The sequence below is a fragment of the Schistocerca piceifrons genome, chromosome 1 (genome assembly GCF_021461385.2).
Source record: "Schistocerca piceifrons isolate TAMUIC-IGC-003096 chromosome 1, iqSchPice1.1, whole genome shotgun sequence".
In the NCBI taxonomy this organism is placed as follows: Eukaryota; Metazoa; Arthropoda; class Insecta; order Orthoptera; family Acrididae; genus Schistocerca; species Schistocerca piceifrons.
Window position 1 is genome coordinate 296,452,716 of NC_060138.1, and position 72,089 is coordinate 296,524,804.

Sequence of the window (72,089 nt, forward strand, 5' to 3'; positions counted from 1 at the left end):
GATGTTGCACCATAAAAACGCCCCATGTCACACAGCCACTCCCACCTCCAAAACCGAGCGAGGTGGCGCAGTGGTTAGACACTGGACTCGCATTCGGGAGGACGACGGGTCAATCCCGCGTCCGGCCATCCTGATTTAGGTTTTCCGTGATTTCCCTAAATCGCTTCAGGCAAATGCCGGGATGGTTCCTTCCAAAGGGCACGGCCGATTTCCTTCCCCATCCTTCCCTAATCCGATGAGACCGATGACCTCGCTGTCTGCTCTCCTTCGCCAAAACAACCCAACCCACCACCAAATTTTGACCTCAAATGGTGTTCCTGTTGTTCCACATCCCACCCTCTTCACTTGAACTGAGTCAGTGTGACTTTTTTTCTCTTCCCAAAATTGGAAAACGTCTTAAAAAGGACGTCATTTCGGGACACTGTGGAACATTCAAAAGAATATGACCGACATGTTAAAGGCTCTGCTAGATGAAGCCTTTCAGGGCTGCTACCAAGGCTGAGAGAAACGAGTCCGTCGATGTATAGCTGCTGAAGGGAACTACTTTGAAAGAGACAATATTGTTGTTTGAAAAAAATACAAACTCCGGTAGACAAAAAAATCACTCTCATTAATTTTATGTCACAGATCGTGTGCTCATCTTTGCACTTGCCTGTGCAGCAGCCATGTTTCAGAAAGTTGTCAGAAACTGGCGCAGAAATCCTTGTAATTACTGTTCTCGCAAATTGTTACGTCAAACCAGTCAGCCTGCCCTGGTCGAGAGTCTACCGTGCAGCAAGTAAAGCATTATATTCCGCCATTTCTTTAGTTCAGAGATACGCACCTAAATTCTTTAGGTTTGCCATCGAGTGGGCAATGCGCGTTTGACCGAACTTAGGCAGTGGTATGTTCACCTCTTGCATCGGTAATGCAGCCTGCAGATTCATTAGCATGACCTGCATTACAAGGACATTACCTTTTCTATTGCAGACACTTCTTGCTCGAGGACTGACACTCTTCCTCGCGCTGTTTAGTTTACTCATCTGTGAGCGCAGAGATGTGAGACATCTTCGCGTTTATCCGCGTTTCTAAGTTGGCAGCATTCGTTACTCACCCTTGTTTCACCTCTTCCAGATTGTTGGTGACCTCTGTCTGTATCTTTTTGATTTCGGTCCTCATTTCGTGCCTAACTTCAGGGATCTGCCAATCAATCTTCTATTACAAAGTTTTAGCTCTGCTTTCCTGTCTTTCGAATGGTGTTTTATTCTCATCCCTCTTGGCAATTAACTGAGATGTGTGGTTTTCTAATACAGCGAGAAATCGATCCAGTGGGCTCTGTCCTTGCGTATCCCCTACAGATATTCCTCCTGTACTTCTTCTGTTGCATGTGTTACACCCTCAGTTCAGTTGCAGTAGTCCAGAGTAATGTTATCAGTGCTTTAGACATCGCTGACTTTGCGTTCATAACATACAGGGTGAATAAAAAATGCCATATTTGGCGGTCATAATTCGATTGCTCATTTCATTTTAAAGACAAAAGCGTATCTAGCAAAACCTAGTCCTGCTAATAAGTTTCATACAAATGTGATTTAAAAAACGACGTTCTGGCAGCGCTGTAGCTGCACGCAGCTTGGGCAAGACCAGGGAGCATGAACTCTGCAGAGGTATCCCATTAGCTCAGTGACATCACGTAATGCCATGGGGAACGAATATGCAGACTGGCCAACGTCGTTTTTTTTTCAGTTAGAGCAACAAATTGTATCCAATTTAAACCTCCACAATGTACTATCTTGTGTGTTTTTTCTGTTACTATTACCTTTATTTAAACATTAAATAAAGTTCTTACAAATGCAAGCGAACACTTTGTCCATGTTCATGACATAAACGAAGCCAACAGAAAATAATAGTGCATGCAGTGGTGTACATGTTGCGCTCTTAACCCGCCCATGCTTGCCCGGTGGCCAGGCGGGCAGTCGCCGCGCGTTGTCAACAGAACGGGCAGGCTGCTTCACTCCCAGCCAAGCCAGGCAGAACCCAACCCGGGCAGGCTGCGGGAAACTTGCTTGCCTGCCCATGTTACTGCTGAGCTGCGCTACGCAGCCGTTTAGTCTGCGCGCGTCATTGTCGTATTATGAACGTTAATTAAAAGTTTTTATTTTACCTGAGCACCAAAAGACAAACCGCAACATTATATAATTGTATGTATTAATTTCAGGTCAAAAAATATCGTGTTTTATTTGCACATTCTTCCTTTACGAGTATATTACGGGTTTATTATCTACATAAATAAAAATGAATTGCCAAATGTGTTGATAAGCGTAAAACTCGAGAACGGCTTGACCAATTCGGCTTTTTTTTTTTTTTTTTTTTTTTTGCTGTGTTCGTAATTCTCAGGACAAGGTTTTTATGAAATAAAATTTTGGAAAATCGACCGAAAAATTGGAAAATTTGAGAAAAACTGAAAGTGCGTTTTCATTGTGTCCGTGTGTTTGTATTGCATACAATCTTGACGAAATTTTGCACACTATACCTTGAAACCAAGAGGAAGGCCACAGTCTACATAAAATTTCGGACAGTGCGTGGAATAGAGCACCTTACAAAAGATTTTGACATCGTTTGCGGCCTCATAAACACACGAAAACGTTTCCCATGCCGCACTTGAGCTCTGTTTCGTTCAAATGGTTCAAATGGCTCTGAGCACTATGCGACTTAACTTCTGAGGTCATCAGTCCCCTAGAACTTAGAACTACTTAAACCTAACTAACGTAAGGACATCACACACATCCATGCCCGAGGCAGGATTCGAACCTGCGACCGTAGTGGTCGCTCGGTTCCGGACTGTAGCGCCTACAACCCCACGGCCACTCCGGCCGGCTCTCTGTTTCGTTACCAGCATGTCTTCGCCAGTTGTCAATTTCTTTTTCAATCTCACTAAAGTTCGACCTATTCATTGTGCTGCCCCCACCGTTGCGATAAATGAACTGCGGGATAACTACCTGGCTACTCTAGTCACGGTACCTTGACAGCGCAACCTGTTGTCAGGCGCAGCAAGCTGAGCGGGTCCCGTGAAGCTTGGCAGGCCTGTGGGAACCCAGGTAGCCCGGGCTTGCGGGAGCCCAAGTCGGCCGCATTACCCACTATGCCTCAGTACACGCGCACTCTTGTGTTTACGTCGCGGTCGGCTGACCTGCATGAATGGTTGCAGAGGAGCTAGGGGCAAGCAGGCTGCAAGCGGAATTTGTACACCTCTAAGTGCATGTAGTAACTTCGTCTGTCTCCAGTGAGGTATAAGAAACATAACAGGTAGGCTACACTACACTGCACATTATGCTACACACAGTAATTCCATTCTCTACATTTGACGTCCAGAGCTGAAATTTACACGCACGAGCAACGTTCAGTGTAGAGAAGGCACAATGCACACGAGCTATTCGGTCGTCTACGTCAAAGGGTGGAGTATTGTGCACTTGTTCCTTTAAGCGTCACCACAAACAAAATCTACTGGATTAATGTCACAGGAATGTGGAGTCCAGAACATTGGACCTCCAAGGCCAATCCATTTCCGTGGAAATGCTTCATTTAAACAGTACGCTTGTTTATTCGGAAGTGTGGCGGTGCACAATTATAGCGCAACCATAGCTGTCGCCGAACATCAACTGGGTTTCTAACGCATCAGGCAGAGTTCTGCAAGGGAACGTACAATTCAGAATCGCATTCAACTTATCCGGTGATAGGTAAGGGCTCAAAGGCACTCCTCTCACAATTCCAGCCCACAGGGTTATACCAAAGCGTGTCTGAAAGCCAAATTCACAAGTGACACGTTTGTTGTGTTCCGAGCAATAATGGCTGTTGTGGAGCTTGAAAATACTATCACGAGTGAAGCTAGATTCGTCAGTCCATATAACGTTACTTATAAAATGTTCGTTATCTTCCACTTGGTACAAAATCCATGCAGAAAACTGTATTCGTCGTATGTTATCTTCTGGCCGCTGGTGTTGAGTTAACATGTAATGATACGGAGGCAGTTCCTCATCGAGCAACACTTCAACAACAGTCTTTGAGACATCTGAAACTGGCTTGCAGTATCACGGGTACTTTGACGAGGTGACTGGTGAACGGTTTCAAGAATCGCGTCCTTTGTTTGAGGATTACACATATTCCTTGGATGACGTCTGTCCATTATGTGTGAACCAAGATTACCGGTTTCCTGAAGGCATTGCTCCAGATGATGGAACACATTCTTATCAGAAGGGCGGCTTTGAGCGTACCGCACAGCGTACGCACAAGCGGCAGCAGCAGCTTGGTTGTCCGATGAACACAGCAAATCTATGTATTCATCGTTTGTGTACTCTATAGGGAAGCCGCTCTAGATGAACTTGAGAGGAGAAATTATGGTTGTGAACAAAGCGGTTCCTAGACACACACTACGTGATAAAAAATATCCGGACACCCTCAAGACATATGCTTTTCATATTAGGTGCATTGTGCTGCCACCTACTGTCAGGTACTCCATTTCAGCGAACTCTGTAATCATTAGATGTCGTGAGAGAGCAGAATGGGACACTCTCTTGAACTCACAGACTTCGAACGTGATCAGTTGATTGGGTGTATTTGTGTACGCGACATTTCCACACTCCCAAACATTGAAAGGTCTCTGTTGGATTCCTTTCATGTTTGATTTCTTAAATCTGTTGTCATTTATGGAATAAATTCCTCTTCTAAATTTACTGTGGCGTTTCTGACTATCTGGGAGAAGACTGAGTAGTGGAACGTGTTACTTTTACACGTAAACAAGAACGATCTGACACACTACTACACTTTAAAACACAGTTTATATGTAATTCATGTCACACAGTCTCATACGGAACCTACATCCGCTTTCTGTTATATACTGTATATGATAAGATACTGTCATCCCCCTTCCCTTCTGTGTGAGAGGATGAATGATCAAATGTGTTTGTAGTTGCATGCTTGAGGGTAGCAGACAAGGCTGTCTGCTAGAGAACAGTAGGACCAACGTCGGAACAGGTAGCTACGCTTCCTAAAAGCAAAGGGTTTCTATCCTTAGTATGGTCCTGTCCGTCCGTTGTCATGTTGGTATAGGAAGCTGCCCCTCTGGCCACTTCCGTTGGTCTTTGTGAGCCACCCTCAGGAAGAACGCTGGGCGGTAGAGAGTGGCAGTCTGGCGGTGGCGAGCGTCTGAAGTGGTAAGATCTCCGGCTAAGCGCGTGTCTGCTAAGTCCATAGGACAATGGATTTGTTAAGTTCAGCCTAAGTGAAAATTTAATCGTCTTTATTTCGGGTTTAGCTCTAAAATATCTAAGATTATCTTAAATTGCAGCGTAGTGTAATTCTCGTGTGAAGTTCATATTATTTTCCGGTTGTTGCTTTGTTACTACTTTGTGAGTAAAGTGGAACCACGTGTTGATGAGTAACTCTAACTAAGTTCATCAATCTTAAATGTGAATGCTTGTGTGATTATAACGTCTCGTCTTGACAATATTTTACAATATAGCAACTTTTCTTTATGCTTTTCTTTATGTTCAACCCACGTGGAGTGTACTTTGCGAGACCAGTACCACGTGCTTATATAACTGTTTGACCCATCAGGTTAATAGTAAGACGTTAGTAACCAGTTCAAGGTTTTTCTTTTGTCAATTGCTTTTCGATCTAATGTATTTTAATTATCAAAATTATTGTGGAGTTGTACGCTTTGTGTAAACCAAGTTGACCACGTGGAGCATGTGGTGTAATCATCAAAGTAGCCCTCAGCTATTCTTTTTGCGAAGACTTCACAAAGAGTTAATATGAATTTAGTATACCAGTGTGTGGTAATTACATGACGGACAGGATTGTGTTACGAACGTAATTTCTTTGGGTGAAAACTGAATCTGTTGGTTGTGGTTAATTTCTTCTTGCTTATGTTTCAACGTTCTTTGGGTGTTGTTTTGTGAATGCAGGGTTGTATGCAGTCTCCCAATCTTGGCTCCATATTTGATGTGTTTTCCATAAGATTAAAATCTCACATTTTTACAATCCTTAAACAAGGCACCAGCTCAGTTATAACTCACGTATAATATGCTGAAATTTCAATGAACAATCTTAAAATAAATTTCCAAATATAGACTGATTTCTTTCTTTTTATTTAAATTCTCCTTTTTATATATAGATATATTACCGGTTGTTGTATGACTGTAAAAGATTATAATCAATGTTAGTCTGTTTGGGAATTTGGTAAACTTAGACTAGATACCTGATGAAACAGTTGCTTAGTAATACAAGATTAACCTCCCCAGACAGCTCACAGCTTTTAACCCGCTTTTATTCTACTATTAGCTCCCGATTTCAGCATAGCAAATTCGTGTAGCAATATTACACATGGCGACCCTGTTCTGTGATTCCGCTAGACTCTGGAATCTCTGAGACGTTAGATTGCAAGCGTTGTATAATCTTAATTTTTTTTCCCTACAGCGCTCAAACAACTCCTGCGTTGTTTCTGAGGAGACTTTCTAAAGATTCACTGCGTTGTTGAGCGGCGTTGTGTTGTTTGTCTTGTTGTTTTGTTTCTATATTTGTGTGTTTTATGTGTGTGTGTGGTTTTTTTTCTCGCTTGTAAAATCCACTGTTTCGATCAAAGATAAAAATTTGTTGTGCGTGTGAAAAAGTGAGTACTAGGTTGGGTACCTTTCGTGTAACTGTCGAAATTTTTGGGGGATACATTTACTGTGATTAGTGTGTTGCGTACTGGGTATAAATTGAACTAATGCAGACACGTAACCAAACTAAAAGTAAGCGGTCCGACAACTTAAGCAACATGGACCAAGGGGATAATTTGATTTCGAATGTTAACGCGTCGGGCGGTTCCGAAAATGCAATGGGAAATACTTCAAACGAAATGCAGAACAGCACGAACGGGCTCACATCAGAGCCACAAATTAATTTGCCTCCTACTAACCAAAATGATTTGGCAGAACTCATGAAAGCCTTATTGCAACAAAGTAAAGAAAACGCACAGAAATCTGAAAAATCGATCCGCGAGCTAGGGGAACAAATGACGCAGAAATCAAAAAAATCGTTCCGAGAACAAAAAGAATCATCCGAAAAATCGATCCGCGAGCTAGGCGAACAAATGACGCAGAAATCTGAAAAATGGATTCGCGAGCTAGGCGAACAAATGACGCAGAAATCTGAAAAATCTATCCGCGAGCTAGGCGAACAAATAGACGAAAAACTAATCCAGCAGACAAATAAAGTCGACAAGTCGATGCAGAGAGTGTCCGATGATATCTCACAAAGAATAAACAATCTGGCAAGTGAAATAAAAAGTGATATTATGAAAGAATTAGGCCGTACATTTGAACAAATCGATGATCGCCTGCAAGCCTTAGAACAGAGCAAGCGGAGTCGCGATGCCGAATCTAAAGAAAGCGAAGAACGGCTACTTAGGAATTTCCAAGAGCTGAGGGAAGAATGCCAAAGGGAGCACCAGCAGGTACTCTCGAGGGTCCAAGAGGCAGAAACGCATTGTCCCACGTCCGTTAGCAACACAATAGCGGACAACAGTTTAGCGATCCACGCGTTGGAACAGCAAGTAGAACAATTGAAGCAGACTGGGGCGGAGGACAAGAGACAAATTGATGATAAGATTGCGGCATTAGCGGACATTGTAGGCACGATGAAGCTGACGGAAAGCGAGAACAATACTACACCGGTAGCGGCCGCAGAGACCGAAGAAGTGCGTTCGCTTCTGAGATTTCAGAAGGGACAATTCGAAGTGAACAGGCAACACAAGGCTGTAACAGGCGAATTACAAGAACGCGTGGCGCATCTGGAAAACCGCATAGCGTGTGATTCCGAACTCGCCAATAGCACTAAAAATAGCCGTACGAACAGTGCAGAGAGGGACTCCGGCCACGAGGGAGATTTGGACGACAGGGAAGAATGTAATTTGAGGGGCAGACAAGAGAAAAATAGAAACATTCAAGGGCCTCGACAGGAGGAAATGCGGGGATTTGATTTCAAACATTTCCTTACGGTAAGAAAGTTTGAGATATTCCGAAATTCGCAAAAAGGAATACATCCACGAGCATGGCTCGAGCAATTTGAGTTCTGTCTTCCTCCCGACTGGGCAAGTTCACATAAGATAGAATATATGTGTGGCTATTTGGAAGGCGAACCGGCGATTCGCATGAGGTCGGCAGCGCGTCACTGCAACTCCACTCGGGAGTTTCGACAAGCCTTTCTCTCCGCCTATTGGTCGGATGCGGCACAAGATAGGGTCAAACATGGCATAATTATGCTGCCAAATTTGAACCAGTCTGGTTTCGGCAGCCCTGCACGCCTATTCGACCACATGCTGCAGGCAAATCAATTCCTATACGACCCATACGGGCCTGCGGAACTAATTAGGATATGCATCACCAAATTGCCGATGCACTTGCGCCACGTCATTCTTGCGGGACGATGCAAAGAGGACGTGGAAACGTTTAAAACACTTCTCCAAGAGTTGGAATATAATACAGCAGAATGCCCGCCTAATCAGGCACAAAGTTATTGCGAGGCACAGCAGCGCGACCGCAGTCGTGGCCGTATTACTAATCAACGGCGTGACTGGTCGTCGCGACGCGAACGAAACAATAATCGGGACCGGCCGTATAGAAACTGGGGTAACAGTCGCGAACACAGGTGGAACAACGGAAATGATCGAGGACGTGGACAAGACCGTGAACGCAACAGTTATACAGGAGACTGCCCGACTAATCAGGCACAAAGTTATTACGGGGCACAGCAGCGCGACCGCAGTCGTGGCCGTATTACTAATCAACGGCGTGACTGGTCGTCGCGACGCGAACGGAACAACAATCGGGACCGGCCGTATAGAAACTGGGGTAACAGTCGCGAACACAGGTGGAACAACGGAAATGATCGAGGACGTGGACAAGATCGTGAACGCTACAGGTACGGCAACCAGAATCGGTACTACGATGAACACGGTGGGAATAGGACTGTAGGCGAAGCACCTCATGATGTTGAAATTCGGCCGGCTAACCCTAGACATAATCCAGCAAATGGAAATGAACAAAACCGGCAATGACAAACGATCAGCGCAGAAGGCGTGCAATCGGAACAAATGAGCGACATGGCAAATAAGTAGAAAGGACAGTGAGGAGTAGAGAGGACGGTGAAGAGAATGAATTGATTAGTTTAAATTTGTGACATGCATTTTGAATAATATGTTGATAAAAATTTATGATAAAGATGTTTTTATGTGATTGATTGAAGTGATGTTGTTAATTTGTTTTCTTTCCTTGTGCAATTAGGATTTAGTTTGATTTAAACGTAAAGATAAAAGGTTTCCTTGTGAACGAGTGAAATGCTGTTTTTTTTGTGTGTGTAAATTGAAAAGAGCCGCTCCTGAGAGAAGCAAGATCTGTGTTGAATTAATGCAAAACTCAGGGGAATATCCGATCTGTGGGTATTATGGGTCTGGCAAACCCAGGTCCCCAGCTGTTAGTAGCCTTGTTTCCGATTTTCTGCTTTCAGTGCTACTATCTATCTATTACTATTCTATATCTGTCAGTATAAATGAGGATCTCTTACTATAGTATGCGTGCTGTATGAATATTTTAAGATAGGAGAACTCTGAGAAAGGAATGAGTAAGTTTGGAATCTTGAAAACAGGATGCGATAATACGATTGTTGAACCATTGGCTTCCAATATGCGATGATATGTTAATATTGATGATATATGTCTTTTTTGTTCTTTATAGCTGAGTACGGAAAGTGCTGTCTGTGGATTTCGTAAGTAGATTGATTCCCTTCAAGGTGAAAGAAGAATTGTGGTTTGTGTAATTTACGTCGCCCTGAAATATTGTTGTGGCAGTCAAATACGAGCAGTTTTCCAGCAAATGGAGAATGGAACGGAAATGTGGATCCTTTTTGTAGTCTTCACTGATGTTGAGCCAGAGCCTAAAAAATTATTCTGCGTTAATACTTGTCCTAGAAAAGCGACGTTTATGTATTTTTGCTGATGCTGTGAGCATTACAGCTTACCGTTTTCGCTGGTGCGGGATGCAATGCAGCCTATATGATTTGTACTGAGGAAAATTCCCTCTTGAAGGTAGAGGATGATTAAATAATTTTGATTATGGGAACGAAGGAAAGCTTGGTTTAAGGTAATAAGGATGAAGGAAAACATTTGTCATTTAAACTACAGGAGGATTCGGATCTTTTGTGTCTGTTGTGAGTTCAACATGTTAAGATGAAACTGTTTTACAGAATAGAGGTGACCACAATTTTGCCATTCATGAGAAATGAGTCCAGAATAACCACCACAGGCGAAATAACTGATTTGGAAGCGAAAGGTAACTTAAAGAAGGGACGAAATGGATAAGAAAATGTAGTATAACCTGTATAATTAAAATATTTTTACCGTTCTCAGAGCCATCTGTGTGATTAATTCTTGTGATAACGTAATTTTAGATGAAATTTTCTTACTGTTTTATGTGTGAATATATAAGTATGATAAATGTATAATTGCGAGTCTCTTTTCAGGTGTGCGAACTGGTATAAATGTTTTGGTGTGTAAATAACCATTGTTCTTTTTACTGTGTATGTTTAAGGAAAGTTTCTCCATATTTATCATGTGACAAGACGTATGCCGCGAGCGTCAAGAAGAGGACGAATTAGAACAATGTTGTAGTGGTATATACACGGTGTTGAAATAGCATTGAAGTAGCTTATTGGCTTAACTAGTAGTGGATAGAAGTAGAATATTGAGTAATGCATGTTTATGGGTAGTTAGTTTGTAGAATAGACAACAGGTGTGCATGTATGTGTGTGTAAATAATATGTGAACCCTATGCTGTCCTGACCTATACTTGCACAAGGCATAATCCTATTCATTTTAGTGAATTAATAAGTAGCATTGGATTTATTAAAACGTAAGTGAACCACATTAGTGATGTGGATTTAAATATTATATTGTCAGTTCATTTAATTTTTTATTTTTTTTTACATTGTAAAGTCATTTCACTTTTATTTTTTTTTTACATTGTCAAGTCATTTAAATTTTATTTTATATTGTCGATTCATCTAATTATTTTTATAAAAAAAAATTAGGTCTCACGTTTGTTCTTAAAAATTGTGAAAGACAATACTAAGTGATATTATGTATGACATTGTGTAATCACATAACTACGATAAAAAAATTTTCTGTGAATGCAGTTGAGAACGTGAAAGCGAACCGGCTAAACTCTTACGAGACAGCGGGAGCAGCCGGACTAGTTGTAAACTGGCGGGTTTCCCAGCGGGGGACGCTGTCAGCCAGGCCACTTCGGGAGCGCGGCCGACAACAAAAGAAGGGTACGCGGCAAACACTTTCCCTTGTACCTGGAGCTAATGGGCGGCCGCCCCGGGCGACCCTTCCTCGAGGCGATGACCTGAGATGGGCGAGCGGTCCACCGCGCGGAAATCCATCTGCTGGCAACGCACCACACGCACGCGACCGTGACGAGACGGCCGCAGAGAAACAACACAAGGGGCGTGGAGCCTTTTGACAGGTACTGCCCAGAGAAACTTGCAGACGTCAACGACGCCTATCGACATTTCCTGATGGATGCCTACTGTCAAGCGACAGTAAATCATGGTTCGATGTTCTCTGGTCGCAAAGGGTGGCACAAAAGAAGAGCCATTAAGTGTCATCCTTGCCCAGGAATATCAAACCGGCGAGCCAATTGAGGATAACCCAAGAAGGTAACAACATAAAGGGCGTGGAGCCTTTTGACACATACTGTCCAGAGAAACTGGCAGACTTCAACGACGCCTATCGACATTTCCTGATGGATGCCTACTGTCAAGCGACAGTAAATCATGGTTCGATGTTCTCTGGTCGCTAAGGGTGGCACAAAAGAAGAGCCATTAAGTGTCATCCTTGCCCAGGAATATCAAACCGGCGAGCCAATTGAGGATAACCCAAGAAGGTAACAACACAAAGGGCGTGGAGCCTTTTGACACATACTGTCCAGAGAAACTGGCAGACTTCAACGACGCCTATCAACATCTCCTGACGGATGCCCACTGTCAAGCGACAGTAAATCATGGTTCGATGTTCTCTGGTCGCTAAGGGTGGCACAAAAGAAGAGCCATTAAGTGTCATCCTTGCCCATGAATATCAACCTGGCGTGTCAATCGAGGATACCGCACGAATTTGACAACACAAACATGGAACCAAATCGAGATGTACGTGACACGGACCACCAAGAGAAACTTCATGAGAGGGCAGAGACGGCGGGATTGCACGCAACAGATGGACAAAAATCCCTACTGACAGCTGCGGCGACGAACCCCCTCCCCCACCCCTTATACTGTGCCTCGGAACAGTGGAACTAGTGAGTGTATCAGTGAACAGTGATTATACGGTTCTTAGTTCAATGCATATACGTGTGTTTCTGTCACAGAAACTTTGACTCGTGTGTTTTGCAGGGATTCGATTTATTGGTGTTTATTAGACTGACTCTTGTATTTTGCAGGTGTTCTATTTTTGTTTTTTTTGACTTTGACTCTTGTATTTTGCAGGTGTTCTATTTATTATTTTTTTTAGACTTTGACTCTCGTATTTTTCAGGTGTTCTATTTATTGTTCTTTTTAGACTTTGACTCTTGTATTTTGCAAGGTGTTTTATTTATTGGTGTTTTTTTTTAGATGTTGACTAGTGTACTGTTTTATTGATCAATGTTTGTTCTTGTGTGATGTATTAGATTTGTGTTATTTTGTTTCGTAAATTCATTCATGTGGCATTGCATAGTTTATCAGTCATATTGCTATTCATTCTCATTGGACTGTGATCGATTAGCCTTTGCATGGGGCATATTTATTGTGAGGAACCCCTTAAGGGTAACAATCACATAATTAATTGTGTTTTCAATATAGTGACACAGTGCTCATTGTTTGCTAACTAACTGAAATATAGTAGAGTGATTAAATTAATGCCACATAGTTATGTTAATTCTACAAATTATTAGTTTTATAAGATATAGAATTTTTTTTGCGATAACCACTTTGTAAAACATGTTTTTTTTCTTATCAATTTTTGCTTTTGCGGATTGTGCATTGTAATGTTCTGCTTTATAATACTGATGTTATTTCATGTTCTTTTTTAATTGCTGTGGCACCTTTGCTATTTTCATAAATTTTGCTTGTTAATAAACAGTCATAAATTTGCCTGTGATCAGTTGGCTCTTGCAATGAGCAAATACTGGTGAACTCCATAAGGGTAACAACCAGAAATTGTTTTCATATTAATGACACAGGAACCATTGTTTTTACTTGCTGACCGAATTAGGTCTACACTATCTTTTAAATAGGTGTCACAGATTGTGTTTTTTTTTTTGTTTGAAATTAGTAGATTTTAAAGATTTGTTGAAATTATTGTGTTTTAGCAAGTAGCTGGTGACCTTTTGCCTTTTCTTTACACTTTTGGTTTAAGTAGGGTGTGAGAAGCCTGCTTGGGAATGTCCTAGCATGGCCAGAAAATTCCCTGCACAGTCTTTTCCCGGAGCGTTGGGGTTATGAAAGGTCTCTGTTGGATTCCTTTCATGTTTGATTTCTTAAATCTGTTGTCATTTATGGAATAAATTCCTCTTCTAAATTTACTGTGGCGTTTCTGACTATCTGGGAGAAGACTGAGTAGTGGAACGTGTTACTTTTACACGTAAACAAGAACGATCTGACACACTACTACACTTTAAAACACAGTTTATATGTAATTCATGTCACACAGTCTCATACGGAACCTACATCCGCTTTCTGTTATATACTGTATATGATAAGATACTGTCATCCCCCTTCCCTTCTGTGTGAGAGGATGAATGATCAAATGTGTTTGTAGTTGCATGCTTGAGGGTAGCAGACAAGGCTGTCTGCTAGAGAACAGTAGGACCAACGTCGGAACAGGTAGCTACGCTTCCTAAAAGCAAAGGGTTTCTATCCTTAGTATGGTCCTGTCCGTCCGTTGTCATGTTGGTATAGGAAGCTGCCCCTCTGGCCACTTCCGTTGGTCTTTGTGAGCCACCCTCAGGAAGAACGCTGGGCGGTAGAGAGTGGCAGTCTGGCGGTGGCGAGCGTCTGAAGTGGTAAGATCTCCGGCTAAGCGCGTGTCTGCTAAGTCCATAGGACAATGGATTTGTTAAGTTCAGCCTAAGTGAAAATTTAATCGTCTTTATTTCGGGTTTAGCTCTAAAATATCTAAGATTATCTTAAATTGCAGCGTAGTGTAATTCTCGTGTGAAGTTCATATTATTTTCCGGTTGTTGCTTTGTTACTACTTTGTGAGTAAAGTGGAACCACGTGTTGATGAGTAACTCTAACTAAGTTCATCAATCTTAAATGTGAATGCTTGTGTGATTATAACGTCTCGTCTTGACAATATTTTACAATATAGCATCTTTTCTTTATGCTTTTCTTTATGTTCAACCCACGTGGAGTGTACTTTGCGAGACCAGTACCACGTGCTTATATAACTGTTTGACCCATCAGGTTAATAGTAAGACGTTAGTAACCAGTTCAAGGTTTTTCTTTTGTCAATTGCTTTTCGATCTAATGTATTTTAATTATCAAAATTATTGTGGAGTTGTACGCTTTGTGTAAACCAAGTTGACCACGTGGAGCATGTGGTGTAATCATCAAAGTAGCCCTCAGCTATTCTTTTTGCGAAGACTTCACAAAGAGTTAATATGAATTTAGTATACCAGTGTGTGGTAATTACATGACGGACAGGATTGTGTTACGAACGTAATTTCTTTGGGTGAAAACTGAATCTGTTGGTTGTGGTTAATTTCTTCTTGCTTATGTTTCAACGTTCTTTGGGTGTTGTTTTGTGAATGCAGGGTTGTATGCAGTCTCCCAATCTTGGCTCCATATTTGATGTGTTTTCCATAAGATTAAAATCTCACATTTTTACAATCCTTAAACAAGGCACCAGCTCAGTTATAACTCACGTATAATATGCTGAAATTTCAATGAACAATCTTAAAATAAATTTCCAAATATAGACTGATTTCTTTCTTTTTATTTAAATTCTCCTTTTTGTATATAGATATATTACCGGTTGTTGTATGACTGTAAAAGATTATAATCAATGTTAGTCTGTTTGGGAATTTGGTAAACTTAGACTAGATACCTGATGAAACAGTTGCTTAGTAATACAAGATTAACCTCCCCAGACAGCTCACAGCTTTTAACCCGCTTTTATTCTACTATTAGCACCCGATTTCAGCATAGCAAATTCGTGTAGCAATATTACAACATCCCTAAGTACACTGTTTCCAATGTGATAGTGAAGTGGAAACGCGAAAGGACACGTACACCGCAAAAACGTACAGGCTGACCTTCGTCTATTGACTGACAGAGACCGCAGACAGATGAAGAGGGTCGTAATGTGTAATAGGCAGACATCTATCAAGACCCTCAGGCAGGAATTCCAAACTTCATCAAATCCACTGAAAGTACTATGACAGTTAGGCGGGACCTGAGAAAACTTGGATTTCATGGTCGAGCGGCTGCTCATAAGCCACACATCACGCCGGTAAATACCTAACGATGTCTCGCTTGGTGTAGGGAGTGTAAAAATTGGACTATTGGACAGTGGAAAAACGTTGTGTGGAGTTACAAATCACGGAACACAATGTGGCGATCCGATGGCAAGGTGTGATGATTTTGGTTTATGGGGCGCTCAACTGCGCGGTCATCACCACCAGTGGCACGGTGTGGGTATGGCGAATGCCCGGTGAACATCATCTGCCAGCGTGTGTTGTGCCAACAGTAAAATTCGGCGACGGTGGTGTTATGGTGTGGTCGTGTTTTTCATGGAGGGGGCTTGAACCCCTTGTTTTTTGCGTGGCACTATCACAGCACAGGCCTACATTGGTTTTTAAGCAACATCTTGCTTCCCAGTGTTGAAGAGCAATTCGGGGATGGCGACTACATCTTTCAACACGATCGAGCACTTAATCATAATGCACGGCCTGTGGCGGAGTGTTTACACGACAATAGCATCCCTGTAATGAACTGGCCTGCCTAGAATCCTGACCTGAATCCTATAGAACACCTTTGGGAGGTTTTGGAATTCCGACTCCGTGCAAAGCCTAACCGACTGACGTCGATACCTCTCCTCCGTGCAGCACTCCATTAAGAATGGGCCGCCATTTCCCAAGAAACCTTCCAGCATGTGAGTGCTTGCCAGAGTGGAAGCTATCATCATGGCTAAGGGAGGGACAACATCATATTGAATTCCAGCATTACCGATGGAGGGCGCCACGAACTTATAAGGTATTTTCAGCCAGATGTCCGGATACTTTTGATCAGATTGTGTATGTATTCTATGGACCTTACTATCATTTTAGAGGCTACTGTCTTGTGACAAAACGGTGTTCCACCTATAAATGACGATAACTATGGATCGGGAGGCCAAAACTAAAAAGATACGGACCTGGTTGAGATTCGAACCATAGCTCCTAGATGGATGTGTGTTTTATGTCCCAGCTGTTTTCCCTGTGAGCTACGACAGCTGGTACAATAGTTAGGGCTGACATACTGTACGTTCTTCTGTGCATGCACTGCGCGATATAACAGTGTTTCCAGCTCCTCGTTTTTGTACAAGGTGGTTCATTGATCGTGACCGGGCCAAATATCTCACGAAATAAGCTTCAAACGAAAAAACTACAAAGAACGAAACTTGTCTAGCTTCAAGGGGGAAACCAGATGGCGCTATGTTTGGCCCGCTAGATGACGCTGTCATAGGTCAAACGGATATCAATTGCGTTTTTTAAGTAGTAACCCCCATTTTTTATTACATATTCGTGTAGTACGTAAATAAATATGAATGTTTTAGTTGGACCACTTTTTTCGCTTTGTGATGGATGGCGCTGTAATAGTCATAAACATATGGCTCACAATTTTAGACGAACGGTTGGTAACAGGTAGGTTTTTTAAATTAAAATACGTAACTATCCGGCGAACGGTCCGGACACTTGGATGATGTCGTCCAGGATACCGAGCGGCATACATAGCACACGCCCGTTGGGCATTTTGATCACAATAGCCATACATCAACACGATATCGACCTTTTCCGCAATTGGTAAACGGTCCATTTTAACACGGGTAATGTATCACGAAGCAAATACCGTCCGCACTGGCGGAATGTTACGTGCTACCACGTACTTATACGTTTGTGACTATTACAGCGCCATCTGTCACAAGGCGAAAAAAGTGGTCCAACTAAAACATTCATATTTCTTTACGTACTACACGAATATGTAATAAAAACTGTGGGTTCCTGTTTTAAAAAACGCAGTTGATATCCGTTTGACCTATTGCAGCGCCGTCTAGCGGGCCAACCATAGCGCCATCTGGTTTCCCCCTTCAAGCTAGACGAGTTTCGTTCTTTGCAGTTTTCTCTTCTGATGTTTATTTCGTGAGATAAGTGGCCCGGTCACTACCAATGGACGGCCCTGTATATGTGTTTTCGAAATGCACGCGATATGATTTTGCTTGGTAAACTTTTGTCTTGAATCAGGATGAGGTATCGCATGCTGCCCTCCAAGAGTGGCGTTTCTTCTTCGCCCTGTATAACTGGGAATACAGTTACAAATGCCGTGATGGACAAGATCGACGCATGTTTACAGTGAGTGTCCAGTGTTGTGTGTCTTTTCCGAAGTGTTGCGAACGGCCATCATACTGTCGCTGGGTGTGATTTTATATCTTGCGAACAGAAACCAGACTGTCGCCATGTTTTTTAATTGTCTGTCTACTATATTACCTGTCTGCATCCGTGTATTTTTATTCGCTTTGCCAACGCTTTGCTTTATGTTTTAACTTTTCCCAATTTTCCGCCGCTATACAATGTAAGTCCCCGTTTTATCGCCTGCTTTTATTGTTTCTTAACTTCTCCTTACATTTTAAAAAGTCTGTAGCCTGCAGAGCAGCTTAATAAGCTGCTGCCAGCCCGCCCCCTTGGGGGGGGGGGGGGGAATCGAAATATAATAAAGGAAGAGAAAAAAAGGATCGACACAAAGGCGCTGATTGAAAATAAAAAGACGAAAAACGGTACCGAAAATCAAAATGTGGCGAGTTTTTCCTCTTGTTAGCAAGCGTGTGAGTGTTGCATCGCTACAGTTTTGTCCGCAGTGATGCATTCCGCAGTGCTGGCTCGCCGGCGCCGGCTGACACGGGCACCCACTGAAAGCGGAGCGCCGCCAGCGCGCAGCGTGCCCTGTCTCGCCTCACCCCATGTCGCGCCGCCGCCCGCCGCCCGCCGGCCACTGCAGTAATAAAACTCCGGCGTGTAACCCCGCCGCGACGCGACACGACGCGGGCGGCTGCGGAAACAAAAACGCGCGCGACAGCCGTGTAAACAGCGCCGTCGCCGGCCATTGTACGCCCGGCGGCTCACAACGGCGGGCGCGGCGCTAACAAGGCAATTAGCCGCGGCCCTCGGGCCCCGCCCCTTACGCGCTTCGGCAGCCCGCGGTCCCACCCCTCTCACCCGTCGCTCCACATTACTTTCTCCCAGCTCTTATTGCCCGCTACTCCTCGCAATCTTGTCAAGTCACCGAGATTCTCGGTCTAAAACGCCCGTCCTAAAAGTTCCGAGACTTATTTTATTCATGGCGTACAAGCGACGTTAGCGCAATAACTGCGACGGCTGTTTGAACTTACAAGGGAACCTCCCCATCGCACCCCCCCTCAGATTTAGTTATAAGTTGGCACAGTGGGTAGGCCTTGAAAAAACTGAACACAGATCAATCGAGAAAACAGGAAGAAGTTGTGTGGAACTATGAAAAAAATGAGCAAAGTATACAAACTGAGTAGTCCATGTGCAAGATAGGTAACATCAAGAATAATGTGAACCGAGCAGCGCCGTGGTCCCGTAGCAAGCGTTAGCAGCTGCGGAACGACAGGTCCATGGTTCAAGTCTTCCCTCGAGTGAAAAGTTTAATTTTTTATTTTCAGACAATTATCAAAGCTCAGGCACTCACACATAATCAACTTCGCTCTCCAAAATTCCAGGACATGTTCAGATTTGGTTGGAGATATGCAGGATTTGACGGTCTACACACGGAAAAATTTTAAAACGTTAAAAACATATGTTTTGACAGAGCACAGGGAAAACTGTGCGACTGTGAAAATGTTGCATGCATTTGTTGCAGATTATGTGACAAATTCTTATGTTTTCATCACTTTTTTGGGAGTGATTATGACATCCACAAGAAAACCTAAATCGGGCAAGGTAGAAGAATCTTTTTACCCATTCGCCAAGTGCACAAGTTAGGTGGGTCGACAACATATTCCTGTCATGTGACGCACATGCCGTCACCAGTGTCGTATAGAATATATCAGACGTGTTTTCTTCTGGATGAATCGGTTGACCTATGACCTTGCCATCAAATGTTTTCGGTTCCCATTGGAGAGGCACTCCTTTCGTCTACTAATCACACGGTGTTTCGTTGCGGTCGCGAAATACAGACAATAAACTTATTACAGTGAACAGAGACGTCAATGAACGAACGAACAGATCATAACTTTGCGAAATTAAAGAAAGTAAACTTCTCACTCGAGTGAAGACTTGAACCAAGGACCTCTCGTTCCGCAGCTGCTCACGCTAACCACGGGACCACGGCGCTCCTGTGCTCGCATTATCCTTGATGTTGCCTATGTTGCGCATGGATTACTCAGTTTGTATATTTTGCTTATTTTTTCATAGTTCCACACAACTTCTTCCTGTTTTCTCGATTGATCTGTGTTCACTTTTTCAAGGCCTATCCACTGTGCCAACTTATAACTAAATCTTAAGGGCGTGCGATGGGGAGGTTCCCTTGTAACAAATCTGAACAGCAGACTGTAACACTTCGTACTGCGGACCCTCCCAGGAACGCCACGTGCAGTGATGAGATTGTGAGCGGCCGTGCTAGATCGGAAGCAAAGGATGAACCGAAAAGTCACTAATAAATAGGAAATCATGTTACAGATCCGAGACCTTTTCATGAGAAACAGACAGCTGTGTTTCCATTTTATTCCGAAGTTTCTAAAACCTCAACCACGAATTAAAGCCTCTAAATAAATACAGAAGCGAAAGAAGCCTTGTAATCATAGTTCTCTACGTCATTGTGGGAGGAGTTCATAAATTTTTCAATATGGCGGCGGCCGTTAAAAATATTCACGTTCAAACGGAGTGTCTTCTTGGTCTTGAGGCACGTACGAATGCAGAAAAGTCGGCCGTTCCAACGGCCGATGCTAGGCCGGGTTAAGAAATCTGTGGTGCAAAACGGAAGCGGCAAGTTCTGTGGCCCATCCGGCGACAGCCAGCCATTTGACCACGCAGCGAGTTGGCGCCTGAACTACACTACTGGCCATTAAAATTGCTACACCATGAAGATGACGTGCTACAAACGCGAAATTTAACCGACAGGGAGAAGGTGCTGTGACATCCAAATGATTAGCTTTTCAGAGCATTCAGACAATGCTGGCGCCGATGGCGACACCTACAACATGCTGACAAGAGGAACGTTTCCAACCGATTTCTCATACATAAACAGCAGTTACCGGCGTTGCCTGGTGAAACGTTGTTATGCTGCCTGGTATAAGGAGGACAAATGCGTACCATCAGGTTTCCGACTTTGATAAAGGTCGCATTGTAGCCTATCGCGATTCCAGTTTATCGTATCGCGACATTGCTGCTCGCGTTGGTCGAGGTCCAATGACTGTTAGCACAATATAGAATCGGTGGGTTCAGGAGGGTAATATGGAACGCCGTGCTAGATCCGAACGGCCTCGAATCACTAGCAGTCGACATGACAGGAATCTTATCCGCATGGCTGTAACGGATCATGCAGCGACGTTTCGATCCCTGAGTCAACAGATGGGGACGTTTGCAAGACAACAACCATCTGCACGAACAGTTCGACGACGTTTGCAGCAGCATGGACTATCAGCTCGGAGACCATGGCTGCGGTTACCCTTGACGCTGCATCACAGACAGACAGCCGAGGTGGCCGAGCGTTTCTAGGCGCTACAGTCTGGAACCCCGCGACCGCTACGGTCGCAGGTTCGAATCCTGCCTCGGGAATGGATGTGTGTGATGTCCTTAAGTTAGTTAGGTTTAAGGCGTTCTAAGTTCTAGGAGACTGATGACCTCAGAAGTTAAGTCCCATAGTGCTCAGAGCCATTTGAATCATTTGCATCACAGGCAGGAGCGCCTGCGATGGTGTACTCAACGACGAATCTGGGTGCACGAATGGCGAAACGTCATTTTTTCAGATGAATCCAGGTTCTGTTTACAGCATCATGATGGTCGCATCCGTATTTACTTGCTGTCTGTGATTCAGTTCATGTGGATTCCATTTTCCCACTTTTGCACCTTTCCCATAGTTTTCAACCGAAGAGAAATGGCTTTCTGCATCACATTTAATTGTTTCGCGAGTTCCTGTTTAGTTCTAGTATCATCTTCAATCGATAAGGCTTGCAATCGGTTGTCTTCGAACTTTTTCTGTGGTTTCCCACGCTCGTCGTTTCTCACGTCAAAATTACCATTTTGAATCTTTGAAGCACTCGAAACAATGTTTTCCCAAGAGCATATTTTCCGAAAGCTTCGACAAGCATTCGATGCGATCTGCAACTGTTTTGTTCAAATGATACCATAAAATCAATGCTGTCCCCAAATCGTAGTCCGTTGGCATAATACTCGACATGTTTATGGGTTTGAAACAAATACCGATGTATGAAACTTGGGTTACTGTATGCTGACATTCGGCATCTATAGGTAATTTCCTCTTTAATGCTTCTACACCTGGTAATGACGCTAGGAGAAGCTTGATGTTCTTTCTGCAATATTGCAGAAGAGCTAGGCAGGAATGTAGCCACTGTACCTCATGCTAGTAGCGGTAGTCACGAAAATGCGTGGTCGCAAGAACACTGGGCTCTGGGAGCCGCGTGACACTAACGAGGCAGAAGATCATCGTGTTCGGTATATGGCTCTGGAACATCATACTACACCACTGGCCATTAAAATTGCTACACTAAGAAAAAATGCAGATGATAAACGGGTATTCATTGGATAAATATATTATACTAGAACTGACATGTGATTACATTTTCACGCAATTTGGGTGCGTAGATCCCGAGAAAGCAGTACCCAGATCAACCACCTCTGGCCGTAATAACGTCCTTGATATCCCTGGGCATTGAGTCAAACAGAGCTTGGATGGCGTGTACAGGTACAGCCGCCCATGCAGCTTCAACGCGACACCACAGTTCATCAAGAGTAGTGACTGGCGTATTGTGACGAGCCAGTTCCTCGGCCACCATTGACCAGACGTTTTGAATTGGTGAGAGATCTGGAGAATGTGCTGGCCAGGGCAGCAGTTGAACATTTTCTGTATCCAGAAAGGCCCGTACAGGACCTGCAATATGCGGTCGTGCATTTTCCTACTGAAACGTAGGGTTTCGCAGGGATCGAATGAAGGGTAGAGCCACGGGTCGTAACACATCTGAAATGTAACTTCCACTGTTCAAAGTGCCATCAATGCGTACAAGAGGTGACCGAGACGTGTAACCAATGGGACCCCATACCATCACGCCGGGTGATACGCCAGTATGGCGATGACAAATACACGCTTCCAATGTGCGTTCACCGCGATGTCGCCAAAAACGGATGCGACCATCATGATGCTGTAAACAGAACCTGGATTCATCCGAAAAAAATGACGTTCTGCCATTCGTGCACCCAGGTTCGTCGTTGAGTACACCGTCGCAGGCGCTCCTGTCTGTGATGCAGCCTCAAGGGTAACTGCAGCCATGGTCTCCGAGATGATAGTCCATGCTGCTGCAAACGTCGTCGAACTGTTCGTGCAGATGGTTGTTGTCTTGCAAACGTCCCCATCTGTTGACTCAGGAATCGAGACGTGACTGCACGATCCGTTACAGCCATGCGGATAAGATGCCTGTCATCTCGACTGCTAGTGATACGAGGCCTTTGGGATCCAGCATGGCGTTCCGTATTGCACTCTTGTGCCCACCGATTCCATATTCTGCTAACAGCCATTGGATCTCGACCAACGCGAGCAGCAATTTTGCGATACGATAAACCGCAATCGCGATAGGCTACAATGCGACCTTTATCAAAGTCGGAAACCTGATGGTAGGCATTTCTCCTCCTTACACGAGGCATCACGACAACGTTTCACCAGGCAACGTCGGTCAACTGCTGTTTGTGTATGAGAAATCGGTTGGAAACTTTCCTAATGTCAGCACGTTGTAGGTGGAGACCAGCGCCTTCCTTGTGTGAATTCTCTGAAAAGCTATTCATTTGGATGTCACAGCACCTGCTTCCTGTCGGTTAAATTTCGCGTCTGTAGCACGTCATCTTCGGGGTGTAGCAATTTTAATGGCCAGTAGTGTACATCTGCAGCAGCAATTTGAGCAGCAGTTGGCACCACAGTGACATAACGAACTGTTACAAATCTATTACTTCACGGATAGGTCCGAGACAGACCCCCTGTAGCGTGCATTCCATTGACCCCAAACCACCGCCATTTGCGACTTCACTTGTGTTAAGCGAGATCTCATTGGAGGGCAGGTTGGAGGTCTGTTGTCATTTCAGATGAAAGCTGGTTCTCTTCGAGTATCAATGATGGCCGTGTTTCAAGCCGTCACTTGTTTTAATCATAAACATATATCTCAGTGATGGCAAAGGTTATTATCTTTACATACAGAAAAGTATTATCTTCCCAGATACATTCCAGTTAGCGAATTTACTTATGGCTCTTTCATTGCCTTATTTCAGTGATCACTTTGAACGCAAATTAATAGTTTTAATAGTTAAATTACAGAATTTAATAAGATTCAACTTTAAATTACTGGTGTACCTAAGGACCACCACAATAAAATAAAAACAGTGGATAGTGCAGAGAGTATGAATGAAAACAGTGGCGTATTTAAATTTTCCAAATAATGACAAGTTTTATTAATTCTTTTGTAACTGCAATTAGATGATAAACCTACACAAAAATGGCAAACACAAATCAGAAAAGGAGTGGTGTTTGATTGGTAAAGCATACATTGGGGTGGAAGCTATACAAATTCTCCATGAATTAATTTCTTTTACAATGCAACCTGACTTTACTTAGATGGATCCACTGCAAGGTCCAACTGTATTCAAATGGAATCAACTACGGCCAAGTACACCACAAACTATGGTTCACCTACGACAGGCGGCTGTAAATATCATTTAACAACCCTGCGCCAGTGCAGCAGTATCTTACACTTTCGCCTTGGTTCAGGCGGCAGCTGAAAATAGCGCACTGTGGGCGAGGATTGGTGCGCTGCAGCAGCTGTAATTTTCTGACGCATCCACAAAAATTGGCAAACTATGCATTATGGCTTTATGATTATCAGAACGCTGCAAACTTCCCTACCAGAGTCCCGAAATCGCGGCACATTTCAATGTGAAGTGCACCCATTTGCTGGTCTGGACAAACGAATTTCACTCATAGGTATGACGGTGTGTGCTGGGACTCTAAAACGTCAGATGGCCGACCCATGACGTATAAGTTCATCCTCATAACACACAATAATTCCAAGATGCTATGCAGTTCTACTGTCGGTACAGTTGGGAACTGCCACTGGCTCTTAGTCCATCACGAGATACGGACCACAAACGTCACGAGGGAAAGATCTGTTGTTCTCCACCGGCGGAGGACCTGAAGGCAAAGAATCACAACCACTTTCCACCAAGCCTTGGTATAGGAGCCGAAACAGCAAAAACGCAACCACCTCCACGTTGTACAAACCAGTCTAACTATCCTCTACTCATTGAATCTCTTCTCTTGACTGTTCTTGGTATGGTAGCAATCCACACAAAGCACTGCAGTTCCCCCACTGAGAGAGCAAGCCTCTACTTCGAGTATCCTAAGAGGACCCAATCAGCGACTCCAAATCTCTCTTGTCTGAAAAAAGAAGATTTTAGACTAGGGAGGCGTCATTCTGATGGTAAGCATGGCCGTGTTTTGGCAAAAAAACATCTTCCTAGATGGGACCATAGTCCTTTATTTACAGAGAGATTTAATCTTTCCGGGTCGACCATTTCCAGTTTTTGGAAGAAGGTTCTCAACTCCACGGACAGTCGTGTCTATCAAAAATGTGTTTTTCCTGCTCACTAAAAGAACCTGCTGACTGCCTGGCATCAGGCGAGTTACAGTCCTGCCTCCACTAAACACATATACAGCCGCTCTGTCCGTATCGTCCCAGCTTCTAACACGATAATGCATGGAGTTTTATGACCTTCCCACCATTTGCTCAAAAGATCAGTTTACAGCAGTCTCTCTTAAACAGCTTCCTGCATGCACTTTTTGCCATCTGGCCACCATCGCAATAGACTATCGCTGGCCCAGGTAAAATGTTTTGCGAACAAGCGCCCTTCTGAATGATCCTAAGTGGAAGGAGGAGAGGACATCGGTCAGAAGTCTCTTTGAAGGTAAGATCCACTGAGCGCTGTTTCACAGAATCACTCACATGGCCAGGTCGCTACAGTCAGCATTTATGGCCTTGAATTCATCTCTTTTCCTGTTCTGCGTCACCTCCATTCTGACCTCTCGGGTACAAGTTCTCTGCAGGCTACACATGCAGTAATAAGAACATTCTGCCCACAATTTTTCCAAGTAAATATGTCATAAATCACACATACCAAATGTAGTACTGGAGAACACCAAGATCATGACCTAAAATATGAATGTTAATCTGACTGACAATGTTGTTAAATGTGTGATAGTGGCGTGCCACCTCTGACTGCCTCCCTGTTAGCCAATAATTTCTGTACCAGGAGTGTCATACTTCAATGAACATGTTAGTGTGACACAGAGCAGAATAAATTATGATACTTTAAATGGGTCTTTGATAATGACATGTCAGACCATGACAGCTTTGCCAACCAAAAACCAAAAAATGCTACACCCTGTATTGACCTCATTCAACCAAGGGCCATACACACATTCACTGCTGCAAGCCTGCAAAAGATTTGTGATTTTCTCAGAGTGAGAATTGTTCTTGTGGACCCTCAAGTCTTTCACATACACCTATGGCTCTAAATACAATGACTGAATGGCTCGTAGGTCATGCAGACATTTAACTAACCCACTCACACTGAGGCTGAGGTCAGTGAGGATTGGTTTCCCTAACTGCAATAGAATAACATTGAGCATTGGGCTTTCTCTGCCTCAGAGATTTTGTTACCCCTGCCCAAGCACTCACAGTGATTCCACCTTCCACAGAGACAACATCACCGATTCTATCCAAGCATTCAGAAGATATAGGTAAGGCATGTGTGTGTTCTTGTTGCGCCGGCCAGTGTGGCCGTGCGGTTCTAGGCGCTTCAGTTCGGAACCGCGTGACCGCTACGGTCGCAGGTTCGAATCCTGCCTCGGGCATGGATGTGTATGATGTCAATAGGTTAGTTAGGTTTAAGTAGTTCTAAGTTCTAGGGGACTGATGACCACAGATGTTAAGTCCCATAGTGCTCAGAGCCATTTGAACCATTTTTTGTTCTTGTTGCATGTGTCATCTGTTAGCCTTATTTCATAGCGACGTGTCTTTCCGTTCTTTTAGTACAATGGTGTACATAGCCTTAACATAAAATAGACAACATTTAAATGACATGTGAAACATAGTGAGACTTTACACAAATGACAAACACAAGATGAAAATATTAGTCTGTTTGAAGAAGCGGTTTGGATACTAGCGTATTTGTTGTGTGTGATCTTTTGTCAGTCTTAGATCTTAATGGGAGTGACCTTGTACCCCAGAACACATCTGAAAATGGTATTGTCCCTCATAACAAATACAGTAGGAAATATAAGGTTTCCGCAGAGGAATCGACACATTTCTAACCAAGAAGTAATTTTACATCTATGAAACATGATAGGATACCAGTATGTATCAAATTTGCGGTCAACTGTCAAACTCCAAATGCTGTACAGAAAACTATAAACGCCTATCTCGTTGGTTAGATGTCACAGGAGATCTTATCCGCTAATTATAATAATACATCATCCCAAAAGAGTAAGTACAAGCAAATAAAGTACAATATACTACGTGACTACATAAATCAATTGGAAATAAATGATTCGTAACGCTGTCTTGATTATATAACTATAGAAGTTTGCCCGTACTGATCTTAGGTGCGGCATAATTTTGGGCTGAGGCCTCAGCGGCCGACTGTCAATTCCTACGAGGACTTCTGGTGCAGTTTCTGTTTGATGAGTTATGTCATCTGATTTCCTCTACGTCATTCTGATGATTACGCCGTGATCTTCCTGTATTCCATCTAATTCCTCTCACAATATCGTGTATTCATCCACTGCTTCTTATTTTTGTGGAATACTGCGTTCCGGTTCATTTCCTGTTGCATATGTTTCTTGCACCTTTCCCTTCTTTGCTTTGTACTAACTCCCAATCTGAGCTCTTGAATTCGTACGATTGATTCTCTTTTTTTCTAGAGGTCTCTTCAATTTTCCTATAGATGGTATCTAACTTTATCATGGTTATGCATGCTTCTACAGACTTGTGTATCTCCTTTAGCTATCAGGATTTAGTTCATTTAGAAAAAGTTTCAAAATTAAGTGGCAGTGAAGGTGGAAACAACACGTTAGTGAAATCGTTGTATTTTCACAATAATAACTGTTGTTATTGTTATAGGTAACATGAATTTACGTGGGTTTTAGATAGAGGCAAGTAAAAAAAAAAAAGAAAAAGATAACATTTACGGTCGTATGTTTATTAGAATATGATGTGTTCTACATCCTTGAGAATTTCCTGACTACGGATCTATGTAATGAAAAATGTCTCTTTCTAGGTGAAAAAAATCCGAAAATCCTCCCATCTCATTTAGGTATCTCGGTTACTATTTTCGCGAAAGCTGCAATTTGGAAAGAAAATGTTTGACTGACACACAGATGTATGAACAGGAGTAGGAAATCGATAAAGCACATGAACTTTTTGTTTTTGTTTTGTTTTTTTATGGTGTTTTTTTATACTGTACCTCTTAAGAATATAGATAACTGTACGTAGTTTTCGTTCTGTGAAACTGCAGTGCAGAATAGATAGAACAGTTGAAGTGATAAATCTAGGACATGTTGGCTTCAATTAAAAAGTCAAAATAGCTACACTGTTCACTGCTCTGCTCAATGCTGTTATTAAAGCTTATGGACCCCTCTTAAAAACAGACAGCCCCTCTTCGCTTTAGTTGCTGCACTCTTTGACGCGCTTGTCGTTTGTCGCGGTTCCAAAATAAGCGTAGTCGAAGACTATAGATATTGCGGCAAAGTTTCTGCATGAAATCACTCAATGAGTTCTGTGTGACGTCAGCCTAGGTGTTCTAGACTAATTGCAGGTACGCTTCGTCAAGATTATATCCACGACTTTCGGCAAAAGGGATTCACAGAGAACGACCAAAGGGTGCACATTCCATCAAAGAGCTTGCTAGTGACTACCCAGTCGCATTGTTAGCGACATAACATATGTTGATTTTTCACCTTCGCTAGTACTAGTACTAACTGAAGAATGGGATACTAGTACTAGGGAAGGCGACAAATGCTACAAACTTAAAATTCGTGTCCTGTACTTCAGTTGACTGATATTGGAAAACTGAAGTATAAAATACAATCTTCGTAGTTCAACTGAAGCACAAGATGCCAGTATTATGTATGTCGCTTTTTTTTTGCTTCCGCTAATACTAGTATCCCATTCTTCAGTTGACCTACATGGTACAGGATACGAATCAGTTGCAGAAGAAACAGCAACTGGAATCACTCACTATCAGACAAAGATATAATTTAAAACGTGTACACAGATGCTTTAAAATTACTACAAGCGACAAGGAGCATGCTCAATATCTATCTCTTAATAACATTCATTTATTTTTATTTACGATTCTGATGCTTTGCCATAGAAGATAACCGATTCATTATGTACGACTTGAAAACGCACAAACTAATGCATATGACTAAAACATGACGTCATTGTTCAAAGCCTACGAGTTGTACCGCACTCTTCTGTTGACCCTTAAATTGTGGTGTGGTGATGAGGAACCTGTACAATCTGTTAGACATACCCCTCCTCGTTTAGGAAGAGCGAAGATATAATCGCGATATAAATGTCATGAGGAATGCTTGAAGAAACTGTGTTTCCAGTGTCCTCCTTACTGTGATTGATTTTGACTTTGTTGTGTTTCAGGTGAGTTACGTGACGTCATAGCGCTAGACGCAGCTTTAAACGAGCGTGGTGCGTTTCCTAGCAACGGTAGCCTACGCAGTCGCAGCTTAGACGAGCACACAACAGCGCGCAATCCACTGATTCAGCGTAACAGGTCGGTAAATGTCACTGTACAAGCTTAAAATTTCTGCTTATATTCTCTCTTACTATCACTGTACAGAATGGTTACAAACGACACGTAATATTCCTCTTTAATGCGAAACGTCTATGATTTCGAAAAAATAAGCAGTTAGGGTAGTCCACAAGATGCCTTTCTCTGTTCAGCGACGCAAGTGCGTTTTGCAACACCGTAACGAGGAAATGCTTAGGCGTATGTGTATTTTGTTGCATATCCTGGACGCAAGAAAAAGTTCAGAATCTTATCTGCGATTTGTATGTAAATTTCTTGGTGTTTTTCTGTGTCTGCTTCTCCGAAATATATTTTGATATTAAAGACAGAAGGCTTTTAAATAGGCCACAAATGAGAAGATTTAAAATATACTAACTTGAAGAACCTGATAATTATTGAAATAATATTTGAAATAGAAATGAAGGAAGAAATTTCATAACTACATCTTTGTCGTCGTTTTCCATTTGTAATGAGCCATTTTGTTGTTGTTATTGTCTTCAGTCCGAAAACTGATTTGATGTGGCTTTCCTCGCTAATCTACCATGTGCAAGCCACTTCACCTCTGAATAAGTAATGAAATGAAATGAAATGTCATGTGGCTAGGGATTCCCGTAGGGTAGACGAGTCGCCTGGTCTAATGTAACCTAAATCCATTACATCCTCCTTACTGTATCATCTTGGCGGTTATTTCATTTACACATACATATGAGTATAATAAAGCTTGCATTATCGATCTTTATTTATCTTGAGAGACGCCAAACCCTTTTGGGTTGTACTCTTTCATTTATTTTCTTTAACTGCCCTCTCAAGGACTGACGATAGGAAGGCGATCAGGTATCAAGGTCTTTAATTACTCTTTGCTCTAATTAAATCAGGTCTTACTCCACTGCTATATTTTCCAACTACTGGTGAAATTTCTATATGTGAGAGGCACACGGGTCGGGGGAGTTGTGTGCGGCCGTGTCCATTGGGTTCCAGTGACGTCCGCCCCAGGTGACGATAGCAGTAACCAGCGACTATTGTTGCATTCTTAGAATCACGGCTCGGTGAACACCAAGTCGGCACCTCACGTAGGCACAGTATTTTGCTGTGTCAGTTACTCCTCCCACGCCGCAGTCTTCCACGTGCACATTAAAAAGAGCAAACTGACTTGCAGACAGTTGACGACGCTTGCAGATGTAACGAGACACCGCTAGTTTTTGGCGGTAGGATTTTTCATGGTGTTTTGGAGGGGTTGTGTGCAGCGGTTTGCACAATAGTGATTGGCCCTTAAATCCACAACCGGCCGCCCTGCGGCTTGATGTGGTCGGCGCTTCTTAATTTTTTGGAGTTGGTGTAGAGAACCGAACTTCCTGAACTCTCTTCCGAACTGCCGGAGAGAGAAGACGTGAAGCAGTGACCGAAGATAGGTCGACTGGAACGTATTCTCTGTCTCGGTAGCCCGGACAGAGGTTTTTGTTAGCGTTGGTCCAACTCGCGTTCGATATCGCGACATTAGGAACATCGTCCACGGCCACAGATCGTCATTGTGGTCAGCGGTCCTAATTGCAGCATGCAGTGCAGCTCAACGCTGATAGCTGACTCCACACGTGTTGAGCACAGCATTTGGTAATGTACTGGACAGCTCTGGCAAAGCACGGACATCGTCAGTTATTTTGATGGATCCAGCATCGCTCCTGCCCACACAGTGCCCACAGTAGATCTAAATTACGTGTGGAATTCTGCAGATGTGTTCTGTTAATCTATCACTTCACTACAAGCTAGTGAGTTAGCTGTCTGTTAGGATAATCAGCCCACTAACATAAGAGAAAAGGGAACTACAACCATTTGATAGGCCCTGCTCTTCAACTTTGCCAACATGGAAGCTTGTTGTACTTTTTACGTATTTGAATAGCTACGTGTTGTCATAATATTTGAGGACTGGAGTCGTTTGTGATTTATATAAGTAATGTCATTACGATACTAAATCCCGCTATCATTTCAGTAATTATAGAACCATATTAGAATACCGTCTTTCCCCATGAACCATGGACCTTGCCGTTGGTGGGGAGGCTTGCGTGCCTCAGCGATACAGATGGCCGTACCGTAGGTGGAACCACAACGGAGGGGTATCTGTTGAGAGGCCAGACAAACAGGTGGTTCCTGAATAGGGGCAGCAGCCTTTTCAGTAGTTGCAGGGGCAACAGTCTGGATGATTGACCGACCTGGCCTTGTAACATTAACCAAAACGGCCTTGCTGTGCTGGTACTGCGAACGGCTGAAAGCAAGGGGAAACTACAGCCGTAATTTTTCCCGAGGACATGCAGCTTTACTGTATGATTAAATGATGATGGCGTCCTCTTGGGTAAAATATTCCGGAGGTAAAATAGTCCCCCATTCGGATCTCCGGGCGGGGACTACTCAAGAGGACGTCGTTATCAGGAGAAAGAAAACTGGCATTCTACGGATCGGAGCGTGGAATGTCAGATCCCTTAATCGGGCAGGTAGGTTAGAAAATTTAAAAAGGGAAATGGATAGGTTAAAGTTAGATATAGTGGGAATTAGTGAAGTTCGGTGGCAGGAGGAACAAGACTTTTGGTCAGGTGATTACAGGGTTATAAATACAAAATCAAATAGGGGTAATGCAGGAGTAGGTTTAATAATGAATAAAAAAATAGGAGTGCGGGTTAGCTACTACAAACAGCATAGTGAACGCATTATTGTGGCCAAGATAGACACAAAGCCCATGCCTACTACAGTAGTACAAGTTTATATGCCAACTAGCTCTGCAGATGATGAAGAAATTGATGAAATGTATGACGAGATAAAAGAAATTATTCAGGTAGTGAAGGGAGACGAAAATTTAATAGTCATTGGTGACTGGAATTCGTCAGTAGGAAAAGGGAGAGAAGGAAACATAGTAGGTGAATATGGATTGGGGGGAAGAAATGAAAGAGGAAGCCGCCTTGTAGAATTTTGCACAGAGCATAACTTAATCATAGCTAACACTTGGTTCAAGAATCATAAAAGAAGGTTGTATACCTGGAAGAATCCTGGAGATACTAAAAGGTATCAGATAGATTATTTAATGGTAAGACAGAGATTTAGGAACCAGGTTTTAAATTGTAAGACATTTCCAGGGGCAGATGTGGATTCTGACCACAATCTATTGGTTATCAACTGCAGATTGAAACTGAAGAAACTGCAAAAAGGTGGGAATTTAAGGAGATGGGACCTGGATAAACTGAAAGAACCAGAGGTTGTAGAGAGTTTCAGGGAGAGCATAAGGGAACAATTGACAGGAATGGGGGAAAGAAATACAGTAGAAGAGGAATGGGTAGCTCTGAGGGATGAAGTAGTGAAGGCAGCAGAGGATCAAGTAGGTAAAAAGACGAGGGCTAATAGAAGTCCTTGGGTAACAGAAGAAATATTGAATTTAATTGATGAAAGGAGAAAATATAAAAATGCAGTAAATGAAGCAGGCAAAAAGGAATACAAACGTCTCAAAAATGAGATCGACAGGAAGTGCAAAATGGCGGCAATACTAACCTTACGACTTATCTTAGAAGAAAGATTAAGAAAAGACAAACCTACGTTTCTAGCATTTGTAGACTTAGAGAAAGCTTTTGACAACGTTAACTGGAATACTCTCTTTCAAATTCTGAAGGTGGCAGGGGTAAAATACAGGGAGCGAAAGGCTATTTACAATTTGTACAGAAACCAGATGGCAGTTATAAGAGTCGAGGGGCATGAAAGGGAAGCAGTGGTTGGGGAAGGAGTGAGACAGGGTTGTAGCCTCTCCCCGATGTTATTCAATCTGTATATTGAGCAAGCAGTAAAAGAAACAAAAGAAAAATTCGGAGTAGGTATTAAAATTCATGGAGAAGAAGTAAAAACTTTGAGGTTTGTCGATGACATTGTAATTCTGTCAGAGACAGCAAAGGACTTGGAAGAGCAATTGAACGGAATGGACAGTGTCTTGAAAGGAGGATATAAGATGAACATCAACAAAAGCAAAACAAGGATAATGGAATGTAGTCAAATTAAATCGGGTGATGCTGAGGGGATTAGATTAGGAAATGAGTAAAGGAGTTTTGCTATTTAGGGAGTAAAATAACTGATGATGGTCGAAGTAGAGAGGATATAAAATGTAGATTGGCAATGGCAAGGAAATCGTTTCTGAAGAAGAGAAATTTGTTAGCATCGAGTATAGATTTAAGTGTCAGGAAGTCGTTTCTGAAAGTATTTGTATGGAGTGTAGCCATGTATGGAAGTGAAACATGGACGATAACCAGTTTGGACAAGAAGAGAATAGAAGCTTTCGAAATGTGGTGCTACAGAAGAATGCTGAAGATAAGGTTGGTAGATCACGTAACTAATGAGGAGGTATTGAATAGGATTGGGGAGAAGAGAAGTTTGTGGCACAACTTGACTAGAAGAAGGGATCGGTTGGTAGGACATGTTTTGAGGCATCAAGGGATCACAAAATTAGCATTGGAGGGCAGCGTGGAGGGTAAAAATCGTAGAGGGAGACCAAGAGATCAATACACTAAGCAGATTCAGAAGGATGTAGGTTGCAATAGGTACTGGGAGATGAAGAAGCTTGCACAGGATAGAGTAGCATGGAGAGCTGCATCAAACCAGTCTCAGGACTGAAGACCACAACAACAACAACAATTAGAATACCATGCACTTGATCACATTTTTGCGGGAGATTATTGATTATATTGTGATTACGTAAAGCGGTTAACCAACAAATTGTCGTTAAAGACAGGGACAAATAAATGCTTCTGCTTTCAGACAGTCTTGCAGAACAAGGAGAGTGACTGCTCCTGGGGCGGTGTGTATCTTCACAACACTGAGATAAAGGTTTTTATTCTCTCAAATCAGAGGACTAGTTTCACCTCGCCCCAGGTACCCTTCAACAGGTTCACATGACCCACACATTTAGAAATTGAATGCAGCATTTTGGCAGAAAGCGTATTTAATGAGGAGGACGGCAACGGCGTTACGACAGCCATTGATATACTGACGTGTATTGTATCCAAGAATAGGGTAGTTGGACTAGGGGCAGAAAGTAAGTTCGAAATGGAATCGAAGTATGAGAGTTTTAGCGCCTATGGGGTCTTCTTTGCAGTGATGGATCACCATCATCTCCATCTACAGAGGTACAGCGAAAGCCATCGGCGTTATCGTTTCCCGCGCCCGGGTCCCCGGGTTCGATTCCCGGCGGGGTCAGGGATTTTCTCTGCCTCGTCATGACTGGGTGTTGTGTGATGTCCTTAGGTTATACAAAATTGTTAAGGCTTTCGTGGCCACTTGTTGGCAAACTGCCTATTGGCTTCTGTCTCGGGTTCTTCGGCCGACGTTCATCTAATAATTTTTCTGACGTTTCGCCAGCACGAGTGGCTGGCATTGTCAAAGCTTCACCTTCCATTGCCGGTGGTGAACTGGAGCCGAGCTCGCGGGCGCAGACTATATGTACCTGGCGCGCCAACGTCCGAGGGCTTCTCCGCGGTCATTTCCGGTGCGGTTCTCCTCTTGCTACCTGCGACGGTCGTTCGCTGCAGTACGGGAAGCCAGGATCCGTTTACCTTGAGGCTTTCCTCTTTCTTGTTCAAACTGTTCGCGTGTTTTTGTATTTCTACAGCTTCTCTGAACAAGCGCGTGTGATAATGCTTCTCTACAGCCAGAACTTCCGTGTCGGCGAATTTTATTACGTGGTCGGTCTCATTCAGTGCGTGCTCTGCCACGGCCGATTTCTCCACCTGCCCCAACCTGCAATGTCGCTTATGCTCTTTGATCCTGGTGTTGATGGATCGTCCAGTCATTCCGACATAAACTTTTCTGCATGTGCATGGTATACGGTATATTCCCGACATTGCAAGTGGGTCTCTTTTCTCCTTCGCCGATCTAAGACACTCTTTGATCTTCCTTGCCGGATTGAAAATCGTCTTTACGCCATGTTTGCGCAATATACGGCCGATTCTGTCCGTCACTCTGGGAATGTATAGCAAAAAGGCCGTACCCGACATTTCTTTTTCTGGTTCCTTACTTCGCCGAGTGTTTGGCTCTGTTACACTTCTAATACAATTTGTGGAGTACCCATTGCTCCTCAGGACAGTTTCCAGGTGTTGCATTTCTCATTTGAGGTGTTGCGGCTCACATATTCGTCCTGCTCTCGTTACGAGCGTACTAATCATGCCTCTTTTCTGGCTCGGGTGGTGGTTTGACAGTTTGTGCAGGTATCGGTCCGTGTGTGTCTGTTTTCGATACACGCTGTGTCCCAGGTTTTCGCCGTCCCTTGTGACCAGCACATCTAGAAATGGCAGTTTCTTGTCCTTTTCTACTTCCATGGTAAATGTTATGTTGGCATGGAGGCTGTTCAAGTGTCTTAGGAAGTCACCGAGCTGTTCTTCACCATGGCTCCACACCACGAAAGTATCATCGACGTACCTGTACCACACCTAGGGTTTGCAAGTCGCCGAGTCCAGTGCCTGTGCTTCGAATTGTTCCATGAAGAAGTTGGCCACCACTGGACTGAGAGGACCACCCATAGCGACGCCTTCTAGCTGTTCGTAGAAATCTCCATTTCACGTGAAATAGCTCGTGGTGAGACATGCATGGAAGAGCTTTCTGATGTCCTGCGGGAAAATGGAACCGATGTGCTCCAGAGCGTCACTGAGTGGCACTTTCGCAAATAACGAAACAACATCAAAACTGACCAAGATGTCGTTTGGTGTAAGTTTCAGTTTCTTCAGCTTTCAATTAAATGTCCTGAGTCCTTAATGTATGTGTCGGTCTTCCCCACTTGAGGCTGGAGCAGAGAGGCCAAGTGTTTTGCCAGTTTATACGTTGGTGAGCCAGGAGCGCTAACGATCGGTCTCAGTGGAACGTTGTTCTTATGGATCTTGGCTAATCCATACAGCCGAGGTGGTAGGGCTTCTGTGTTCCGCAGGTTTCTATGTATGTCCGCCGCCAAAGAAGACGCCTTGATTAATCGAGTCGTATTCCGTGTGATCTGCTGCGTCGGATCTGCGCTTAATTTTCAGTACGTCGTCGGATCTAATAGGTCTCGGATCTTTTGCTCATAATCTTCGGTCTTCATTACGTCGGTCGCATTCCCCTTATCGGCAGGCAGTATCAATATACTCTTGTCGGCGTTGAGATTCTTAATGGCTTGTACCTCTTCTTTCTTCAGATTGCAAGCTGGTGGTTTTGCTCGGCGCAGTATCCTCCCTGTTTCCGTGCGTATTTCCTCTGCCCTTTCACAAGGAAGGGTCCGAATGGCTGCTTCGGTGTTGGCAATGATATCCTCCATAGGTATAGTTCTCGGGGTGATAGCGAAATTCCCTCCTTTTTGAAGAACTGACACTTCCTCTTCGGTCAATTGTCGTTTTGTGAGGTTGACCACTGTGTGTGACATGTCGGGAATCGCCTTGTCGGTCTGCTTTCGGCATCTTTCAAACTTTTCCTTCTGTCGCTCGGTGCAGCGCACGAATTCGTTCTGCATGCTCCTGTGAGTAATGCTGTCGATCTTGTCCCAAGATTATGAGCAAAAGATCCGAGACCTATTAGATCCGACGACGTACCGAAAATTAAGCGCAGATCCGACGCAGCGTATCACACGGAATACGACTCGATTAATCAAGGCGTCTTCTTTGGCGGCGGACATACAGAGAAACCAGCGGAACACAGAAGCCCTACCACCTCGGCTGTATGGATTAGCTAAGATCCAGAAGAACAACGTTCCACTGAGACCGATCGTTAGCGCTCCTGGCTCACCAACGTATAAACTGGCAAAACACTTGGCCTCTCTGCTCCAGCCTCACGTGGGGAAGACCGACACATACATTAAGGACTCAGGACATTTAATTGAGAAGCTGAAGAAACTGAAACTTACACCAAACGACATCTTGGTCAGTGACGCTCTGGAGCACATCGGTTCCATTTTCCCGCAGGACATCAGAAAGCTCTTCCATGAATGTCTCACCACGAGCTATTTCACGTGGAATGGCGATTTCTACGAACAGCTAGAAGGCGTCACCATGGGTAGTCCTCTCAGTCCAGTGGTGGACAACTTCTTCATGGAACAATTCGAAGCACAGGCACTGGACTCGGCGACTTGCAAACCAAAAGAGGCATGATTAGTACGCTCGTAACGAGAGCAGGACGAATATGTGAGCCGCAACACCTCAAACGAGAAATGCAACACCTGGAAACTGTCCTGAGGAGCAATGGGTACTCCACAAATTATATTAGAAGTGTAACAGAGCCAAACACTCGGCGAAGTAAGGAACCAGAAAAAGAAATGTCGGGTACGGCCTTTTTGCTATACATTCCCAGAGTGACGGACAGAATCGGTCGTATATTGCGCAAACATGGCGTAGAGACGATTTTTAAACCAGCAAGGAAGATCAAAGAGTGTCTTAGATCGGCGAAGGAGAAAAGAGACCCACTTGCAATGTCGGGAATATACCGTATACCATGCACATGCAGAAAAGTTTATGTCGGAATGACTGGACGATCCATCAACACCAGGATCAAAGAGCATAAGCGACATTGCAGGTTGGGGCAGGTGGAGAAATCGGCCGTGGCAGAGCACGCACTGAATGAGACCGACCACGTAATAAAATTCGCCGACACGGAAGTTCTGGCTGTAGAGAAGCATTATCACACGCGCTTGTTCAGAGAAGCTGTAGAAATACAAAAACACGCGAACAGTTTGAACAAGAAAGAGGAAAGCCTCAAGATAAACAGATCCTGGCTTCCCGTACTGCAGCGAACGACCGTCGCAGGTAGCAAGAGGAGAACCGCACCGGAAATGACCGCGGAGAAGCCCTCGGACGTTGGCGCGCCAGGTACATATAGTCTGCGCCCGCGAGCTCGGCTCCAGTTCACCACCGGCAATGGAAGGTGAAGCTTTGACAATTCCAGCCACTCGTGCTGGCGAAACGTCAGAAAAATCATTAGATGAACATCGGCTGAAGAACCCGAGACAGAAGCCAATAGGCAGTTTGTCCTTAGGTTAGTTACGTTGAAGTAGTTCTAAGTTCTAGGGGACTGATGACCATAGATGTTAAGTCCCATAGTGCTCAGAGCCATTTGAACCATCTGAATTTGAAAGCCATCGTGCGGTATGGATGTGGAGTGTACATACTATTCCGTACCAACATCAGTCGTCCTTCCCAGGAATTGGAGAGTCGTGTGAGAAATATGTGAGACGAAGCGAGAAGTTTCTTGACTCATTCCTACACGCCTTCCTTCCATGTCTGAACAACGTGTTTTAATGTGACATACAGTGTGTTGCTTGAGCATGCCTATGAAACTTTCGCGCAACTGAAATTGTATGTGACTAAACATGCAGCTCATTTCTGAACGTTCTCTTCTCTTCCGTCAGTACAATTCTGTAACGGTCCCAGACTGAAATCAAATAATCGGTGGGATTTTCGTAATAGATATCTGTCGTAAATTAATTCTCCTTCCTCCACAATCAGATTGCAGTTGACTTTAAAGATTACTCGAGGATGGTATAACCGAAATATATGCTGTCGTTTACGCACATTTCATGAAATGAGCCAAGTGACAGCTTTTGTTCTACGGAACCAATGCATCCCTTAATAAATTTTCAGTAAACGACAATCCTGTACATAACTGCGCCTTCAAGGAATAGTGAAAGTGAGAGTCATCGATGTTGCGAACGAACAGCTTTGGAGTTCAACCTTGGAAATACGGCGAACAAATGGTTCAAATGGTTCTGAGCACTATGGGACTTAACATCTGAGGTCATTAGTCCCCTATAACTTAGAACTTTTGAAACCTAACCAACCTAAGGACATCACACACATCCATGCCCGAGGGAGGATTCGAACCTGCGACCGTTGCAGCAGCGCGGTTCCGGACTGAAGGGCCTAGAACCACTCGGTCACAGCGGCCGGCGGTGACCAACTATACTACAGTGGCATTCCCTCGATCCTTGATAGTCAGCCTCGGGCAATGAAAATTTAATGTAGTATCCGTACTCCTGGCACTCTCAGAGTTTCAGCATGTCATCAACGAGACAACTGAACATCGATTATGAGGGCGCATCGTGGACGTCATACCCTACAGCGGAACAGCTCATTAGCTAGTGTAAAACTAGACATATATTTAGCAGCAGTTCAGTAAGTCATGTTGGCTATGTGAAAAGAGATACATCATCGGAAAAGGCCGCAATTTTGTTGGCAGCATCGAAGTGAGACCTTCGCTAGTTACCAAAGGTAGCCACCCGTTACCAGCACCATCCAAACCGAAGGACTTTAACGTGTCATACTAGAAAGTAAGGAGACAAAAACACTGTTTGGTTAAGTTGAATGCGCTATGGTAAGGACGTCACTGTGGTAAAAGGAAGGCTGCTTTGTTGTCCATTTCACTAAATCATTAGTGTGCAAAGAACTGTCCGATGTTTGAATTACAGTATGTGTAAAACATCACTCAGTTTCCGCAGTATTCATTTACATATACCTTAAAGTAAACTGCACTTTACGACGTGTTTGAGAAATATACGGCCGATTCTTCGGCCGATTCTGTCCGTGACTCAGAATCGGTTGTATATTGCGCAATCATGGCCTTAAGACTGCATATAAATCGACAAAGAAGGTCAAAGAGTGTCTCAGATCGGCAAAGGAGAAAATGGACCCATTTGAAATATCCCGGAGTATACCACATACCATGTCATGCGGAAAAATTTTTGTTGAAATTACTCCACGATCAATCAACACTAAGATCACAGAACGTAAGTGGCATTGCAGGTTGCAGGAGATGGAGAAATCAGCCGTGGCAGATGTCACGGTGCGAGACCGACCATACAGTAAAATTCACCGACACGGTAGTGCTTGCCGTAGAGAAAAGCCATCACGCCCGCTTGTTCTGAGAAGCTGTAGAAATACACAAGCACGAGAATTGCTTCTACAAGAAAGAAGAAAGCTTCAAGGTGAACGGATCCTGGATTCCCGTGCTACAGCGAATGACCGTTGCAGGTATCGAGGGGAGAATCCCACCAGAAATTACCGTTTAAAAGCCATTGGACGTTGGGGCGCCAGGTACGTATGATCTCCGGCCGTGAGCTCGATTGCAGTCCACCACCAGCAGTGGAGGGTGAAGCTTTGATAATGTCAGCCACTCTTGCTGGTGAAACGTCAGAAAAATCACACAAAAAAACGTCGCCCGAAGAACCAGGCAGTTTTTCGACAAGTGGTCACGAAAGCCTTAACAATTTTGTATTAGAGAAAGCTTTTGACAGTGTTGACTGAAATACACTCTCTGAAATTCTGAAGGTATCAGGGATAAAATACAGGGTACTAAAGGTTATATAAAAATTTCATAGAAACCAAAATGCAATTATAAGAATCGAGGAATGTAAGCTAGAGACAGTGGTTGAGAAAAGCGAGTGAGATAGGGTCGTAGCCTATCCCCGAATTTATTTAATCTATACACTGAACAAGCAGTAAGGGAAAACAAGGGGAAATTTCGCGAGGGAATGAAAGTTCAGGGAGAAGAAATAAAAACTTTGAGGTTTGCTGATGAGATTGTAATTTTGATAGAGACAGCAAAGGGCGTGGAAGAACAGTTGAACGATGTTGGATAGAATCTTGAAAAGAGGTTTTAAGATGAACGTCAACAAAAGTAAAACAAGGGCAATGAAATGTAGTCGAGTGAAACAGGGCGACGGTGAAAGAATTAGATTAGAAAATGAGATCACCGAAGTTAAGCGCTTTCGGGCGTGGCCGGAACTTGGGTGGGTGACCATCCTGGCCACCATGCGCTGTTGCCATTTTTCGGGCTGCACTAGGCCTCGTGATGCCAATTGAGGAGGTTCTCGACCGAATAGTATCGGCTCCGGTCAAAGAAAACCATCATAACGACCAGGAGAGCGATGTGCTGACCACACGCCCCTCCTATCCGCATCCTCCATTGAGGATGACACGGCAGTCGGATGGTCCCGATGGGCCACGTGTGGCCTGAAGACGGAGTGCTGGGTGCTGTGAAAAGTACTAGAAGAGTTTTGCTATTCGGGTAGCGATATAACCGATGATGGCCAAACTAGAGAAGACATAAAATGTAGACTGAAAGTATTAAGAAAAGTATTTCTGAAAAAAGTGAAATATTGTTGACATCGAACAAAAATTTAAGTGTTACAAAGAGTGTTGAATATTAGACGAGTGGAAAGATTTTCTAATGTGGAGTTACTGAATCGAAATGGGGATAAAAGTAATTTATTGCACAACTTGACTAGAAGGAGTGATCGAATATGTATCACACATCCTGAGACACTAATGAATCGTCAGTTGGTACCGGAGGGAAGTGTGCGGGGTGTAAAATTTATAGAGGGAGAGCAAGACATGACAGATAAGCTACTAAAATCCACTAAAATGTAGACAAATGTGACGCGTAACAACAGAAAAAATGCTCCTATCAGAGTACAAAAATGAGAACACATAGGAAGGTAGAATGAGGCAGTTGGTACCCCACTTTTCAGTCAGAGTCTTTTAAGAAACATGAACATATTCGCATTTTTTTTTTTTTTTTGCTCCGATACGATCATTTTTGAGCTGGTTCCCTTCTTTTTCCCACTGCAGTACGGTACGTAACACGTGTGAAAAGAAATGTATTGGCCAGTAAAATTTAGATAGTTTACTAATGTGGAACTGAAATAACGCGAAACTAATTTTAAACCTCAGACCGGATTTTAAGTCCGGAACCTTGCGACTGCTACGGTCGCAGGTTCGAATCCTGCCTCGGGCATGGATGTGTGTGATGTCCTTAGGTTAGTTAGGTTTAAGTAGTTCTAAGTTCTAGGGGACTGATGACCACAGCAGTTGAGTCCCATAGTGCTCAGAGCCATTTGAACCATTTTGAACCGGATTTTAAGTGCAAAAAAATTTTGCATGTGCTTCCGTATTGCAAAGTGGTGTTTCCAGATAACGGGCACATTTTGCAGAATATTACTTCGTCTATGTCACTTTATCAACTACGTTTTCGCCTGACACCCGATTTTACCTGTAGAATTAGGGTAAATTTGAAGCTCTGTACCTCGGAAACGGATAAAGATAAGAAGAAAATTTTCAGGGTTATTAAAGATAGTGACCTTTAGGAAAACGTCTTAAAATTTCAGACATTTACTGTGCTTGGCTGTCGTGCAATCCTCTGGTAAGTTTTGGTTCGCTGGTGACGGCGAAAATATAGTAAAATAATCTTTTTTGGCCTTATCCGAGGAACCTCCATGTGCTAATGGTGCCTGCTTATGTCCCATCAAGTTCACCATAGACCACATAAAATGCAAAAAGAACCAACAGATTTATTCCATTTGCCTAAGCCGTACTGTAGGATAGTAACACTAAGACTATCTTTCTGTTGGGCATACAAATGGCACGTAGCCCAAGGGCTATACAAAACACTTGACCGCCCCCTCTTTAAAAAGCAATAGAACGCGAGGCATGAGCACCGGAAAAGCCCATTTTTACGCGTGGCTTTTTGGAACATATTAGGCACCAATGATGACTTGCCGATGACAACTAGCAGACGATTGCCGTTACACAATAAATATCTGGAAGTCCGGAAGCTCTGTGAAAAACATTAATTATTGTCTGATCGGATTAGGGATCTGTATGTAACAATAAATGATATTTCAATGCTGTTCACTTCGAACAGATGCTGGAATTTTGTCAATTAAATACTTCGCTCTCCGCTAAAGTTTATTATTTACGTTCGGTAAGGTTGTACAGCGGATCAGTTAGGAATTTTCTCCATTTTTTATGTTTAATTATAATCGCGTTCTTTCTCCAAAGCGATAACCCCTTTTTATCGTTTTACTAGCTTTATTTCAAAGATTGATAGACAAGGTTCTGTTCTTTGACGTAGATGTCAAAGGAGATACCGTGGGATCGCCCGCATCCCGTGGTCGTGCGGTAGCGTTCTCGCTTCCCACGCCCGGGTTTCCGGGTTCGATTCCCGGCGGGGTCAGGGATTTTCTCTGCCTCGTGATGGCTGGGTGTTGTGTGCTGTCCTTAGGTTAGTTAGGTTTAAGTAGTTCTAAGTTCTAGGGGACTTATGACCACAGCAGTTGAGTCCCATAGTGCTCAGAGCCATTTGAACCATTTTTTGAACCGTGGGATGATTTAGCCTCGTTGATGCTGCAATAATATCTCCGACCGCCTTAACACCGAGACAAAATTAACGATCTTAGCGATGGTGTACCTCCAAAGACTTATATCAGTAAACAGCCGATTGAAATACAGGCTGACGTGATGGGTGCGCACCGTTCGACAGTCTGAGACATATCGAAAATTTCAGCAGTCACTGTCGGATGTCACTGTCACTGCCGACAACAGTATACACCCGTTGACAGGTAATTTTCTCAGAGCGTGCACATTTATTTTAGTCTGCATACACAACACGCAAAATGCGGGAATATTCCATACAACTGGTCATCCTTAGTCTGTGTAAACTTCACTTCGAGGTGCACAAAACAATCAATTGTTTAAAGTTTGTCTCTCCTTAATATAGCCCTGAAGAACAAATCATAAGTCGATACATTTCGGTATCTAATTGTAACAGTTAACTGTTCTTATCAGTAATTCTCACATTTCAAATTTCGTCTCCCACGAAGTTAAAACCCACGAGCAATATTTTACCAATATTCGAATTTAAGACAGTAGTAACCTCCATTTGCATAACAATACAGCGCAGGAAAATATTATTTCACAGCATCTCGAGCTGGATAAAATTTGCACATTGTACGTCTGTCTGCTTTCACTCGTTTTCCCAACAGAAGAACTCACGTCCTCTTGCTTCAACAGCCGGCCGCTGTGGGCGAGCGGTTCTAGGCGCTTCAGTCCGGAACTGCGCTGCTGCTACGGTCGCAGGTTCGAATCCTGCCTCGGGCATGAATGTGTGTGATGGCCTTAGGATACTTAAGTTTAAATAGTTCTAACCTAGGGACTGACGACCTCACATGTTAATTCCCATAATGCTTAGAGCCATTTGAACCAATTTTTGTTTCAATAACAAAATCTCCTGAATCTTGACGAGATTTTACGTTGATGAAACATATCCCAAACTAGGCCATTTCATTGTTTTACATGTACAATAATAATTTCAGGTCATATTATACTTACAACGTAGACAATACTTACATATGTCAGAAACAGAAAACATTTCTACAGTTTCTCATCAGGCATAGATTTACATCATCAGGGATATTTTGCACAACAGAACTGAGTAACGTACAAGTGATTAGTTTACAAATCAAAATGTACATATAAATAAGACAAGTCCCCGTACCAGTGCTTTTTGAGACGACCAATTTGCCTTCCTTCTCATGATTCTTTTGCTTCCACCACATAATTTAACAGCACAGCATTTATTACAGTCACACATAATCAGGTTTTACGCAGGTTCGAGAAAGGTCAGGGCAAATCACATTGGATGGAAGGAAAGAGGGACGTCTATGTTCATCCCAACGCTCGGGAATAACAGTCACTGGTGTGAAAACTTAATAACGAAGGTAACTTACGCATGATGTGTTACTGTCGAGTAAAACAGTTCTATGAAATTGGACTGTACATAGAAAGCGTCTTTACAGCGTAGTGCAGAAGATAACTGTAAGAAATTCGTAATAAGACAAACAGAAATTACACTTTATTCAAAGATAACAACTAATTTGCACTGAAGTCATTCCGATTTATGATTTTCCCCTGGACATTACAAAAGGCGGGACACGGATCTTAAAAGGGTGTGTGATCACCGCGGACGGCTACGCATGCTCTGCAACGTGCTGCCATGCTGACCACGAGGTTGATGATGAATTCTTGTGGTAGGGCGTTCCATTCCTTCACCAGCGTGGGTGACAACTGTTGGACGATCGTTGATACATGTGGGCGTCCTGCCATCCGTGTCCCCATCGCACGCCACACCTGCTCTAGGGGATTTAAGTCGGAGAGAACCGTGGAGGCCAGACCATTCGCCGAATAACCTCTCGTTCCAAAAATTCTTCCACCTGCACTGTTCGATGCGGTCGTGCATTGTCATCCATAAACATGAGGTCAGGGACGAATGCACCCCTAAAATGATGCACCATAGCGTTGACCGATGCCTGTGGAGGTCTGTACGCCCATGCAACATTATACCTTTACCTTTTCTTGGTGTTTTGGTACGAAGGAAAGCAGATGGAACCTTGGGACACAGAGTCCATGCAAGCCAACGCTTACAGATCTATATCTGCGGGCCACAAGCTGCCGTCATCCTGCAAAATGTGGTAGTGCATTACGCACGTTAGTTAATAGAGCACATGATTGATCCTGAAAGCCTGTCGAGTGAACTACAACATTTGAAGACAGTGTTCCGACAATATGGTTATTCCGAGAGACAGATACGTAATGCATTCAGGCCCAGGCGAGTTCAGTCTATGGAGCAGACTGAAGACACGAAGACAGCGACCACTTTGGCCCTTTTGCTGTACTTTGGTGCCATGTCGTCAACAATAGGAAGAGTCCTCGGAAGATATGGAATTAAGTGTGTTTTTCAACCATCTGCAAAACTGAGAAACCTGTTTGGTTCGGTTAAGGATGACGTCGGCCTGAGGAAATGTCGTGTGTACAAGATTCCTTGTGTGGGGGGCAGCGTATATAGGCCAGACATGCCGCACAGTACAAGAACGCTGCGATGAACATCAGCGTAATACACGCCTTCGTCAAGCGGAAAAGTCGGCAATCGCGAAACACTGTCTGCATACAGGACATCGGATGATTTATGAAAAGATGGAAATTTTATCACCGGCATCTTCTTTCTGGGATTGCGTCATTAAGGAAGCAATACATATTCGTTCGCGGCCGAAGGTTCTAGGCACTACAGTCTGGAACCGCGCGACCGCTACGGTCGCACGTTCGAATCCTGCCTCGGGCATAGATGTGTGTGATGTCCTTAGGTTGGTTAGGTTTACGTAGTTCTAAGTTCTAGGGGACTGATGACCTCAGAAGTTAAGTCCCATAATGCTCAGAGCCGTTTGAACCATATTCGTACAGCCGATAATCTCATCAACAAGGATGCGGAATTTCAACTGAGCACAGCCTGGAACCGTGCATCGGCTGCTATCAAATCACGACGCGAAAACCCAAATGCTTCGATAACAGGCCCGTCATAACATTGGTGTAGTACGTCCGTTGGTGAGTAACGTCTGGCCTTACTGTTGGCAAAAACAGCTGCGATGTTCGGCAGAGGGAGTTCGAATATGGCACCATCTAACTGCAAATCATTGCGCATGCGCGTTTTCCTCGCCTGCGTATTCTTCGCGCGCGTGTTCCAAAAACGGGGCTTCGACGTGCGGATACCGTCAGTCGTACCTGGCAACGAGCAAGGTTGAACCACCTGAAGGTGTCGGACAGTTGCTCCGAGGAAATATTGTGGAATTTGCACAATGTGATCCGGCGGCAAAACATTATACCTCCCCACACCGTAACACACCGGAACCATTATGTTCGACAGTGTACCTGGGGGCAATGCGCGTTTCCACTTCACGATTTGTGACGATACGTCCAGTATTACTACTCAAGCTGAATCTGCTCTCGTCCGAGAAGAGCACGCGCTCCTCTCCTCGTTTGCCCGGTCGTTATGCTATGGGAACCATTGTAAACAGTGCCGCCGATATGCGGGTGTCAATGGAACACAGCGTGTTGGCGTTGGGCCACTGTGGAGCATGAGATTGCAAGCCTTGGGGTCCTGTTAACTGTGCTTGCAACTGTACCTGATGTGTGACACTAGTCCGTTCTTACCTGTTACACAATGCAGCTGTCATCTAATGGTGCATTTGACCATGATCGACAAAATCTTCTCCTTCGGGCAGCAGTGTTTGTGGTTCCGAAAGCTCCCCAAGCACTTGGAACAATTCTGTGAGCGAAACCAAAGTCCTGGGCTACACTCGTCACACTTCGTCATCCTTACAACTTCCCGACCCGATGATTCTTCCCCGTGTGGAGTCATTCACATGTTGTCTCCGGGCCGTGTTTTAATGAAGAACACCACCGCAGTATGCTATAACTTCTCGCTGTTTGACACACAACGTCTTTTCCGATTTCTTCAATTGCCTTCGAGTTGCGGGGCTACATCCATTTGAAGCAATAGTCACGCCTACCTGACGTCATGTCACGTCCAGCTTCCTGTACACGACCGCGAGACCTCTGGCAAAGGCTACAGCACTTTCATCTCCACTTAGTATTCAATATTTTGTGTTACTTTATGTAGCTAATTCTTTAGTTTTGCAGAGCAGTATATTTATAATGATCGTTTTTGCCTATCAACAGCAGCAAGAGATGAAATTTTTTTTTTTTCAGAAATACTGCCATCCTGAAATCCTCAAAAAAAAAAAAAAAACATCATCTCGGCTAGAAAGAGACGATCGATGACTATGTTTGAAACTTCCTGGCAGATTAAAACCGAGACTCGAACTCGTGACCTTAATCTTTCGCAGGCAAGTGCTCTACCACTGAGCACGACTCACGCCCCGTCCTAACAGCTTTGCTTCCGCCAGTACCTCGTCTCCTACCTTCCAAACTTTACGGACGCTCTCCTGCGAACCCTGCAGGACTAGCACTCTCCTGAAAGAAAGGATATTGCGGAGACATGGCTTAGCCACAACCTGGGGGATGTTTCCAGAATGAGATTTTCACTCTGCAGCGGAGTGTGCGCTGATATGAAACTTCCTGGCAGACTGAAACTGTGTGCCGGACCAAAACTCGAATTCGGGACCTTGCCTTTCGCGGCAAGTACTCTACCACTGAGCTACCCAAGCACAACTCACGCCGCCCCTCACAGCTTCACTTGGCTAAGCCATGTGTCCGCAATATCCTGTCTTTCAGGAGTGCTAGTCCTGCAGGGTTCGCAGGAGAGCTTATGTACAGTTTGGAAGGTAGGAGACGAGCTACTGGCGGAATTAAAGCTGTGAGGATGGGGCGTGAGTTGTGCTTGGGTAGCTCAGTGGTAGAGCACTTACAGCGAAAGGCAAAGATCCCGAGTTCGAGTCTCGGTCCGGCACACAGTTTTAATCTGCCAGGAAGTTTCATATCAGCGCACACTCGCAGATCGCGAATGAATCTGACAGGAGATCTGTCTGTTCGCTGTCGGTGAGTGAGATATGGAAGGTCGGACGTTCGTGACCGACTGTTGGGGTATGGGCTGGACATGAACCCTGGAATGACAGCTGCGTCCGATCGTCATATGCGGTTATTGCGGAGATATTATTAACGAAGCTAGCCGTGATTTGCGGATTTCCAAATTTGCAAGCGAAGCAGTATGCCCAGCAGCTGTGTTACGACTGTTCCTGTATAGCATCAGGGAGAATCGTCAGCACGCCTCATTAGAACTGTACACGACAGCAAGAGGCGAGGAACGAAGAGGGAAGGGGGTGGTGTAAACAGGAGCTCAAAAGCATCGCGGTTTCCAGCAAAAGCTTGTTACTCGCGGTTTTTAATGAACAATGTAAAAGCGATCGATTTATTACTTGCGTCTGCTGTGCAATTCGTTCTGTTAGATACTGCTGAAGCGCCAATATCTGTTATCTTTGCTGATTGCTTTAAGTGATGTCCGAATATACACCTCCGGTTTTATTTTCAAGCACGGTCGTGCAAATATCTACATATTCTTCTCTGCATACACACACACACACACACACACACACACACACACACACACACACACACACACACGCTACCACGCACCCACGCACACGCACAAGGGGCCACCCTTGTTTTAAGCGCCTGAGGGTTTTTGCTATGGGACTGACCCCAATATCTGCGCCCCTTTGATCGCACAACGGATAATGTCTTTCTTTGAACCGGTGAGCTATGAAAGGCAGTAGATAAAAGCAGATCGTATCGGCTCTTTGATGCCTTACGCAGCATCGTTCATCGTATTAAGTTGTCTTCAGGAAAACGATGACCAGGCGAAATAAATACATGGTACATACCACGAATCATGTAATTCGCAAAATACAGAAAAGAAACAAGCGACTAAACTTTGACTTAGTATAATGGGTTGCGAAGTTACGCAAAAATATTTTTAACCCAATAGAACAGGGATGTCCTTGATCACATATTCGATTATGCAGTATATTATAAGGAACTTCGAAAATTTTGCGATTTGAAGTACTTATGTAAAAGAGAAAGAGAGGTCCATTACACACGGGTCTGGAAATGTATTCCATCTGCGAACTCAACACCTGTTAATAGAAATACTGTAAGACGTAGCAGAAATTAACACAGACTTTGCTTTGATTGTACATCAACGGGGCCAACAGAATGTTTTGATGTCTTATTATATCACAGAAGTCTTCAGGCACATTAATTTGCACATTCGACACGCAAGTCGCCACAGTGGCGTCATCTCGAAAGACTTGCACCAGGCGAACGGTCTGCCCCACGGGAGGCCATAGCCACACGGCATTTCCATTTCCAATTTGCACATTAGGAACCCTGCAGCTGTTGATGTGGTTTTAGCTGTACAGCAATGTAGTTAGAACATTAAATTATTCGTAACTCTGGATACCTATCGTGGTATCTTACCCGCTTACGAAAATGACATCTCTTTCATGATTACTGCTATTATGCTGTTTGCTCCTACGAATGGGAAAGAACATTTTCCTTTATGATTCTCTCCGTCTGCTAAGAATGTAAGCTTCCAACTCTAAAAATCATAGGATATGATTTTCTATTACGATTTAGCAAATGCTAGCTGCTTGCGAGCCCTTTCCCTCTACAATGAAAATTACCGACGTCGTCGAGTTCAATCTAATAAAACATTGGGGTGACTTTCACGATATATTAGGGTCACGGATTCTCAAGCACCTAAAGATGCACCTACTGAAAGACGTAAATGAGTCCGCTCGTATGCAATGGATGAACGTCCATTACGTTTAGCCGACAACAACGCTGAGGCCAGCGTCTGACAATTAGCAGAGGAAGAAGGCGTGAGTCATCCTCTTGTCTGGACAGTAATTTATAAATAATTGCTCTATCCGTACTGTCTTCATGTTGAACAGACTCAAAGACAGCGAAATATTACATCTCTGTCAATGGCTCTCGCGAAAGTGTAGTGCAGATCCACTCTTTGGATTTAACATTTTGTTTACTTCAGATGTGGGATTCACTACAGATGGTATTGCGAATTTTCGTAATCAACATTTGTTAGATAATGGAAACTCTTACGCCGTTTCAGAAGTTGTGGAATCTGTATGGATAGGCGTGTTAAAGGTAGGTTAATAGAGCCATGTGAAATGACTGTCAGGACTTTTTGACGAAAGTATTGCTTACGTTGCTGGCCTCCTCGATACATCAATACTTTCAGTTATGGAGACATTTGAAGGAACTTGTCTATGCCAGGCCAATCCATAGTCTGCAGACACTACAGAATCGCACCTTTAATATACTCCAGCATGTATAACAGCAACCAGATGCAACTTGAAAGAGTGCGTGATTTCTTAGTCGAAGGGCAGAGGGATGCACTAGCTTGGATGTGCTTCACGTTGAGCACCTCCTATGCACAAGTGTTCAGCTCTCAAAAAATATGCGTTTGCGCATCCGTATTTATTGAACTAGTGTTTTATTCATTCTGACTATTACAGGTTGTGTTCAAAACGACCACCGCCAGCAGCAGTACACGCTTCCAGTCTGGTATGGAATGAATGCTGCTCATGCGCTAGCATTTCAGCAGAGATGTTGAAGCAGACTGTAGTAATACCCCGTTCCATATGATCGGGTGTAGTTGGTATGTCCCTGCAGACAGGGTCTTTCAGGTTTCCCCATAGAAAAAAGTCTGCAGGCGTTAAACCTGGGAATAGGCCGGCCAAGGTACAGGTCACCTAAAGGTTGCACCGCAAATACTGCGATAATGGAAAGAACTATTGATGTGCGGTTTCCACGTAAAGGATTAGTGGTCAGGGGCTCGTACATTTAGCCAATCAACAGACGGTAATAATCCTTAGAAAGTGTATGTTTGCGCAAATATACACTTTTTTACATGTAAAAATGCCTATTGACATTAGCAAATTAAAACAGGGTAGATTAGAAAGTAAGTGCTGTTTGTTGCGGCATTCTAATGCGAATCGTTTACGAGGTGTAGTGTGCGTACTGTAAGACCTTCGGTACACACACCATCAGATTATTTGACTTGTCGCTCTAACGAAATAGGCGAGTATCAGCAATATGTCTCGTGGTCTTATTGTGGCGTGTTTATCTTCTACCGTTAGGTCAGACGATAGAAATGCCACTTGCACGCTCAGAGTAGCAGATTGACGGTGACCAACTTTAAACAGAACTTGATTAATTTTCACACACATTTATTAAAATAATAAAAAGGCATAGATATTACGTAACTTGATTCTGGATGCTGTTTACAATTGACAATCTGAAGTTCCTTTGGTCTTGGTACGTTAATCTTATTCTCACATATCTCTGATACTTGACAAAGTGTCTATTCATTTATCTTCATGGCTAAGTACAGGAATATGATAATCTTACTAGGCGCAGACTGAAACTTGACTATAGACTGGTACAGACTAATACAGACTGGTACAGACTGGTGCAGACAAATGCAGAGTGACTAATCGGAGGTCTGTACACTCGTTATAATACCTCACGCGTTCAGGTATCACTGCGCGAGTGTGATCCGCGAGGAGAAAAGGTTCTACGTTAGCAGCAATCTCATTGGCTGCGTTACATATTAATACGCGGATCAGTGGAAGCAGAATTTGGTCCGCCTCTAAGACAGCACCATCCCGTAGTGCGGAGACGGACGAGCGCTGCGCCTGCGCTGTTGTGCTTAGCGGGGCGCGCTCTAGTGGGAAAGTTGTGTACGCGCTGACTACGCGGAACTATGTACACAACACGAGGTATCATATTTTGCGAAGTTCCCACGCCGACACTTGTACAATATCTGTGGTAACACACACTTTAGAACAACAGAAGTGCTTACTCCAATTCTGCGGATTATGACCAGTAACAAGACAACTGACCATCACAGGTTGTGTTTAAAATGACCACCGGCAGAAGCAATACGCTCTTCCGGTCTTATATGGAACGACTGCTGCACACGTGCTAGTATTTCAGCGGAGATGTCTGAGCAGGCTGCAGTAATACGTCATTGCATATAAAAATCCGGGAAACTAGCCGGCCGAGGTAGAGGTCCTCTGTGTCCAATCAAATGATTTGGAAACAATTTTTGATGGCAATCTATAACACTTCGTGCACTATGGGCTGAACAGCCATCATGTTAGTACCATAGGTCCTTCCTAGTCTGCAGCGGAACGTCTTCTAGCATCCGGGGAGGATGATCTATTAGGAGGCTGTGATAATTGTGCGCATGCAGTGTTCCGTCTGCGAAGAAAGGGCCTATGAGCTGGTGGTTCAGTATCCCATACCCCACGTTTATACTCCAATGACGTTGGCGCTCCACCTGACGAAGCCAACGGGGTTTGTCAGCATACCAGTAGTGCATGTTTCGGCGGTTTACCTGACCATGATTGGTAAATGTGGCTTCATCACTAAACAAGATACACGTTATACCTGGGGTATCCTGTCTTAATGCCCATGTACAGAATGTAACACGATTCTAATCATCGTTTCCATGCAGCTCTTGATGGAGAGAGATGTAATAGGAATGGAACCTATATCGATGGAGAATGCGTTAGAAATTCGCCTGACTCGTGGCACTTCCTTATGCGATTTCGCGGGAGCTAACGTGAGGATCAACTGCAACAGCAGCAAGAACATTTTCCCTCTCTTCTGTCATCACTTTCCTTCTGTTCCGCTGCGTAGGTGTTACACTACCACTTTCGCGAAGAGGTTGATAAATAATTGCCGAAATGGCTGACGACTATTGGGATGTCTTGCCACATACACCATACGAAAGCGATCTGCATTCTTCGTACACTCTCCATACACCATGAGCATGTCGGCTTTTTGTGCGCGGCAAATCCCATCCCCCACTCACGACGTGCTGCTTCGACTGTCACACAGTAACTAACTAGCAAGTCACAATGCACTGAACGTCACACAAACACAACATCGTACCTAGCAACTACGGTGGTTGGTGGCAAAAACAAGTGTCGGTGTCTAAACTGTGCAAAATACGATATCTCGTAACACTGTGTAAGGACAGTGGCCGTAAGAAGATCCTAACCGATAGGGACTGGATACGATTGCCAGGCTTGTCAGTAACAACAGGTTTCGAACCCGATAGGAATCGCCACTGTCAGTGGATGCAGATCCATCACCTCAACGTATTTTAGTGGAACGTTTACTTTTTGCTGCATCCGCTTGTCATAATGCAGTTTTGATGTTTTCGTAATATGTCATAGGAGTGACACTTTAGTGATAATAGATCGTAATACTATCAGTATTAGTTGACAGGAAACAGTCGGTTAATTTAGTTCTTGCCAGTTTCTCTTTGGCTGCTAGTTGCATGACATGGCTGAGCGTGAAATGAGAGACACTGAATTAACTATTTCAGAAAGTGAGTAGAGACCCGATACAAGTACGTTTAGTGATGCAACAATTGTGCCAGAAGCTTCTAAGAAGTCGACTGTAAGTGTATGGGCACGTGACAAGCGAAGAAGTGTAGAACTGTTGGAAAGAAGCATGTAAATATAGCGAGAAATGTTGACCCTCCAACAGATACTGGAGCGGATGGTAGGTATAAAAGCCGCTGCTGTGGCAAAATCAGTGATGAAATGAAAAAATACATTGATGAAATAATTCAATAAACTGAAGACCAAAAGGCAAATGGATGCATTTGTATGTGGGTTAATGACAGTAAGGTGAAGGAAACAGAGGATATTCGTTCTTCTAGAAGGCATCTGCACATAACACGTGACGACACATATATAAATATGTCATGAAGCTTGCCAAGAAGTACGTGCCAGCTTCAGACATGGAATTTTATAATGAGATGGTCTGTTACCTAACTATTGCGGATGCTAACATCCAGTTCATCAGCAGGAGAAGCACAATGAACTTTCCATCAACCATCTACAGCTATGACTTTTATTGGCCTATCCACTATCCTTCGTAATTCTGCCTTCTCATAATATTCAGGAACCTGTAAAGTACTAACAATTGTTGTTTCTTTAGTTACTTGTTTATCCATTTGATGTTCATATTCACAAAACAAAACTGTTTGGTGAAAACGAGAGATAAGCAGACTTTCTTAAAAATCAATAGATATGATAATAATTGTTTGTTTGGTTATGTAGTGAACTTTTACGCTGCGCAGATGCCCAATATAAAGGTTGATTAAAAATTTTTTTACAATATTTGCACAGCTTTTGTATTTTACTCGAAATTATACTTAGTTATTGCACCAATGCTTTCAATTGAGGCCATTATCAACGTGACAGGCAGTGCTACATGGTATTAGCTTGATGGTCCCCGGCTGGTAGCTAACCTTTCGTCCAGTGAGTTTGCATTCCACTCCCTAAGCCGCTGCCAGGTAAATTCATGGCCAATAGTCCACAGCTAGCTGTGGGACGCCATCTCAACGTCAAATTTCGGAAAGACCACGATTCCCTACGAGTGTACGAAGCAAAGAGAGGCGTGAAGGACAGTGGTTGTGACATCAGACTCGCATTTTGCAGGAGCGTGTTCAAATTATTTCCAACAATCCACATTTAGGACTCCTGCAGCTACCCTGCATCTCTGACGGAGGGAAATGCCGAGATGGTTCCTATGAAGAAGGCTTGGCCGGTTTCCTTCTCCAAATCCTCGTTTGTACTCCGTGGTTAATAACCTGTTTGTCTTCTGGTCTTAAAGCTGCCATCTACCTTCCTTCGCTTCCGAGAGGCGCACGGTTGAAATCGCTGTCCACCATTCAGATTTACGTTTTTCTTGGTCCCTGAATCAATCGATGCATTTGCTTGGATGTTATATCAACAAGCAACGTGAGATTGAATCTCCTATAGTTGCCCAACCAAACTAGTGACATTCGCTAATGGTCTCAACGTTGACAGTGCATTAAACTATAGCATTTCTTCGTCGCTCGGCTCCTTCAGTCTTTCACGGTGCAAGTATTTTTATGCTCAAGTGTTGTTTGAAGATGCGCACTGCGAGAAGCGTTCCTGATACGTTAGCCGCTAATCTTTGGGGTCAGGTTTTACTGCTAATGGATAAATTATATTCATGCTTTGAGTTTCCTCTCTTCCACCTGAACAAATTTTTGTTATGTCGTAAAACACAGAGGGTGTATCCAAAATGGAATGAGGAGAAAATCTGTAATTTGTACGTGGTCGAGCAGTGTACGAAAAATAATGTATTTCATTGTTAAAATGTCGCGGCTGGCAGAGCAGCGAACGGAAGCGATTAGCAGGAGTCCGCCATTAAACACGCCGCTAACAGGCCGGGCACCTGGTGTCGAACGCTCTCGTTAATCAAAACGGGTGCGGCCGCACACCACGCAGGAAATTACGAATTCAGCTAACCACGTAAAAAGGAAATTGTTACCCGTTTCGAATGAATATTAACAACGTCGCATCGATTTCGTTTTAATAACGTCGCTAATCAAACAAGATGATAGGCCAATTAGGCTGGCCACATTACGCGCGTCACATAGTGCAGCAGATGCATTTACATTACGATAGGAAAGCAAACAATGCCAAACAAGATCAAAGAGCAGCCGGCGAACCTAAACCTAACAATAAATACGAGGCAATTAAAAGTCAATTAGTGAACCTTAACTTGGGATACTTAAGACGTTACGCAAAAAGAAATTAAACAGTTTTTTTTTCTAATGGTGATCAAGCAGTAATCTTTCGACGTATCGGCCGGCTTGCTCTTGCAAAATGGCGTGATAAAGAATGAGAACTAAATGTTACTGCCAATACTTTGAAGTTACCTTACGTAGGGTTACTGATTTCACAGGTGATCGTGAAGATGATGTAGCTATCACAAATTCGAAGTCGGATTCCATCATGACACCCCTCACTGTGAGATCTCATTTTCCCCCGAGTCCAGTGCGCATTTCAGAAAGGCGCTACAGCCCTAGGCAGTGTGCGTAAACTACACCGCGGCTGTTGGAACGACATACAAGGTTCGAAACTTAAATCACCACTATTTTGCCGTCAAGGGACGGAGAGGTGGCGGTGCGCAGTTCATTATCAGATTGTGCGCCAGCATTCAGAGTTTACGTTCCAAATCTGCCAGCGTTTCCTTACGGACTGAGGGCATGAGACACTGTTGTTTATATCCTACATCGACATCAACATATACAGAGTGTCATATTCTTATACAGGAGATAGTATTCGTCAAAACAGAAGAAAATTTATTTACGAGTAATTACATGTACGGAAACCAAGGCCTGTGGAGATATGGGCTGTTTTACTTGTGACGAGAAATGTAAAGTACTCGGCGTCTTACTGTTGCAGTTCATTGCGTGTGTCTGAATAGTTGCAATTTTCAGGACACTGATGGTGCCGCTGATACCAGGCAATAGTAGTGCAACGATTTAATCCATGGATTCCCAAAGTGGTCGATATCGACCCCTTGGGGTCGATATCATTTCCTATGGGTCGACATAAACGAAAACTGATTTTGGGGGTCGACGAGGTCTAAAAATCGATCCCTATTAAATTAACACAAGTTCTTATTTAAAACTATCAAGAAAGGTAGGTACTGTATTGTTTATGTTGTGTTACGTGTACTAAGAATAATTAATATTTTTGTAGGAAATAGCATTGTTGTAGTAATGTAAAGTCTCAAGTTCCTACAAGATGAAAAACTCGGCAAGTCTATGTGGACAAGTTTGTGCAAGATAATGAGTTCGAGCGTACGTCTTTCAGGCTCGTTTTGACTTGCTCTCTGTTTGACGCTTAGTACCTAGGTATTTTGTATCAATAGGAAAAAACTAAAGATAGGCCCCCTTATTCATAATAGTCTACTAACTTAAAGCATTGCTAATTCTCACTCTGTCTTCTTCTATTGACCTAAGTCAGAATGAAAAATAACACTCTGTTCAAATTTCTCTGAGCACTATGGGACTTAACATCTATGGTCATCAGTCCCCTAGAACTTAGAACTACTTAAACCTAACTAACCTAAGGACATCACACAACACCCAGCCATCACGAGGCAGAGAAAATCCCTGACCCCGCTGGGAATCGAACCCGGGAAACCGGGCGTGGGAAGCGAGAACGCTACCGCACGACCACGAGACGCGGGCTAACACTCTGTAGCAGCTGTTTTAAGTTAGCGGACCATTATGAATAAGGGGGTTGATCTTAAAAGTAGGTAATTTGGCCAATGGGGTCTGAGGTAACAGTTCATTTTGGAGAAGGGGTCACTTGTCCAAAATAGTTTCGGGATCCCTGATTTAATTCATCAGTTGAGCTTGTGCTGCCCATGCATTATTATGCGTATCATTCCTGTCACTAACTTGCATGCCTGATACGTTAAACTGCGTCTGCGATAGTTCTCGCATTTATATGCTTTTGCTGTCTTTGAGATTTTATGGACGATGTTTTTCCGAAAGTCTTGACTCACAGATTGTACAAACCAACGTGAATAGTCGTTTGGTTGCCAACTTCTCCCATACTTCCAGAAATTCCAAAGGAATTCCGCGTTATTTGGTCGCAAGTCTTCCCAAAGCTCTTTTAAACTAAAAGCGTAATACTCAAACCGCTATGTACTTCATAACGATTCCCACTTCCTCTTCTATCACGTCATTAGACAGTTCCTTCCCCGTGTAGAAGCCCACAATATATTCTTTGTATCTATCCGCTTCTGAAACCCTGGGCTTAACAAACAGCACAGTTCCTCTTGAACTCTTAATTTCAACACCTTTCTTTTTAATTTCGACGAAAGCTATTTACACATGAAGTCAGTGTGGACATTTCGAGAATTTTCGTCTACATCATTCTAACAATTTTATCTCCTATTCCATTTTCACTTTATTATATGCAGAAACAGTCTTTCTATTGACACTTTCTTTTTTCAGTTTTTCCAAATTTTTCCTTCGGTCATTTCGCATTTGCTTTCTTGCCCTTCCACTTTATTTCATTCCTAAGTGACTTATATAGTTGTTCTCCTGACTTTTCCTAAACATTTTTGTACTTGTTTCGCTCGCCAAGCAGCTGAAGCTTTCTTTTGTTCATTAAGCTTCTTTCATAGCAATCTTCCTAATATCTATGTTTGTACGTCCAGCTTTCGTGATTGCCCTTTTTAGAGATATCCAATCCACTTCGACTGTACGTCCTGTTATAGTATTCATTACTGCAGCATCTACAGTGTTTGACAACTTGAAACGCATCTCATTCTTTCTCAATACTTCAGTATCCCGCTTGTTTCCACATACATTCTTCCGGACTTTTCTTTTATACTTCAGTCTGCTCTTCATCATTAGTAAATTGTGATTTGAGTCTCTATTTATTTCCGAGTGTGCCATACAACACACTATCTGATTTCAGAATCTCTTCCTCACCTTGATGTAATCGAGCTGGAATCTTCGTGTGTCTCTAGGCCTTTCCAAGTCTACCTCCTCATATTATGATTATTTAGCAGCATATTCACTGTTACGAACTGACACATACTGCAGAATCGAACTAACCTCTCTCGTTTCTCATTCTCACAATCAGTCCCATATTTTCTCACAACTTTGTCTCTATTCCTTCCCCTACTACACATTTCAATCACTCATTATACCCATCACATACTGAATTACTGAATTACACATTTAGTGTCCTGACATACTTTCTCTACCTTTTCATCTTCTACTTCTGATATCGGTATATATACATCAATTATTGTTCTTGGCGTGGTTTGCTGTTGATTCTGATGAGAATAATCCTATCACTGAACTGGTCGCAGCAACTCATTCTCTGGCCCACCTTAGTCAAGACGAATCCAACTCCCGTTACATCATTTTCTACTGCTGTTGATATTACCCTACTTTCTCTGACCAGATATTCTTGTTTCTTTGCATTTCACTTCAGCGACCCTCACTGCATCTACACTGAGCACTTTCATTTCCCTGCACATAATTTTTCTGGTTTCCCTACCACATCACATTTCCGACATTCCACTCTGCGACTCGTAGAATTTTGCCCTTTGCTGGCTATTCAATATTTTTTTCATTGTCGCTTCCCCATGTTAGTCCCTTCCCGGAGATCCTAATGGTGGCTAATCCGAAATTTTTTGCCAATGGAGATATCATCATGACACTTTCGATTACAGGCTGCGTGTTACGTGGATACACATTATGTGACTTTAATACAATACTTTCCATTGCCTTCTGCATCCTCATACCGTTGGTTATTGATTTTTCTTCCGCATTTTAATGGCAGTTTCTCACCGTGAGGGCAAGAGAGTGCTACGATCCACTTTCCGCTCCTCCGCTCTCTTTAAGAAGATAATTTGCAGAATGGGGCTGACTTCTTATGTCACAAGTCTTCGGCCGCCTACATCTATATATATATAAACTGCAAGCCGTTGCACAGTGCATGATGGAGGGTACATCGTGTCAATACTATCATTTTACGTCCTGTTCCATTCAGGCATTGAACAATGGGAAGAACGACAGCCAGTAATGTCCTGTACACTTCCTGATCTCTCATATCTTATTCTGATCAAAGCTACGCGAGGAATACAATGGTTGCAACATTATAATCGCACAGTCTCCTAACACAGATTCTCTAAATTTATCCAACGGAGTTTCATGACAAAAACATCTCTCTCTCAAGAATTCCAATGTAAATTCCGCAATTATTTCTGTTACAGCATCATATGAGCTTCATCGTCCCGTAACAATACCAGCGAAGCGTCCTCAACGTCTTCCGTTATGCCTAATTAATAAAGTAACGTTGCCCATCCATACTACAGAAGTTTGGCGAAATAGATTGCAATGAAAGCTCAGTCTAAGAGTTATTTACGTAACGAATGCCAAGAGCGCAGCTAAAATCGAGTTTACTCTGGCATCACACCTTCAAAGATATGTACAAAATAGCATTGTGTAGTACAGAGAAGATACTTTAGTTTGTTCCATAGCCGGGTGAGGAGCCATGGTTGCACTTGAAGAAGGTGAGAAAGGTGACAAAACATTCGAAAGAGGTGATTAAAAGGTAATAAAATATTTAAAAATGTGATTAAAAGGTGACATTATTCTCAAGAAGCGGATATGGCACAAATGAATCGTTTTCATTTATGATAACCCCATATCAAAAGGGTCTGCAAAGGCCTAATAAATTTCTCTGTTTCGCTCCTGGATGAATTGTTATCATTTTTTCCATTCTATTAATGTATGCAACCACATTGGTAATTCGGTATTGGTGATTCGACATCGGTAATCGTAATTCACAACCAAAATTTAGGTACATTTTACAACTAATGATATTCTACACTTCAGTACAGGAAACAGATGAACAAAATATTTTTGGATTATGTTTCCTTAGGAATCTCAGCAAAACATTGAAGTAATCACACTAAAATTTCTGTGTGGTTTCCACCTCCGTTCTTCATTCTATCTTCTACCGTCATGACTTGTGCACTCAGACTTACCCTGGGCCAGTTTTGCTGCCTTTAAATTATTTACAATACTGTAGAGCCTTTGTTGTTAAGAAGTACGGTGCAATGTTCCAGCGGGCATGCATTCGCGTCCGTGGGAACAGGCACCATGAAATACGTGAAATGTATTCGCACTTGCGCATATGGAAAACCATCAGCTGCATAATGGAATGACGACAATGAGAACTTGTTAAGGTGCTTAAGGCGACCACTGGCGTAAAGCGGGATGTCCGGTTCGAGTCCCTGTCCGGCACAAATTTTCATTGTCGTCATTCCATTATACAGCTGATGGTTGTCCGTATTCGTAACCGCGAATACGTTTCATGTATTTACATTATTTGTTTCGAGTGGTTTCTTCAGTTTAGCTGGACCTTCAGAAAAAAGTTAACCTCGCACCTCCTTATATGGTTTACATTCTTTTTTCTTTCCTTTCATAGCAACTGTCTCATAATCAATTAGTTTTTACGTTATGCACAATTTTAATCTCATTTTCAAGATGCCTTTGGTTTTGTTCCTCTTTATGCTTCTCTTCTAACTCAAGTTTTCTTTTCCTTTCGCATTCTTCCTTGTAAGCAGTACTTGCTGTCCATATCTAAGGAGTTGTGAGTCAACGGGCACAGAAAATAAATGTTTGCGTTGTCCTAAAAAATCCCTCAAAGTCAAAACACTGCTCAAAAATCTTTCGGTTATCACTGCTTTATCTTCTCCTTAGATCTGCGTTGAAATGGAATGTCTCCTATGTCCGCTTTTTCATGGGACAGCTTAAGAGCAGCCTTAACAAGTTTTGAAAAATTTTGATACTTTATGAATTCTGAGTCTCTTTCTGAGACGTGCTGCTGCCAGTAATTGTCAACGTCTTTGTCACCTAAAGCTGGGTCATCTTTATCAAACTGTAGAACCTTCCACTCGTCTGACAATTAATCTTTCCGGACATCGAACGGCATCATTTCTGCAACTTTTAACAGGTCTCTATAGCTTCTGCTCTTTAATATTTCTTGGGAGTGTAAAAACCTAAAACTTTTCAGTTGTACAAATGAAAAGTACGCCTTTCCCATCACGTCTGCAAGCTGCAATGTAATTGTTTAGAAACCACAACATGTCACGTTCTTCTAGTTTACTATGCTCTTCGGTTGCTTGCCCGCTAACAACCAGTTGTTGAAGAGGACATAGATCATCCATTGTAAAGAGTTCAGTATGAAGAATTTCAGAAATACTCTCAATTTTTCTCGAAATGGAAACCTTCAAAATACGAGTCAAAAAGGTTTGACGTATATTTTTCTACTTTTGTATGCAACTTGTGAATCAAAGGTGTTGACTTACTGAGTAGTCATGCAGATGAAACTATGAAATAAAGTTCTGATTTCAATGAAGGTTTTTTAAAGAATTCACATGTCATTGTTGGATTGGGACTGAAGAGTAACACAATTCTTTTTTAGAGGTATGTGCTTCGGAAAGTAATATCGAATACCATCCCACTGTTCCAAGATACTGTTGGCTGTAGGTCCTAAAGTAAGTCATCTTGTGCTTGCACGGCTTGAAAACTTGTGATGTCGAATGTTAGACTGAATGTCTTCAGATTCTTCCCAGCAAAAACCTCGAGTCTCCTGGACATCACTACCTAAAAGCCTAAACATTTTTTATTGACGTTAGAATTGTCTGATCTCAACATAAGGAATTTATTTAGGGTACACTTGGCTTTAGAAAGTGCTTCACATAATTTCTAATGTAACGTTTCACCATCTTCTTTGCCGACAAAGAAAGTCTCAGCCGACGCTTCGTTATGCAACACTTACTCTCTGACTAAAATTTAATAGTTGTTTGTAATTCTTTTTTATCTTTGACACTCATCGAAACTAAGTATGTAAAATGAGTAACTTGTTTCTTCTAACATAGTTCCCCGAAATATGGTGCCAGTCCGTCAGTTATCAGGTATCTCATTTTCTCAAACTACAGTGAAATAGTTCAGGAACGCTATCAGGGTACATCATCTTTAAAACGTTACACATACCATTTGACGAGTCCGTAGAGTAATTGGAAATGGCTGATTTCATTGTCCGAATCAGTTTAACGTTGATGGATCTATCCTTCACACTAACATCCCTATTGTTGACGCACGTACCGAAGTTGAAGGTTGTGTCTGATTTGAAAATTCTAAATATAACTAATGTGGTCCATATTTAATTTCGAAGTTACACTTATGTTTTGTAGAAAGTCGCTAGTTGAAAACTGCCTGAAAATCTTTTGTCTCAAAATTATCAGAGCAAGAGCACACACTGCAAAGTATTTCATTTTCACTAACTTTTTCCCCCAAGGCAGACACTTTTCTTCTAAAACTATATGTCTTTTCAGGCCAGTCACCAGGAATTTGCTTTTTCCCATCTAGAAAACTTTATTTTCAAAACTGAGCAGAGTATCACAGCGGAGCTTTATTTACTACACTAAAATTAGAATCTGGAAGCAGTTGTAATAGATGAGTATTTGACCCTAATAACAGTAGTGCAAAATACAAGAAACTCTCAAAAAATCAAAAAGCAACAATCTCTCTTAAATTTCAGAGGCCCCTCAAAGTTAGATTTTATATACTTTCATCAATGGAACAGAGAAAAAGTTGAATAAACGAACATAAATATAGAAACTTGGAAAGAAAAGTAAATAACATCTTTTCTTCATAAAAAGCAAAAAAGGTGAAAAAGATGATTTTTTTTTTTTTTAAATTTGACAGAAGGTGACAACGTTAGGAAAAGGTGACTGTGAGAAAGGTCACTGATGCCTAGCCCTTTGCCTGTTGAATTTTAGACTCACAGCTCGTTGATGAAAATCTGAAAGCAGAACAGTATTAGACACTTCATAAAACAGTACGCAAACAAAGAAAAAAGTTCCTAGGAACCCTGTGCCATCTTGTTAAAAACCTCAACAGCTAAGTTTACTTTTCATCGCCTGAAATAATCCTCTACCGAGTAAAAAGATAGCCTAAGTCATCTTGAAGCACGGCGAGGAGGCTTTGATACCAACAAATTCTTTACTAACACTTCACGTGAGATATCATTTTCTTAATTTTATCACACCACTCCGCCGTAAACTGGTGGCACTCTACAGTGAGAAGGGGTACAGCAACTCGTGTGCAACCAGTAGCACACCGCAATAACTTTACTGTGCAACGCAACCTGCTCCCGGTAAGCGACGGCTGTCTGTGCTCCTCTGGTTCCTGGGGGAACGGGCGCTGTCTCAGGGTATGAACAACACCTGTTTTATTGCCGACATTTCAAACTAAATTAATCTCGTTGCCAATTTTAATCAGAAGATGGAAAACACATATGTATATTAACGATCCCGTGACAAAAATGCTATATCACTGTTGCAGGTAACACAAAGCTCTTCTCAGCAGACTGGAAATCCAAGGCTCTACACAAATGTTGTATTAGACAGAAAACTTGCGTAGTTCAGACTACCAACACATCGCTCCTCCAACGACCGGCAGAAATATTTTCATGATCTCTGCTGGGTTTCTAAGAATATCAATCAGTTGTCATAAATTTTGTTCGACTTCTAGTGTTTGACATTTAACATCATGGATCTTCGGTTTATAGCAGTAATATCCTTCCAATAGCTGCCCAGCAAGATTCCAAAATGCTTTTTAATTAACGTTTCAGTCGAGTGGTACAGGCCAGCTACCGACCAATGGTAGTTCTTTCTCAAGTGCCACCTACTCCCTGTATTGTCCGTTTCATGCTTCATGAGCTTAGTCTGCTGCAAGCTAGGACACTCCCCACCCCCTATGCAGTTCGATCTGTCAGTCACAAACTTATTTTGTCTGAGGAATAATTCCCGAGGAATGAGGCTGAAATCCCCATCGGACCATCAACATCGACGAATTTTTAAAAAATTTATTGTTATTTCATCCCCCCTTCCCGCTCCCTACCCCCTGCCGTCCCATATGGGCAAGGGGTGGACTGTCAGCGGATACAATGAAGGAAAAAAATCTCAGCACAAAAAATTAATTAATGTATAGTAATGAAATTCCGGGAATACACTTGTCTAGGTTACATATCTAAGTGACTAAGATTAAAAAAAAAAAATGGAAATTTATGGTAAGGTATTATGGGACCAAACTGCCGAGGTCATCGGTCCCTAAGCCTACACACTACTTAATCTAACTTAAACTAACTTACGCTATGGACAACACACACACCCATGCCCGAGGGAGGACTCGAACCTCCGACGTGGAGAGCCGCACGGATCGCGACAAGACGCCACACACCGCGTGCCTACCCCGCGCGCCTAAGATTACGGTTCAAAGTGGCTCTGAGCACTATGGAACTTAACATCTGAGGTCATCATCAGTCCACTAGCCTTAGAACTACTTAAATCTAACTAACCTAAGGATATCACACACATCCATGCCCGAGGCAGGATTCTAACCTGCTACCGTAGCAGCAGCGCGGTTCCGGGCTGAAGCGCCTAGAACGGTTCGCCCACAGCGGCTAAGATTACGGGATCATACGTTCATGTGGCGCGAGATAAGCCATTGCAAATGTGAACTGCCTGTACCTGAATAACCGGTGTAACTACCAGAAAGGAATCTGATATGAATCCCCATAGTGCCGCTGCTAGCGCCACTCTTATACAACTGGTGCGAAATTTGAGAAGATATCATCTTTCAGATGTAGAAACAAGCCTACCAACTTTCGTTCAGCTCTCACAACTGCTTCTTGGTGCTGCGACTTTTTTTGCGTCAGTGTATATTTTAGTTTCTCACGGTTTCGATAAACCAGCGAACGCAAATGCCTGGCTGGTTCCTTTAAATGTGACTCAGAAGTATTCCCCTTCCTTTCTTCGTCCGACTGGTTGTCCTGTCTCTAATGGGAGCATGGCGACGTGACCTTGCTAGTCTGCGAGACGAGTCAAACACCGACGAGATTCTCCCATAGTCAGCCTTAGTGTATCCAGAATGAGATTTTCACTCTGCAGCGGAGTGTGCGCTGATATGAAACTTCCTGGCAGATTAAAACTGTGTGCCGGACCGAGACTCGAACTCGGGACCTTTGCCTTTCGCTGGCAAGTGCTCTACCGACTGAGCTACCCAAGCACGACTCACGCCCCGACCTCACAGCTTTTCTTCTGCCAGTACCTCGTCTCCTACCTTCCAAACTTTACAGAAGCTCTCATATCAGTGCACACTCCGCTGCAGAGTGAAAATCTCATTCTGTAAACATCCCCCAGGCTGTAGCTAAGCCATGTCTCCGCAATATCCTTTCTTTCAGGAGTGCTAGTTCTGCAAGGTTCGCAGGAGAGCTTCTGTAAAGTTTGGAAGGTAGGAGACGAGGTACTGGCAGAAGTAAAGCTGTGAGGACGGGGCGTGAGTCGTGCTTGGGTAGCTTAGATGGTAGAGCACTTGCCCGCGAAAGGCAAAGGTCCGGAGTTCGAGTCTCGGTCCGGCACACAGTTTTAATCTGCCGGGGAGTTTCAGCCTTAGTGTAGATTTCAGCTTAGTTTTCCACAATTATTAAGACAAATAAATGCCAGGCTGTAATCGCATCCTCGACTGAAATACACTCCTGGAAATTGAAATAAGAACACCGTGAATTCATTGTCCCAGGAAGGGGAAACTTTATTGACACATTCCTGGGGTCAGATACATCACATGATCACACTGACAGAACCACAGGCACATAGACACAGGCAACAGAGCATGCACAATGTCGGCACTAGTACAGTGTATATCCACCTTTCGCAGCAATGCAGGCTGCTATTATCCCATGGAGACGATCGTAGAGATGCTGGATGTAGTCCTGTGGAACGGCTTGCCATGCCATTTCCTCCTGGCGCCTCAGTTGGACCAGCGTTCGTGCTGGACGTGCAGACCGCGTGAGACGACGCTTCATCCAGTCCCAAACATGCTCAATGGGGGACAGATCCGGAGATCTTGCTGGCCAGGGTAGTTGACTTACACCTTCTAGAGCACGTTGGGTGGCACGGGAGACATGCGGACGTGCATTGTCCTGTTGGAACAGCAAGTTCCCTTGCCGGTCTAGGAATGGTAGAACGTTGGGTTCGATGACGGTTTGGATGTACCGTGCACTATTCAGTGTCCCCTCGACGATCACCAGTGGTGTACGGCCAGTGTAGGAGATCGCTCCCCACACCATGATGCCGGGTGTTGGCCCTGTGTGCCTCGGTCGTATGCAGTCCTGATTGTGGCGCTCACCTGCACGGCGCCAAACACGCATACGACCATCATTGGCACCAAGGCAGAAGCGACTCTCATCGCTGAAGACGACACGTCTCCATTCGTCCCTCCATTCACGCCTGTCGCGACACCACTGGAGGCGGGCTGCACGATGTTGGGGCGTGAGCGGAAGACGGCCTAACGGTGTGCGGGACCGTAGCCCAGCTTCATGGAGACGGTTGCGAATGGTCCTCGCCGATACCCCAGGAGCAACAGTGTCCCTAATTTGCTGGGAAGTGGCAGTGCGGTCCCCTACGGCACTGCGTAGGATCCTACGGTCTTGGCGTGCATCCGTGCGTCGCTGCGGTCCGGTCCCAGGTCGACGGGCACGTGCACCTTCCGCCGACCACTGGCGACAACATTGATGTACTGTGGAGACCTCGCGCCCCACGTGTTGAGCAATTCGGCGGTACGTCCACCCGGCCTCCCGCATGCCCACTATACGCCCTCGCTCAAAGTCCGTCAACTGCACATACGGTTCACGTCCACGCTGTCGCGGCATGCTACCAGTGTTAAAGACTGCGATGGAGCTCCGTATGCCACGGCAAACTGGCTGACACTGACGGCGGCGGTGCACAAATGCTGCGCAGCTAGCGCCATTCGACGGCCAACACCGCGGTTCCTGGTGTGTCCGTTGTGCCGTGCGTGTGATCATTGCTTGTACAACCCTCTCGCAGTGTGCGGAGCAAGTATGGTGGGTCTGACACACCGGTGTCAATGTGTTCTTTTTTCCATTTCCAGGAGTGTACATCACGAAAAATAAATGCCAGGCTGTAATCGCATCCTCAACTGAAATACATCACGAAAACAAAATAAAAGTCTCACAGAAATGAGTTTAAGGAAATCACATACAGAAAACTTACTCCATTCTAGTGCCTTAGCTTACGACACTATTATAGGAATAGGAAAGGCACCCAACTACAAAATAACTGCCGAAAAGTGAATTCACGATTTCCCATAATTTATTAGCACTGCGAAGATAGGTTTTCTACAGTGTACATACGTTCAACTACAGTGCAGGTGCAGTGGTACTGAGTGAAGTGCTACATCGCACAGCACATCGAATTAGTAAATCCTGTTCCTCAAATATAACCTTGAATCTTACAATGGCCTAAGAGAAAAATATATTCATTGTATTGTATGGAACTGGGGACCTAGAAACGACGGAGAGGCGTCGGCCCGCCGTAGCTCTCAGTAGTTCACAACCCCACAACAGGCCACAGCAGTCCACCGCCGCCCCACACCGAGCCCAGGTTATTGTGCGGTTCGGCCCCCAGTGGACCCCGCACCCCCCCAGACGAGGGTAAACCGAATATTTGCGTGGTAGAGTAATGATGGTGAACGCGTACGTGGAGAAAGTGTTTGCGCAGCAATCGCCGACATAGAGAAACTGAGGCAGAATAAGGGGAACCAGCCCGCATTCCCCGAGGCAGATGGAGAACCGCCTTAAAACCACCCACAGAGTGGCCGGCACACCGGACCTCGGCATTAATCCGCCGGGCGGAGTCGTGCCGGCGACCGGCACGCCTTCCCGTCCGGAAAGCAGTGCGTTAGACCGCACGGCTAACCGGGCGGGCCAAGATCAACTTTACGAAGTATCTACGCCGGAAGCAAACATTAACAGAGCGGTCGTTACTTGGTACCGAAAACCAGACTGGATCTGGAATTACAGTATCTGCCACTCATGAGTAGCGCTGTCATAGTCGTCAAAGATATAAACCTTGTTCTCTATTTCTCTGGGAGCAGACGATTTAATTCCGATGGTAGTGTAATTCGACAGAAGTGGCCGGCGTGAACTCACAGCAGCGAATTCGCGCAATCAATTCACGCGGTCTAAATTTCATGAACTATTTGTGGCGGGCTGCGGCTTGTTGGGACTGGCTGTGGAACGTTTGGCTATTAAACAGATTCCGGTCATCATTTCATCAGCGTGTCCATTAGGAGCAGCGCGCGGGGCGTGTGATTCGATAAGCTGCGTCACGGCAGCCGCTCACGTGACGCCACACGCATCTGATAGCCTACGGTCGCTCTCTGCTGCGCTACCGTCGCCACGTCTTTGTGCTATACTGCTAGTTACAGAGTTCATCTCGCTAACTAAGGAAAGAAGAGAATTTAGAAAGGTGAACGGGTCGAGACTGGGCGAAACTTTTTTTCTGATGACTGTTTATATGGCGGTCAACCTTCAGGTTGATCTGACGTCTTGTCTCTTGTCATCTGTCCTCTTCGTTTCAGCATAGCTGCTGCCCCCCATGTGATCGACAGTCTGCAGAAACAACGAAACAAACACGCCAAATTCAAACAGACGCAAAATCCCCAACACTGGCGATCCTTTACAAAAGCTCGAAACTTAGGGCGGAGTTCAATGCGAGACGCCTATAACAGTTTCCACAACGAAACTTTGTCTCGAAACCTGGCAGAAAATCCAAAGAGATTCTGGTCGTATGTGAAGTATGTTAGCGGCAAGAAACAATCAATGCCTTCTCTGCGCGATAACAATGAAGTTACTATCGAAGACAGTGCTGCCAAAGCAGATTTACTAAACACAGCCTTCACAAAAGAAGACGAAGTAAATATTCCAAAATTCGAATCTAGAACAGCTGCCAACATGAGTAACGTAGAAGTAAATATCCTCGGAGTAGTGAAGCAACTGAAATCACTTAATAAAAGCGAGTCTACTGGTCCAGACTGTATACCAGTTAGGTTCCTTTCGGAGTATGCTGATGCATTAGCTCCATACTTAGCAGTCATATACAACCGTTCGCTCGACGAAAGATCCGTACCCAAAGACTGCAAAGTTGCACAGGTCACACCAATATTCAAGAAAGGTAGTAGGAGTAATCCACCATATTACAAGCCCATATCGTTAACGTCGATATGCAGCAGGGTTTTAGAATATATATTGTGTCTGAACATTATGAATTACCTCGAAGGAAACGGTCTATTGACACACAGTCAACATGGGTTTCGAAAACATCGTTCTTGTGCAACACAGCTAGCTCTTTATTCACACGAAGTGCTGAGTGCTACTGACGAGGGATTTCAGATCGATTCCGTATTCCTGGATTTCCGGAAGACTTTTGACACTGTACCACACAAGCGGCTCGCAGTAAAATTTGCGTACTTATGGAATATAGTCTCAATCATGTGACTGGATTTGCAGTTTCTTGTCAGAGAAAGTCATCGACTAAAACGGAAGTGATTTCAGCAGTTCCCCAAGGTAGTGTCATAAGCCCTCTGCTGTTCCTTATCTACATAAACGATTTGGGAGACAATCTGAGCAGCCGTCTCCGGTTGTTTGCAGATGACGCTGTCGTTTATCGACTAATAAAGTCATCAGAAGATCAAAACAAACTGCAAAACGATTTAGAAAAAATTCTGAATGGTGTGAAAAGTGGCAGTTGACCCTAAATAACGAAAAGTGTGAGGTCATTCACATGAGTGCGAAAAGGAACTCGGTAAACTTCGGTTACACGATAAATCACTCTAATCTAAAAGCCGTAAATTCAACTAAATACCTAGGTATTACAATTACGAACAACTTAATTTGGAAAGAGCACATAGAAAATGTTGTAGGGAGGGCTAACCAAAGGCTGCGTTTTATTAGCAGGACACTTAGAAAATGTAACAGATCTACTAAGGAGACTGCCTACACTACGCTTGTCCGTCCTCTTTTAGAATACTGCTGCGCGGTGTGATCCTTACCAGATAGGACTGACGGAGTACATCGAAAAAGTTCAAAGAAAGGCAGCACGTTTTGTATTATCGCGAAATATAGGAGAGAGTGTCACAGAAATGATACAGGATTTGGGCTGGAAATCATTAGAAGAAAGGCGTTTTTCGTTGCGACGGAATCTTCTCACGATTTTCTAATCACCCCTACAAAGGGAGGAACGATCACCACGATAAAATAAGGGAAATCAGAGCTCATACGGAAAGATATACACTCCTGGAAATTGAAATAAGAACACCGTGAATTCATTGTCCCAGGAAGGGGAAACTTTATTGACACATTCCTGGGGTCAGATACATCACATTATCACACTGACAGAACCACAGGCACATAGACACAGGCAACAGAGCATGCACAATGTCGGCACTAGTACAGTGTATATCCACCTTTCGCAGCAATGCAGGCTGCTATTCTCCCATGGAGACGATCGTAGAGATGCTGGATGTAGTCCTGTGGAACGGCTTGCCATGCCATTTCCACCTGGCGCCTCAGTTGGACCAGCGTTCGTGCTGGACGTGCAGACCGCGTGAGACGACGCTTCATCCAGTCCCAAACATGCTCAATGGGGGACAGATCCGGAGATCTTGCTGGCCAGGGTAGTTGACTTACACCTTCTAGAGCACGTTGGGTGGCACGGGATACATGCGGACGTGCATTATCCTGTTGGAACAGCAAGTTCCCTTGCCGGTCTAGGAATGGTAGAACGATGGGTTAGATGACGGTTTGGATGTACCGTGCACTATTCAGTGTCCCCTCGACGATCACCAGTGGCGTACGGCCAGTGTAGGAGATCGCTCCCCACACCATGATGCCGGGTGTTGGCCCTGTGTGCCTCGGTCGTATGCAGTTCTGACTGAGGCGCTCACCTGCACGGCGCCAAACACGCATACGACCATCATTGGCACCAAGGCAGAAGCGTTGATGTTGGGGCGTGAGCGGAAGACGGCCTAACGGTGTGCGGGACCGTAGCCCAGCTTCATGGAGATGGTTGCGAATGGTCCTCGCCGATACCCCAGGAGCAACAGTGTCCCTAATTTGCTGGGAAGTGGCGGTGCGGTCCCCTACGGCACTGCGTAGGATCCTACGGTCTTGGCGTGCATCCGTGCGTCGCTGCGGTCCGGTCCCAGGTCGACGGGCACGTGCACCTTCCGCCGACCACTGGCGACAACATCGATGTACTG